The 72089-nt window shown below is 39.8% G+C and overlaps 1 protein-coding gene across 2 annotated transcripts; it reads left to right on the top strand.

The window, feature by feature from the left end:
- The first annotated feature begins 38916 nt into the window (after nucleotides 1–38916).
- FAM241A (family with sequence similarity 241 member A) lies at nucleotides 38917–68062 on the top strand. 2 transcript variants are annotated; one of them, XM_089525962.1, is made up of 2 exons: nucleotides 38917–39215; nucleotides 63983–68062. In XM_089525962.1, exons 1-2 carry the CDS (start codon nucleotides 38976–38978, stop codon nucleotides 64226–64228), a joined length of 486 nt encoding a protein of 161 aa, XP_089382088.1. In that variant the 5' UTR covers nucleotides 38917–38975; the 3' UTR covers nucleotides 64229–68062. The 2 variants fall into 2 exon arrangements, 1 of the variants encoding a protein (XP_089382088.1); XR_016281342.1 differs by lacking the exon at nucleotides 38917–39215 and adding an exon at nucleotides 60790–60835 and having other exon boundaries at nucleotides 63983–64044.
- Nucleotides 68063–72089: the final 4027 nt, after the last annotated feature.

Below are 72089 nucleotides of genomic sequence, written 5' to 3'. Positions count from 1 at the left end.
TTATACAGAAGTCGTGGACAGATTCTCTTGAAAAATCTTGGAAAACAGACCAGTCATGGAATTATGGAGGTTTGAAGAAGTCAAACATAAGAACTGTTGTTTTACCTTTAGAATTAAACATAATACCTCCATTAACCTCTGTAGCACCAGTGTTATTTCAAGAAATTCTTCTTTATAGGCTATCCTGTCAGAAATGAGGTTTTATTGGTTTTCCTTTAGACAAAACATACAGCTATAATAAACAAATCTGACTTTTATGACTGCATTAATTTCCCCTCAAACCTTGAAGCCATATTTTGTATCCACACAGTGGCTAGTGATAAATTTCAATGTGGAAACTTTTTATTTGAAAAACATGGAAGCATTTAATTCTTGAAACATGCAATAAATGACATTCAAAAATTTTATAGCATTCTGGTTGCTAGTATTTGGTTCACAGAAACACAGAGTTTGACCAAACCCCTACCATTTCAAGAATCCATAGCTACAGCATCTCTGACAGATGGCCATCCAACCTCTCTTTAAAATTTTTGAAGCAAATTTTGAATCACCTTCCAAGATCGTTTGTTCCACTATTTTGCTATGGCCTTCATTGATGATTCATATTCTACAAATATAGATTGCAGCCAAAAAAAGAATAGGTCGTACTGTACTCTTGCTTGAAAATTTTAAGGAAGTGGCAGTTTGAGCATTAGACTAGGATCCTGGAAACCAGGGTTCGAATCCCCACTTGACCATAGAAACTCACTGAGTGGCCATGGGTAGGTCACATTCTCTCAGCCTCAGGGGAAGGAAAATGCAAACCCCCTCTGAACAAAGCATATTAAAAAAAAAAACCTCCATGGCAGTTTTGCCATAATAATAATAATAATAATAATAATAATAATAATAATAATACATTTTATTTCTATTTCCTGCCTCTCCCAATGGATCCAGTGAGTTGGAAATGATTGAAAGGCACACAACAGCAAAGGAAACATTCAAGACAGTTCTTCTGGATAGTGTCTTCAGGAGCAAATGTTATTTGGTATCTATGTTGTTAAAATATATAAGTTAGAATTGGTTTGCATTTCTATATTGTATTTTTATATTAGATGGTAAAATTTAAAAATGTAAGAATATAAAAAAGGTGGAGTGACAAGATTATAATGGTCACTGAATTTGCATATGGTTTCTGGTATGTAGGGAGAAAATAAATGGGAATTACAGTGGCATCACTAGAGGGTGCAGGGAGTGCAGACCATACTGAGTGACACCTAAGAAGAGGGATGACACCCAGTACGGCCCTCCTCCTGCTGTGTGGAGGTGCAGTGCTGCTGCTGCACCTGCCCCTTCTCTGCTGCCCTAGCTCTCTTGGCAGAGGGAGACAACAGCAGAGAAGGAGGAATGAGTGCATGTGTGCCTCCCCTTCCACCTTCTCTGGTGCTTTGGCTAGCTCACCCAAGGAAGCCAAGACATCAGGGAATAAGGAGTGAGCATGTGCCTGCCCTTTCCACCTTCCTTGGTGCCTTGGCTGGCTTGTAGCTGGTCTCCACATGCAGCCAGAGCAGGTCGCCACCACTACCACCCCTGACACCCGCACTGGGTGACACCAACACTAGGAATGTCACTGGAGGGGGTGCTGTAATGGTGAGGTGAGGCTAATGAGAATGAGATAGGATTAGGGTTTGGATCAAGACAGAGAAAGAGAAGTTCTGAGTGCTGAAGAGTGAAACCAGGGCTGCTACCACACTGCTGAATTGTCCATCACTAGCTGTATTACCCACAATAAAGGTTTGCCAAAGTTATACTAAATACCATCTCTAATAAACAATCTCTGGTAGAGAATCACCTTTTTCCCATTGCAAAAAAAATGTTAAAGTTCTAGGAGAAATGAGAGGGTGATTTTGAAGAGCGTGCAAACAATACAGAACAAATGACAAACAGATGCTTCTCTCTGATTAAAAGCTGTTAAATGGAAAGGTCCAGAATCTCCATTATATTCCAATATATCCCTAAAGGGCAGAAATAGTTATATCTGGGAAATAGTTTTGTAGGCAATACCAGTGCAAAGATATAACTATCCCACATTTTATACTAATAGAAGACCTAAGGCTGATCATATCCTAAAGAGATAGAAGATGAATCCAGATGGTTTCTAGCTCATATTCATTCTTGAGACAATATGTACTCTTAGTAGTGTTTTAGAACCAATCTATCAAATCCCAGTTGACATCATATTATTCACACCCTAGATATGTATAATAAATTATTGTACACAGATTCAAGACCATTATGTGTTATTTGGTGTTAAAATTAAGTACAGTTAAAATTTATTTATTATCATCAATAGATTTGATCATTACTATTGACATCCTATGCAGATGTCATTGTCTTAATCCCGTTCCTCTCCATCATTTCTTGACTGTCTACTAATCTGAAGCTCAAACTATCTCATAAGCAAACCATATGATTTAATCTGCACTACAGAAATAATGCAGTTTGGCAAACTTTATCTGCCATGACTCAGTGGAGTTTATCAGACAAGGGAAATTGGAAGTATAATCCAATGGCAATCTGGAGATCAGTGCCAGTTAAAAATTATGAGATATCTGGGCCAATAGCAGCTTCCTATAACCTAAGCAGAGTGTGATTAAGTTATGTTTGGCCTACAACTACCAGAATCCCCTGTAGTCAGCATGGCCACAAGCAACACTCATTGGGGGAGGCTGGGGGGAGGGGGGGTAGTCCAAACAAACTTATTTTCCCAAGCTCTGGGCATACCTATAATCCTTTTTCTGCTGTTTTAACTTGTTCAGACACTGTTCCGAACTGCAAGCCCCTATTGGACATTATAGTTTGCAGGAAAGACCAACCTGCTCTCTTGTCTGGCTGATGTGACACATCATGAGCTATTGGGAGTTTCTAGGAACATTCACATTTGTTTATGTTCATATGATGCCATTTGGTGACTGTAAGTGTACCGTTTCTTTTGCATTTTTCTTTCTGCTGTCAAAATCCCTTGCTGTCAGAACAAGTGCTGGCAGCCTCAGGCCAGATAGTTTAGATACAAAGAGTTTTAGCTTGGTAGTTATCACTAGGAAGTTACTCTGTGTTCTGTTTAGTGAAAGATGAAAGATGGTATGCCAGAATAGAAATTATAAGTACTGAAAGTCATAGTGTACAATGATCTTGCCAAATTACTTAGGAATTGGATACCTTTTGGCAGATATTGTCCTGCAATTGACCCACAGAAGGCTTCTTTCCAAAAATAGGGATGTAAATCTTCAGTTATTTCATTCTTACACATATGCAAGATTGACTGATTTCAGATGTTTGCTACACAATTATTTATTTCATTTTGAGACCTTTTTGCCAAAAAAACCTCATTTCTGCAAAAAAAAAACCCTTTGTTTTAATGTAAAAATGAACTTTAAAAAAGAAAACTATTCTGTGCAAAAGGCACAGCTTTATAAAAAAAATCCCTTTACTGTGTTAAAAAGAGTTGCATTTCTTTTGCAATGCACATTAATTTTTCTATTTCAAAAAAGTACAAAAATTTGACTTGATTAAATGAATAAAGTTAACAGGAGAAAATCAACTCATTTGAGATGTGATGCTGGAGGAGAGTTCTGAGGATACCATAGACTGCTAAGAAGACAGACAAATGGTCCTAGAACAAATCTAGCCTGAACTCTCTCTTGAAGCCAAAATGTCTAAATTGATGCTGTCATACTGTTGCCATATCATGAGAAGATAGACTTTCTAGAAAAGACAATAATGTTTGGTAAAGCAGAGGTCAGTAAGAAAAGAGGAAGGCTACATTCCAGATGGATAGACTGAATCAAAGAAGCCACAGCCCTGAGTCTACAAGACATGAGCAGGGCTGTTGTGGATAGGGTGTCCTGGAGATGTCTCATTCATAGAGTAACCATAAATTTAGGTTGACTTAAGGGCAGGTAACACATGTACAACACAGGTGTCTTAATATGTCCAGACTCCATTTCTCATTGCATCAAAAAATGTGAGTATTGGCTGCATCTCTATCCAAGAAAAGGCTAATTTTGAGAGTTTGCATGGATATTACTGTACCTCTTGGCTGTTAAATGAAGCAGTAATTACTACACTTGTATCTAGGTTTGTGTGCATACACTGAAGAGACATCCGCATTTGGCTAAGTCCCCTCCTTGTCAAGACAGAGGAGAAAGCTGAGCAAATTTACCAGCTGTACAAATGATCAGTCAGATTATCCACATTGTCATTTATAAATAAATGAATAATTAAATTATTAGTATCCTTTGCTCTTTGTTTACACCCTGTATCAATAGCAATTCCTCCACAGAAGTTAGTAGTTCTTAATCAGCAACGAGACTTCAGACTGGTCTACATATGTGAACATTATCCTGGTATAATGTGATATGGCCAGATGCAATTTGAACAGATTCATACTACTGGAAGGCGGGGGGGGGGGGGGGGGAGTCCTCAAACTCCAAAGGAAAAAGCATCACAGTTTTTTTTCTGGATTATGCACATGGGTGTGCATTATCAAATGAGTGAATGTCCAAACTTCATGCCTTTGCATGGCAGCACATTTTGTAGAGGGCAGGTGGATGGTTGTTACTGCTAACAGATGTCGTTGGTTTTAGGTGTGTATAGGGTTTGCCTATTTTCCTTGGTATTTTACAGCAATTTTAATTTAAGTTTTTCAAACTGAAACTGGCCATTTGAAACAGGTATTCTGTTTCCACTTTCTTTATCCCACTCCCAAATCTGATGGGGATTTAAAGAGTTAATGGTCTCTGGCTAGGGAGGTAGTATGCAAATGATTCTTAAGCTCCCTCACATTGGCAGGCAGGGCAGGGCAGACAGTGCTGGAGCTCTCCTGGTGGCATCTCCATCCCTCCCTTTAGCAGAAAGAGCAGGAACTTTCAAAGAGAAATACAACATGCTTACTCCATACGCAGGCATACCATATGCGGCTTCCAGTTTATAAGTAAGCCGCGCTGCAATACTCTCAATGGCGTGCATGGCCGCCGCATGAGCACTGCTGCATGCACAAGCCCCACTCACTATAATGGGGCTTGAGCATAAGCAGAATTTGTCTTATGCGGGACGGGGGTCCGGAATGGATTCCCTGTGTAAGGCGAGGTTCCACTGTAAATGTTTGCTTTTTCCCAACACACACACCAAGTTATGACTGAGCAGACAGGGGGCAACACACTGGTCCATGGCTCAGAAGGCAAGCAGGGTGAGAAGAGAGTATACCACAATGAAGGCTTTACATGGTTGTTGTTTGTTGTTGTTGTTGTTGTTGTTCTGAGAGAAAAGACCAATGCTACATTTTTGAACAAAAACTTATTTAAAGCTGAGATCATACAACAGCTGGAATCAGTAACAACAAAAAAGGAAATGCATCGTCCACCTCTTTGACTGACAGCCAAAAATGACACCAACATGAAAACAGGTGACAACACATGTAGAAGTGCATATGTCCTCCCCTTTGATTGACAGCCAATAATAACAATAATGGCCAGTTACATGTGGGCACAAATAATTTTCAGACACTTGCATTTTAATTCATAATGTTATTACATGGGGCCAACAGAATACACATAAATGAAAATATTTAGGAATGTGCACAGAAGTGGAGACAATTGAATGTCAATTTGAAGGAGTGAAAATCCTCACCAGTTCACATAACACACTTACATGTAGACCAACCCTTTGTCTAGAAACTGGTAAATGTCTAATTTTTCCCCACCTACATACTTAGCCACTTTCTACCACACAGTTCTTTCCAGAATTGCATATTTTGCACCCAGCTGCCACATTATGCACCCACAAACCCACACACAAAATTTATATGGAATTTTATTGGTTCAATACACAGGGTTGTCTTGGCAAGATTTACTCAAAGGAGGTTTGCCATTGCATTCCTCTTAGACTATGAGAATGTGACTTGTCCAAGGTCACATATGAGGTTTCCACATCTGAGCAGGGATTAAGTACTAACTGCTGAACAAGAAAAGAAGGTACTAGAGAAATAGGCTGCTCAGAGCCAGCAGATTTGTTTGCCTTCCTTCTCTGCTGCAGTGTAACCTGGGAAAAGTACAACCACCAGTGTTGTGCCTCTAGGATTCCAGCCCTTAAAGCCAGAAAATCAGAACTGAAACCTTTTCAGACTCAAAGAGATGGAGCAGTGGTACTGACTTGCTAATCCTTATGTGAAGAAGGTCAACCCCCTTGATGGCTGCCACTCCTAAGGTTTAAGTGATTTAATTTTACATTGGGGAAGAGGTGAATGGGAGGAAAACCTTATGTCTATGAATGATCAGGTGTTGTCCTCTGGATTGCTTCAGGATTTGTTTTGACAGGTACCTGTGTACACCTGGCAATGCCAAATTTCTCAACAGTGTACGTGGAAGAGCATGTCTTAGGCTTAAATCAGGCACATTGTATTTCTGGTGGCAGACCAGGTGGAGGAAAGTACCAATCCAAATACTGCAAAGGAAGAATACCTTACAAATGTAACTACCAGCAGGAAGGGGGAAAACAGTCTCCAGTGTGGTTTTTTTTCCCCAGAACAAATTTTTTTTACACCTTTTTAAAATTAAATCTGAGATAGAGAAAAGAAAACCCCATGAAATTCCTGGACTTGCTATAAGTCAACAGGTGACTTGAAGACACTAATACAAAAAAAATGTCAGTTCCTCTTGAGTTGAGTAGTAACAATGATCTGCTCTCAGACAGGGTTAGACTGTAACAAGCCAAAACACAATTTAGCTAGAGTGTACAAATGCCTCAGGGTAAACCGTGGAACACCTGCATAGCAATTTTGCTCTTTACAAGGCCTATTGTTTTACCTGTCAACTATATAGATATCTCTCTCTATCTTTGACATCACAACTAGAGAACCAGTTTTATGCCAAAAAGAAAAGAAAGAAAAAATGTGTACCAATACTGAAAGAAGCAAGTTTTGGTGCTTTACATACTTTCCTTTCAGTCAAAAGAACACATATTTAACGCTGATTCAGTAGAAGTTTTGTTGCTTTCTGATATTCAGTTACTTAGCTAAAGGCTCTTAATCACTACAGAAATATAGCACTATACTGTAACTGCTATGGATGAATCCATGGGAATCCTGGAGTTTCCAGTCAGTTAAGGTATTAGACGTCTATGGCTGGGAGTTCTAAATGCTTGTCCCTTAACCGCAAATAGCAGGATTCCCTAGGTTAAAACCATGCCAATTAAAGTGGAATCATAGTGCTATATTTGAATAGTGTGAAAGGGCTCTAGAAAGTGAGATGCCTTGACAGAAAACCATATGAACAAGAATAAAAGGGAAAGTGGGGTGCGGCTTTCATGGGTCTCAGTCCACTTTTTTGATGCACTGATGGAGTGCAACATGGATGCCATTAGCATTTAAGCAGATCCATTGTTATGGGAATGGGGTCAGAGAGAAAACAGATTGGGATGAAACAGACTAACACTGCTATGCCTTTGAAAACTATTACTACATGCAAGAATTATCTATAAAATTCAGAAATAAGAAATTTGGGGCTTATATACATTGAGGACAAAAATTTAGCCTCATCTCGCATTTTCCTGGAGAGTTATCACATGAGAAAAGAAAGCTGAAAATGGAGCGGGAGAGTAACTTCTTTCTCTGTGCCTCTCGACATGCCACTGTAGCACTTCTGTTTTTTCTCCAAGAAAAACGGTCATAAAAGTGTGCCTTTTATTTTTCCATTATGACAAATTATTGCAATATAAGTGCAATAAATAACTAAATAAATAAATGATGAATTGAGATTCTAACCCAGTCACAGTAATCTAAGGGCCAAAATAATCTAATAGCTTCAGGGTGACATGAGGGTGTGGCATATGCATGGCGCATGCCCAACACCACCTCCAAATCAGCATCATGCCGCCTTGCTGACCACACAGCGGGTGGCATCATGGCATTTCTGTGACATGGCATTTACATGCGCCACACCACAAAAATGCCCAAAAGCCATTGCCTTGTTTCCACCCCAAAAAGGAGTGGCATTTTGTTGCTTCTTTTTGGGCCTGAAAAATGCTGGATCAGGGCCTCAGTGTGTGGTTGCCACGGCCCCGATCTGGCACTCAAAGGGGCAGCGTAGAGCCTCTCCTTTACGGCCATCTGTTTCAGCCCTAACCTCCTCCCATTATCAGTAGAATACAATACAATACTGGGGACAAGGTAGAATTTGCAGAACTGCTGCATGACTGAATGAGCAAATGAGTGAATAAAATAATATAGTTTAATCTGTTGTCAGATTAGTAATGCAGTTCTAATTTCATTACACTCTGTTATTGTATAACTGTAAAAACACTGTAGTTGATCAAAATGTAGGCAACATTTTGGAGTTGATAAAGAGAGATTATAAAACAGCAACCATCCAGGAATTTAAAGAGGATACGTGAATCAAGTATTAGAACATATATTTATATTTTTAAAAATGCAACAACCTCAAAAGAGAAGTAGACAGAGCAAGTATTTCCTTTTCTTTATCAAAATCCTCCTTCCTTTTTTCTTGTAATATGGGTCACAAACTACGGCTAGCATTCTGTTAGTGACAGATGCAGGTATAACATTGTATGTGAAGTGGACTTTGCACAATGGTCATACCCAGCTGAAAGGGACAGGAGTGGAGAACTCCCTGCAGAACATAATCTCATCAGAACACATACCAATGTGCCTGAAGACCTGCTGTGAAACACACAAAGGCTCAATACAGAACATGCATTGATGTTCATCATACTATCATTGTGTAATGGAGTATAAACCCTATGCATTTAGCAGTGATCAACATACATTGCACTACATTGGTATCTAGTTTAGGAATGCATAAAGTAAGTGGAGCATACTTCAGCTGGGAGTTATTTATATTATACTGAAATGATACAGGATCTCATCCACTGTATCTCTATCAACTGTTCAATGATGGCCTGCAAAAGAAGAATGTGGCAAGTCATTTTCCAATACCCCAAGCATTTTACCTTCTTTGTAATAAATATTCCATCAAGTACGAGATCTGCACATCTTCTCCTCATTCTTCTGGAAATGATCTGGACTTGATCTGGAGAAGTTGAAATGGTAAATTCCTGGATCCATGATATCCCCTATTCCAATTCTTTTTTTTTTCTCCCACTTTTCTTTCTGCTGAGCAAATATAATGATTTTACTGCCATCTCTGCAATTCATTTTGAGATCTACAGATGGAACTCCTATTACATCTGCAAGAGTATTTATACCAAAGAAAGTCCTGAGTGATATATTTCACTGGGAAGCCATCCCATTTCGCCTGACTGCACGGCTCAATTTCCTTTCCTCAACCTATGGTCTCCAATGTATTTCAAACAGGAGCTTTCCAACCTGAATAAGATTTGTTAATTGTATGGTTTATATGCCATCAGCTGTATTGAGCTAAATGAACCAGTACTTTGAGTCCATATGAGTCATCCTTATGCAGGCTGATGGTTATATTAACTAGGGATGATGTGATTTGTAATCCACCATATCTGTAGGGCACCAGCCTGGTATAAGGCATTTTCTTATCATCCCACCCCTCAAAATACCTAAAACAGAATTAAGATTAAATTGGTATTGCTCATGTTCATGACTGTGCTCATCCCAGCAACAAGCAGATTTATAGAATGAGGGGGACTTCAATGTCACATGAGCCATAAGCAGACTAAATTGACTGCTGTGCCTTTTATATCTGCACCAGGTCTAAGAACAACAACTGTCATTTGGTTGTGTTACAAAGAGCATGCGTAAAGGAATTTGGGTATTGTATATACATTTGGAGACAAACTTGGTTCCCCCCCCCCCTCATTTGTTCTTTTTTAAAATATTCTTTTTTGCATAATGTCTGAATTTCATATGGAAATGTCTCCAAAGGTATTGTAAAGCTGGACACACCATGGAAAATAATGTTGCAAATGATTGATTATGAAAGTGGGAGAGACGACATAATCGCATGCCAAAATGAGAAAGCAGACGACATAGCTCAGTTTCCATTTCAAACAAATAGACAGTGGAACAATCGGGAAACTGCCAAGGTAAATTAATTTAGCATGGATGAAACACCAACAGAATGAGGCACATTCAGAGATGGTCACTGTGATATGTTATTGCGGCAGTGATGAAAGATAGTGTTCTCCTGCTTTCTATTTTCCTTGAGCTTGGCCAGATTTTTCTGTTCTAAATTTACAACAATTCTAACAAGTTCAGTTGAGGAGGTTTGGCACAATTGTAACTGGAATAAGAATCTGGCCCAGGCTGTGCAGATGATGAATCTCACTGTATAAAGTGCTCCCAGTATTCTCAGTTCTTGAGGAGCTGACATTTGATTGACTATTCCCAATCATGTCCTCACCTCTCAATACTAAGATAAATGGAGAAGAAAAAGATTTAGTCAACCGAAAAGAGAAACTGTGTTGTACAGAAAACTAAGCTATTGTCCATGAAAATATAAAAAGCTTTAAGGTCCTTATGTCACAGTCAATGTCATTTATGTTCATTCAACCAAAATCTGTCTAGCTGGCAGAAAACCACAGCAGAAGAGTCAGCCCCCTTTCATTGAATACCTTAAAGAAATATTTTTGATCTTGTTGTGTGCCAACTTATGATGACCCTAAGGTGAACCTAGAATGGAGTTGTCTTGGCAAGATGTGTTCAGAGGGGTTTTGTCATTGCCACACTCTGAGTCTGAGACAGTGTGACTGTCTAGGTCATCCAGTGGGTTTTCTATAAGTAAATATAGAGCTCTAAATATATTCTGTATTTGCCATTGATCATTCTATGTCTTTGACATATGATGCACTCACATTGAAGGTAATTTCCTTGTTTTAATTTTGCAAAGCTGCAGGATGGCTTCCTGAATAAGCGCGCTTTTATCATCAGCACACCATTTAATCTGACCAATGTACCTTGAACTTCAATGACAAAATAAAAATATCATCCTACTATTGCTCAGTGATGCCTTCAGATTACCACTATATTAATTTCTCTTTAACATAATGTTCAAGATTCTGAAAGTTGATACAAATTTTTTTTAAAGATAGTCTGCAGATACAGAGCCCAGGTGGTGCAATGGTTAAATGCCTATAATGCAGTCACTCAGTCAGAAACCATAAGGTTTTGAGTTCAATACCAGCCAGTGGCTCCCGATCAACTCAGCCTGGCATGCTTCCATAGGTCACTAAAATGAGAATCCAGCTTGTTGGGGGCAATTAGTTTATACTTTGTAAACTGCTTAGTACATCGCTAAGCAGTATTTGTTATTGCTGTATACTGTACATGCTATATAGCTTCTTATGTTCCTTTTAATTATAATTTTGGTAGGATCTGTTATACAAGACAGCAAATAAATTTTATTAATATTTATTATTATATGACCCATATGTGCAAAGACTGATTGAAAAATATGGGATAATTTTATTGATGATGTAAATTATTTCACAGAAATCATCCTAGAGGAAAAGATAAAATGTAGAACTCCCTGTATCCCAATAAATAGTTTACAATTATTATGAATTATTCTTTTGGAACAGTTTAGGATTTTATTATATTTTAGGGTAAGACGTGTATGTCCAAACATTCTGAATTTTGGAAACCCAGTGGAAACAAACACATGCATACAATTTAATCAGTGAACTCCATGATTCTCACCCCTGTTTCAATGCCTTCTGGAAGTTACTGCAAACCAAAAATAAGAATAAATCCCAAATACATATCTTTCATAAAGTTCAGTTGTGTTTTTAAATGATTTTTCAAAGTTTTTTAACTCAGATGCTTTCCAGGCGTGGGGGGAATAATAAAAATTGCCAGAATGTTGGTGTGTATTAATGTATTTGCAACTCTCTATTGTTTCCTCCTTTTAAAATAAAAATACTTTTAAAAAAAAGGGGGGGGGGCTCTAGATGATGTCCTGTAAGGCAAGATCATAGGTATCTTGATGACCTTTGGTACTGATAGATCATTACATGAATAAATTTGATTTTCAGGCTGCCTATAACTTTTGGAGCATCACCACTCTCAGATGGTAATGAATCTAGGTTTTTCTGAAGTCTTAGGACCAAAACACACTGCAGAAATAATCCAGTTTGAGACTGCTTTAACTGCCCTGGCTCAGTGCTAGGGAATCCTGGGAACTGTAGTTTATTGAGTCACCAGACTCTCTGACCACGAGGGCTAAATGTTTAACAAAACGTCTCTGATGCCAATTTCCAGGATTCCCTGGTACTGAGCCATGACAGTTAAAGTGGTCTCAAACTGGATTATTTATGCAGTGTGTTTTGGACCATAGTTCCAGTCTTGCCAAAGTCATAGTATCATAATATAGAACTGCTCCTAAACTTTGACCAAACTGCATAGCTATATCAGCTCCAAGATATTAGGAGGACCTTTAAATGGGTAGGTTAACAGCTAAAATACGGATAATGGAAAACTCACCTATCCAGAACGGATGAGAGGCCATCATTGGACATACAGTGGTAAAGGTGGTGAACAAATCTCATTTCTCAATCACTATTGTGTCTCCACAATACTGACCATCGGAGCTGTTTGTGTGGGTTAATAGTCTCCTTTACCAAGGAGTACAAGGTGCAAAAGGTGACAAATTTCCCTTACATTTAGCAGGCAGAATTGCTTGCATCTGCACCAACTTGGCTGGCATGGATGGAGGTAAGACATAATAATAATAATAAGTTTTATTTATAAACTGCTTTTCTGCAGTGATCAAAGCGGTGTACAGGTAAAAATTGCAATGACAGAGTAGATAATACAGAATAAAAATTGCAATACATAAATAAAACTTCAATAAAAACATTACAGTTATACAAATTAAAGCCATTACATCAAATCCAAGCTAGCTGAGTGCAGTCGATAGTAAAGTACATATAGGGGGGAGTCACATCAAAGTGTTTTATCAATGCAATGTTTTAAATTCTGTTTTTAAAGTTGTATGATTTTTAAAGCATCTTTTGTGAACCCCCTTGAGTCCACTTTAGGAGAAAAGTGATGTATAAATTAAAGAAATGAATAAACAAATTATTACAGATACCTTCCAGATGTTACAAATAGAGGATCTGGACAAACTGCTTGTTACCTACATCTATGCCATTCAAGGGTAATAAAATCAGTCTGGGTAAGAAACCTATATTTTAAACAGTGTGTGGCCATCACTGTCCTTAAAGAAACAATGGTGACATCTTTGCTAAAGAATCTGAGCATGGGTTTAACCTGCACTACAGAAATAATGAAGTTTGATATTGCTTTAACTGCCATTGCTCAGTGCTATGGAATCCTGGGATTTGTAGCTTGTTGAGGCACCATAGCTCTCTGAGAGGGAAAACTAAATATCTCACAAAACTGCAAATCCCAGGATTCCATAGCATTGAGCCATGGCAGTTAAAGCAGTGCCTAACTGCATGATTTCTGAAGTTCAGATTAGACCACAGATATGATTATCTGTGGTTATTAACATCCAGTCTTTTACATTTGTTGGGGAAACTGTTGCAGAAAGTTTCTCAACCCCAAGTAATCTTGGATTATTTGCCTCCACTCCAATCTGGATGCTGGCTTGGTTTAAAATAAATATAGTCATGGTGAATGACTTACCCAAATGACTGGTCAGTCCTAATAACAATTGTATCCTTCTAGACTGTATTGCTGGCTTGGACCTGGGAGTGATGCTTGTGGTCTCCCTGGATAATGATTGACTGGATGATGATTGACTCCCTCATTAATGATAGATGAAAAGGGTGTTCTGAGAGACAGCTACTCCAGCCTTTGGTACTCTGTTGTTTCTAATGCTGTTTAAAACCTTCATTAAACTACTGGGATAAATTATCTGGAGGTCTAGGCTACAGTGCCACATCTTCAGCATAGGAGAGATGTTTCTGGTCATTTTCATGTATTTTGGACCACTCTTCATTCATTGAATAATTTTAAAGGATTTCAACACAGTTAAAACAAAATTAGCCTGCAACTCTTTTGGCAAACTTTGCATTGTTTCTCAAAAATTAAAATTTCTGCTCATATCATAAGAAAATTGAAACTTATCCTCTTTTTATGACAAGTGTTTGTTTCTCTAGAAGCAGCAGTTAGAAATAGCAGTCAAGCAGCTTCCTTCAGGTTTTTTTAAATACATGAACTTGGGACATGATATTTTCTTGACATTAGTGGGCAGCTGGACAGCACATGGTCTGACGTATAGGGTTGAGCCATTTAACTTCAGACTCCCTTAATTCCTAGTAAATGTGTAACACTTACGCTGAGATCACTTCTGCTTAATTAATTCATTGTAAGCTGATTTGAACTTGTGGATCTGCTTTCATCTAATAGCATCTCTTCCTAAATAAGCATTTTAAAGCTTCCTTTGTGTCATTCCTTTGAGTTCTGCACTCCATTCATCTTCCAGCAGCTATATGACAGATGGACTTGACTCTGGCATGAATGATGGTGAGTATCCATCTACCAGTAGCTGAAGCCAATACTCCCCCTCATTCTTTGGCATGCAAATATTGAGTTTCACATAGAAATGAGGAAAATGCCTTTATACTCATTTCTATGTGAAATACTATATATTTGCTTGATAAGCCTAGGCCTTAATATTAATCATAAATCAATTATGTTTATCCTTAACCTCAGAAGTGCTGCATTTCTCTTTCTTTCTTCAGTATGAAATCCAATAGGATATTCACAGCAATTATGTTGCCTTTCATACATATCATAAGCTCATATTGTAATCATTAGTACCAGAGCCAATTCATTTTCTGCTTTACAGTGTTTGAGAGAACATGCACCATTTACTTGCAGGAAGAGTTCTCCCCTGCACCAGATAGAAAACTAAATCCTTTCATTAACTAGATTTCCCTCTTTTGTTCAGAGTGTGAGTTTTCTTTCATAGATTTAACAATAACATATTTTTCATGATGAAGAAAAGGGACCAGGTGGATGCTGCACATGGTAAATGTATATTCTGAACTGCAGTTCCCAGAATCCCCCACCCAAAACAGTCATTATAATCCAAAAAAGTAATATTTCCAACTTTTAAATACATGATGATAAAAAGAAGTGAATTATTCTGCAGTTTCAGGCTCTACTGAAATTGAGGCAGCATGGGAGAGATCAGTCTGTCTACCAGTGCCAAAAACAGGAAAATAATCATCTGAAGGAAATAGGCAGATTTTTTAAAATCCCAAGGCACTACAGGTCTTTTATTGATCACATTAAAGATCATTTGTAATCTATGCACAGTAGCTGTAGGGCTTGCCCTATCCATTTTGCTGCTGCCAGGGGCAAATGAGAAAATAGCATTGGAGGTTTATGCTAAACTGCAGCTGGAGTTTAAATCAAAATCATAGACATGATTTATAACTAAACTCAGCCATTTTGATTCTAGCTTGACACTCCGTTACTACCGGACGCATAACAGTATTACACCACTCCTCCTGTGAGGAAAAAGTAACCAGAACTGTTTTTCTGAAGTTTTGATGGTAGAATCCCAAAGTATTCCTTCAAAAAGACACTTGTAGCCTCACTGCCTGATCTAGGAGTGAAGGAGGCAGGGCAAACCATGGGACCACTCTTGCAACCAGACATCATAGTTCTGAGGGCAGCTGCTGCAACAGTCCCAAACAGGCTGCACAAAGGAGCGGTAAGAAACAGCTCTTTTTGTGGCTGAATTTGAGTTGCATTAGACGGCCCCAGTGCAGCCTCTGCGCAATTCAGGAGCATGCATCATGTGAACATCCCATCCCCAGATCAGCCCAACAGTGGCCCTTTTGCGTGTCTGTTTGAGGCTCCACCTCAGGAACAAGTGGGTACTTTTTTAAACCCACTCTTTATTTCCCCACATTTTTCAGCCTCTGGGACTTTTGCCATTCCCCTGGTCCTTGCACTCCATAGGTAGATTCAAGTCTCAAGCCTCTCTCCCATCTTTGTTTCTATCTACCTTGTATAGAGTTCCAAGAAGTCAAGGAAGGTGTTTGTGCAGTACCTTCAAGTCATTTCTGAATTATGGTGGCCCTATGAGGGGGTTTTCATGGAACGATTTGTTCAAAGGAAGTTTGTCATTGCCTCCTCTGAGGATGAGAGCATGTGACTTGCCCATAATGACATAGTGGGTTTCATGGCTGAACTGGGAATTGAACCCTGGTCTCCAGAGTTGTAGTCCAATACCCAAACCACTATGCCATGCTGGCTCTCACCCCTTTTCTCTGGTCCTCAAGGGGAGGGAGAAGTCTCTTGGGGCATGACTGCTGCCTTAAAAGTGTGTGTGTGTGTATGTGTATCTTTCATTTGTTAAATTTAATCATTTTATCTCTATTGAATGGCCTACTCTGGACAACTGTGATCAATGGTAATCATACTTAATAGTATCACTAGTGTCTACCCTTTGCAACATCATCAAGGCCTGCCCTGTGAGATCACAAGAGTTCATCCCTAAGTCTCAGGTTTGGACACCAAAATCTCAGGGCCTGGGATATTCCTCTCTTGGCAATAGCTGTAAAATTTCCTAACTCTGGCTTTCACATTTTATGACTACCACTATAACAGTATATATTCTCTTCTTTTAGCATTGCAAAAATCTCCTGCTATCCCCAGCCAACGATCAGGCATGATTTCAACCAACAAATATTGATGATGTGTAATAATCAAAATATCTTTAAGTGTGGTCATGAAGCTTGTGCTTTTGTTACTGTTCTTTGTTACTTTATGTTTCATGAGACTCTTTATATATCTCTTTAAATCTACTCCCTACCTACACTGTTGTCTATCCCTAAACCCACACACTGGACAACCTTCCTGCATCCCAGTTCTCACAGTCTTACTCTCTGTTCTCTGCCTTTTAACTGTCACATGCATTTTCATCAACTAATCAGCATTTAACACAGTCCCACTTTCCAGTTCACTCACTTCTCATCCCTGCTCTCATACCTACCTTATATATACCTTCTACCTTATATACTCTTCAATGTCTACCTATACAACATTATATTTAACATTTCCCTTACTGTACAAATCTGCAAAAGCATATTGAAATGCTAAATTCCACAAGAACAATGAAAAACAATGTCAAGAAATCATCTCTTCTGTCTGGCCAGAGTTTGGAGAAGTTACGTTTGGGAACAAGAATTCCATCTGGCTGTGCTGGCTAAGGAATCCTGGGGGCTGAAATCCAAACCTGTAATTTTTCCAAGCTCTGCCTCAGATACTGTGAAATCTAAATCATGATTGTTCAATTAAATCCACTGACCATTTTTTACTGGCTTTTCCACATTTTCTGAACCTCCAGAACGAGTAGAAACAGGCATACATGACCTAGAAGATGTGCACAAGTTATTCCATTTGAGTAGGATCCCTACAAGACTTCTTCAGAATCAAGTCTGGCTTCAGACCACAAGCAAGTATTTTGAGTACAACTATCTGCCACAGAGCAAAAAATCAACCAAAGGGAAATGTTAGTAAAAGATATTTAGAAAAGAAATTCTCCAGCCACAGTTCTTCCTAAACGGTTTCAGAATTCCCCCACCATTCCCACTCACAAATGGACATATATTTTTTTACATTCCTGTGAGCCCATTTTTTGCAAAGCATAATTTGTAAGAAACAGAAATTCCTGTTCTGAATTTTTTAAAATCCATGGAGAAGCCAAGATACTTTCTGTGTGAGAGGATTTATTTATTTCATTTCATTTCATTTGGATGCTGCCTTTCTCCCTGGAGGGTGTGGGTGTGGGTGTGTTTAAGTACCCATGGTGTACTTAAATGACAACTAAAATTGAAATTCTGACTCCTAACAGGAAATCTCAAGCAACTCCATTCTAACCACATAGTGCAAATTACTCCATTGTGTGACGTTTTATTTTACAGCACTTTGCTTTAACTTTATAACAAATTGTTTGCCCTGTCACAAAGTTGTATGACAAAACTTAATTTATCATTTAGCTTACACAAATCCTTAACATGTAGATGGCGGTGTGATAACAATTCCTACATGTATAAAATTTTAGGCAACAAATAATCAAAGATATCCTAGAAATTAGTAGAAAGTGCTGATCAAATCCTTGACTAGTCATCTTTGCATGGAGAAACAGTGACATCTAGTGGCTATAAAATACACTATATAAATCTGCTCTAAATGTATAATTGCTTAATCCGTTCTGGAAATATTGTGGATATTCAAGGCCCATTGGTTATAATGGTGCCATGCTCCCATGTGCACCACTGCATGCTTGCCATTGGCACCCGCACCATGTTGTCCCTCTTCACTTGCCATCCTCGAAGGACCAAAACTGTGGAATCTAAATCTGTGAATGGGCAGAGATGAGTGTATATACATCCAAAATCCACAAAACAGTGATACCCATTTTAGGCCAATTAAAATGCACAAAATACATGTTGCAAGCTTTTGTTTCAGGCAAAGGTGTTAAAATAATGCAGAAGAAATAATATTATATATATGATGATGTTAGAATCATAGGCCTACATCCTGTAAAGATGCTGTTGTTCAGTTAAGATGGCATGGAGGTATATCCATTAGGCAGGCCACTACTCCTTCTGGTCAAGTGGCTTCTGGGAGACAAAGAATAGTAAAGTCAAGGAAATAAAATTTAAACTCCATTAGCAACACACACCAAAAAAAGATAGTTACTTTGATATCTAGCCTTTCTCTGTCCTTGCAAGGCTACCAGCCATGGCTGCAAAGAGCTTTAGGCAGATTATATTTGACATTTACCATTTATATTTAGTATTTAATACTGACTTTCTGGGGGGAAAGTGATGTAGTTTGGTGAGACACCAGCACTCTTTGACAGAGAAGGCTAAAGTCCCTGTAAAACTACAAACCCCAGAATTCTATAGGATTCCATAGGTTGGAGCTACAGTACTTAATGCAATGTTAAACTGTATTATTTCTACAGTGTATATGTACTCAAAGACTTTTTAAAATTCAGTCTTCCTTTTGAGGACTGAATACTACTTTAAAAGGAAGGACCTTTAATGGGGTGCTCCAGCAAAACTGGCAAAAATAAGCAAGACAAACCAAACCAAATGCTGGAAATGCAAAAACACTATAGCATCTTGGTACTACATGTGGTGGAACTGTCCCCAGGTAAAAAAAAGTTCTGGTCACAAATTCACGTAACAATCTGTAAGTTACTAAAAACAAATTACCAGAAACTTCCAGAAATGTATCTTTTAAATATGAGAAATGAAACCAAGAATAAAGCAGTGAAAACGAAGTGGAGAAAAATACTATATATGGTTTTGGCAGCAAGACTACTCCATACTCAGAACTGGAAATAAAAAAAATATTCCATATGTTGATGACTGATTAATAAAAATAACAGAAATCTTAGAAATGGACAAATTAGCCCATTGGCAAAACAGAATGTTGTCAGAAGGAACAGAAAAAGAATGGAAAGCAATCCTAGATTTTTATACAAAGAGATGGAGATGAACAAAACTCTCTCTCATACACACACACAAATTACTAACAACACAAAGTCGAAAAATTTAACAAATGAGGCTGTATACTGAAGAAACAAAAAACAAATAATTGAAAAAAACAAAGTAGACAATATTAAAAAAATAAGTCACTTTCAGCAGGAACACAATGAGGAGGATTATCCACAGTTAAATAAAATGTCTTACCGCTGCCCAAGAATTCAGTCTTCATTCGGGCTGCATACTGGTGTTATCACATGGCTTTTCTCCTCAAAACCGCCATCCGGGTACAGCCTAGCTCCAATGCTGGTCCCTGAACTCGCTTTGGCAGCCATATTTCAAAGTTGGGAGCTTTTGGGTTTTATTCAAAAGTAATAAAAATAAATTTTAAAATAAATTAGGAAATACAACCCCCTGCCATGCAGGAATACACAATCAAAGCACCCTTGACAGATGGCCAAACAGCCTCTGTTTTAAAACCTCAAAAGAAGGGGATTCCACCTGAGGGATAATGATAATATAAAAACACTGAGGAAATACAGTACACTTCCTGTATCTATGAGATTGGTGCCTGTTGTTTCACTTAACTCACATCCCCGACCCCCCCCCCAAAAAAAATATGTTATTTCAATGCATTTTCTAGGTCCTCTGCGGTCAACATACCCCGGAAGTGATTCATTTCAATAGGGCTTGCTGTTATCTGTGGTTTCACATTTCTGGAGTAAGTCTGGGAACATTTCCCTCACAGATATGGGGATTGTACTACACTTTTATTACATCAACTAAATGGAAGGGCCACATGATTGTCACCTATGCTGTATAACAAATAACGTTGCATTTGGGAACTCCTCATTTCAAATTATGTATGAGAAGGGGATTCAATGCACTTTCCAGCCAAAGAAGCAATTGGTCAACATTTATACAACAAGTTGCACACAGAACAGTTTACCCACAAAGTGGTCTACCCACCTTGAATCCCACTGTAGGAGAAAAGCAGGATATAAATCCTGGAAATAATTAAATGCCCAGGGACAGCAAGAACAAGTGTATTATTGCTTGTGTCATTAGAAAAACCAGCACAGCATCACATACATACTGTTTTCTTCTGCTAACCTTATACTAAATTTAGGCCTAGTTGCTTTCCTTAATTTTTAGATAAAATGAGTGCAGTTAAAAATTAAAGAAAAAAGTGTGATTCTGAAATTATTCCTCACATAAATTAAGTCAACAGAGGCATTCATATATTAGATGTAAGTAAAATATTGCATTCCTATCTGAAATGTATGCTACTAGAAATATATGCAGACATTCACTTTTGAAAAGAGAACTCTTACAGTTTGTTAATTTTGGTGTATGATGCCTGATTAAATTAGCTGAGTTTGGCCTCTAGGGAAATTACTGGCAGCAAGGCCCTGTTACTGTCGAATGATAAGCGGTATATTTTCTGACACGAATGATGAAGTTCTCTTGGTTCCCTTTGAATATCTTTTGCATCAACAACTTCAGCTATTTTTCTTGTCATTAATTCCCTGCTCATTGTGGACACTGAAGCAGCTCTGTGAAGCATCAGCACTCGGCATGAGATTAGAAATTTTACAAATTAATTTTGACTAGGCTTATTTTTAAAAAATAAAATAAAATAAATGAGTTATTTTAGGTCAGCAAAAGCAAAGAAAATTATCTTTGGGTAGAAAAAGAAATGATCCGTCAGGAGAAACCTTGCAGAAAATCTGTCTGCTAAAAATTAACTCCCAGTCCGGAAATTACAAGACATTTAGTAAGAAAGCAGCTTCTAATCATGTGGCTGGTCATGTTTCATCAAACTCTGGAGCAGAACAAAATATATGTTAATTCTTAGTTTAGCACAGTGGCATCACTAGTGGGTGTAGGGGGCTGTGGATCACACTAGGTGACACCCCAGAATAGGGGTGGCACTTGGCCAACTGCCCCCCCACCTTCCTGCCATGTGACAAATCTGACTTGATGCCCTCTGGGTGTTTGGGACTGTGTTTCCCATTATTCCTGGCAGTTCCTATCTATGCTAGCTGGAGTTGATGACCGTTGTAGACTGGCTCTCAGCTAGTTCATTGGTATGGGGTTGCTGCTGTCAGTGATTTTGGCTGGATTCCCAACAAGAATTATCCTGATAAATGTCTGAAAGCATACTCTCCAACATTTCACAGATGAAAATCGGGACAAATATGCCCAAGAAACATGAGAGTGTGAACAAGATGACAAAAGTAATGAATGATTAGGGTCCAAAACACACTGTGGAATAATCCAGTTTGAGACTGCTTTAACTGCCCTGGCTCAGCGCTAGGGAATCCAAGGAATTGAAGTTTGTTGTGACTCCAGAGCTCTCTGACAGAGAAGGCTAAATGTCTCACAAAACTGCAGTTCCCCAGAATTCCCAAACATTGAGCCAGAGCAGTTAAAACAGTCTCAAACTGAATTATTTCTGCAGTGTGTCTTGGGCCCATGATAGCAAAGTTATTAATGAGGAAGAACACAAGCTAGTGGAGGCTGCAGCAGTTTGCTTTTGACTGTGTCTACAGGGAAAGGCAAAATTTGCCCTCTCCCCTCCCCCTCCCAGTATTATTTTCCCCTTGCTGAGTTAACTGAGTAGAAACTGCTGTTTCACATAGAACTCAGTTTGCTGCTGTTTCACATAGAACTCAGTTTGCAGCTATTGAAGTAAGCTGAGGACAAAGGAGGATGTGGTAGGAGACAGTAACTGGGATATTTTAAAATCAGCTGAAAATTGGGGTAATAGGAAAATAATTGGGACTGTCCCTGCCAAATCAAAACAGTAGGAAGGTATGTAATGGCGATACCATAAGCTGTGATATAACTGTCTCAGAGTGGATATCCATACTGCATATTTATAGAAGTCTGACAGTACTTTAAATGCCATGGCTTCATCCTACACAAGTCTGGAATTTGTATTTTGGTGTGAGATGTAGAAATCTCCCCTAAAAAGATCTAATAACCTCCTTTGAATGACGGCAGAGAATTCTGAATTCCTCATCAAACTATAAAACTCAGGATTCTATATGATGGAATTATCACAGATAAGGAGACTCAAGGGCTTGGCAAACCACCTCAAAGGGGTGGCCTGCAACCGCCCCTTTTACCACCGGATCGGGGCTGCAGCAATGTTATGCTGGCTTTTCTGTGGTGCCAAAATTAACTCTTAGTCCAGAAATTACAATACATTTAGTAAGAAGCAGTTTCTAATCAAGTGGCTAGTCATGCTTCATCAAATTTTGGAGCAGAACAAAATATATGCTAGGTCTCAGCACCATAGAAAGGGCGCCATAGAAAGGGCACCTTAGCCACCAGTAATGTTGCTTTTTGGCACTCCTTTGGCACTATGTCATCTAAACACAGCACCAAAAGAGTGCCATGACACTATTTGCCATGTAGTTCAGCACATGGAGTCATGCCGGCATAGGGGCAGAGTTGGGGCATGCGTCATGTGGATGCCATGCCCCCACTCCGCTCCCAGGCTGGATTTTATTGCCAGTCTGTACACCCTGCCAGTTGCTATGACTGTGTGATATAGCTAGACTTTAACCATTTACAAAGATTTTGGTTTGATCTGTTAAAATTTTGCAAAGTTTTGTTATGCCTCTATTTTTAGTTTAAAAGATTTTAGGTATTAATTTTATTAAATGCTTTTGATTCTCTAAGGCCTCTATAGAAAAGCATAATATAAATCAATCAATACAAACAAAGGCATCAGATCCTTAAAGTGTGCTTAAAGTACAGCCGGCCCTCCATTTTCATGGGGAATCCGTTCTGGACACACACACACACACACACACACACACACACCGCACATGCAAAAACGGAGACTTGCCAATATTCAAGCCTATTAGGCTTGAATGGGGCTCATGTCTGTGAGCATGCATAGGGCATGTGCCACAGGGGCATACTCCATTTAATTTAACAGAGGTTACTCCTCTGTGAATATTCAAGACTGCAGATCTCAAGTCCGTGAGAACCGAGGGAGGAGAGTATGCTCTACAAATTTATCTCTTGCTTTATCTTGCTTTCTGGCTGGTTAAATTTCATTAACTATCCTGTCTTTAGGTGCTAGCCTTGCAAAAATTGTTTTTGGCTCTAATTTTTAATTTTATTTTTATTACATTTGTATCCCACCTTTCACTCTCCTCTGCAATAATAATAGCACTCAGAACAACTAATAATACAATTTATATGTAAATATAATTAAAACATCAAAACAAGTCATAATTAAAAGCCAAAATTGCTCAAAAGAAGTATCTGCCCCTATACAGATGAAATCCAGCTAGATAAAACAAGTTTGTTTGCATAAAAAGATCTTTGTCTGCTAGCAGAAAATGAACAGAGAGTTTGAAAGCCTGGGACCAAATAAAAGTCCTCTCTCACATCCCCACCAAATATGCATCCAAATGTAGAGAAACCAAGAAGAGCCTCTCTAGAAATCTGGATAGGCTCTCAAAAGAGAATCTGTTGTTGTTGAGTGCCTTCAAGTCATCTCAATCTATGGAGACCTTAAGGTGAACCTATAAGGGGATTTTCTTGGCGAGATCTGTTCAGAGAAGGTTTGCCTTTGTATGATTTCCATGGATGAGTAAGGGATTCTCCATCCATAGTTCAGCATTTGAACCAGCCTGTCTCTCTAAAGAAGAATACAGTATTTTTAATAGCCTTTTCCCAGGTTCTGTATTGCATCAACCTTTGCATATTTTTCATCCCAGCGCTCAGCCTCTGTTTTGTCCAACCCAGACTCCTTACCCTTCCTTATCCTGTGACTTTTCTATTCCTCTTCTAGGTGACAGATAGAAACATTAATTTTAAAAATAAAAAGTAGTTCATTACTATTATTTCTTGTGATGTTTGGAATGTAACAAGTTACTATTACTCATAATGTTGAGAATGTAATTCATTGTATTGTGTGTTGGGCTTTTTCTTTTACTTTTACAGTGCGTGTGTGTGTGTGTGTGAGAGAGAGAGAGAGAGAGAGAGACTGGGGGGAAATTAGGATTGATAAGAGAATGACCAGAGCTTGAAAAATTTCTGTAAAATGCTTCTGAAAAACAGTGTTTAAAAACAACTTTTGAATATAATTAAGAGTTGTTTGATCCAGCATGGTGTAGTGATTTGAGGGCTGGACTATGACTTTGGTGACTATGATTCAAAGCCCTGTTCAGCCATGAAAACCTACCCAGTAACATTGAGGATGTCACACTTTCTTAGCCTCAGAAAAAGGCAAACACAACCCCTCTCCCTGAACAAATCTTGCCAAGAAACAGCCATGATAGGGATGGCTTAGGGTCGCCATATGTCAGAAATGACCTAAAAGCACACAACAGCACAAGCATTGTTACTTCTTATAGCAATACAGGTACTTCACTCCTAGCCATTATGTTGCTTTTGAAATGTGGCCTTCTGTCACCCATGTTATTGACAAAAAGTAGCTAGTTGCAGGAAATTACATTAGTTGGAATCCTATTTGACCTGTTACATTACATAACTTTACATATACCTAGCTACATAGCAGAGGTGCTAAGAAACTTCTTTACAGAATTGCAAAGAAACTTGAGGGGCTAAGAAACTCCTTTAGAGAATTGCAAACAAGATATAGCCAAGAGTGCTCAATGCACATTGGGACCAATGTGATGCAATGTCCTGATGTGCATCAGTTCCATTGTGCATTAGTCACTTTTCTTGCCTCTGCTATGTAGTAATATAACAGCAGTCTTCTGCTGCATATAGATGTTACAGAACTGGCCAATTCTAATTCCCGCAGATAAGTCCACTTACAAAGATGTAAAACTCCAACAGGATTCTGGCTATTGTTTGTAACCTATTCATTCTGAGCTGTCTTCCAGGCCTTTATGAAGACAAAAAGAATTGTGATTTATGAAAATATAAGAAATTATGGTATACACCTCTTTGCTTTAAGTCACTTACCTGCATTTTAAATTGTCTGACTCTAGATACTCTGACAGGTTGCTCCAAGTAATATAGTGCTAGCTAAATTAGAAGCAGGATCCACCCAGTGGATGCTGTTAGGTTTGCAGCTAACATTGTGTGACCAGGAACTCTAGGTGGAGCTCTACATCATTTTACAATGCAAATTTACACACATACTCGCAAACACACACTGCTTTAGGGAAAAAGTGCCCAGAAGCCAATATAACTTATTCTCAGGTATGTTTGCATACTGTAGGATTGCAGACTTACCTAAGAATTACTGTCTGATCTATTCCCAGGTAAAGCTACACCCATATGTGCACTGAAATGGGAATAAGTGCCATTGAGGATTTGTTGTAGTTTTTATTGTTGTTAACTGCTGTGAAGTCAACTTTGACTTATGGTGACCCTATGAATGAGAGACCTCCAAGTCACCCTGTTATCAACACCCCTGCTCAAGATGTGTAGATTTAGGGTTGTAGCTTCCTTGATTGAGTTTGTCCATCTGTAATGTGGTCTTCCCCTTCTCCTGCTGCCTTCTACCTTCTGGTGTGACTTGAGTTTTAATGGCTTGTGTCAGATATTGCATTCAAGCCATCCAAATGGATGTATCTTTCATAGATGTCAACAAAGTTACATTCATTTCTGCTTGATGATTAATGCTTTTCCTTGAACTCTTTGAGTTAACAGATTCGCACAGGGTTTGTTACAGAAAAGGAAAATGCAAAATGCTTTTAATTTTCGTAACCACATCATAATTTTCGTGACTTCTTCCCCACCCCCTAATAAACATAATTGTTGTTATTGTGTATCTTCAAGTCATTTTCCACTTATGATGACCCTAAGGCAAACCTTTCTTGGCAAGTTTCTTCAGAGGGGGTTTGTAATTGCCATCCTCTGAGGCTGAGTGTGACTTGCCCAAAGTCATCCAGTGGGTTTACATGGTTGAGCCAGGATTTAAACACTGATCTTTAGAGTCATAGAACCCAAACAATTACACCACACTACCTCCCAATAAGTATAATACACCAACAAATAAGGAATATATATTGAGGAGCAGGCATGTTGGCCAAATAGCAATGTACAAAAATCCACAAAACAACGATACCATTATTCAATCAACCAGAATGCACAAAATACATGGTGCAAACTCCATTGGCTTCATCATCAGGCAAAGGTGTTAAAAATCGTACAGGAGAGAGGGAGAAATGAGTGTTAGTCACTGGCCCACATTTTGTCAAGATGTTGTTGGTGTGTTTCTCTGTGTTGAGATGGTTTGGAGGAATATCTATGCTGGCAGGCCCTTCCTTCTTCTGGCCACATGGCACTGGGAATAAAGCATTCCAGAATCCATGAGATAAAATCTGAAATCCATTAGCAATAGGATTTCCTTTCTCTTTAGGATTCCTTTAATGTTTATATTAAAACCCAGGGCAGATTAACCACCCCACTGACATGGCAGCAGTTGGCCACCACTACATTTAGTTTGAATCATCTGTCTATGTTAGAGAATTATCTATGCTCTCCATTCAGGGTGACCTGATGACCTCCTTTTCCATGACATGACCTACATTTCAGCCTTCTGTCCAGGAGGAATGCCAAAACATCCTCCATTTTGAGCATGTCTAAGAAATATTTTGTAGTGTTTTACATTTTTCTTGAATGTCATATATTTTGTGGTGCTTTGTCCTTCTTTATGGTTAGGACATGTGGTCACTCTGTCTCCACTGAAACCAATGTCATTTGGACAGACCATCTGCACTCAGCTGAAGGATCTGGGAAAGTGTTTTTGTTTTGTTTTGTTTGTTTTAATGACAAACCCCCTAAGCAGCATGGTGATGTAGGAGATTATCATACTGTTCTTAAATAGTGGGATAGAAGGGGGATTGTAACTGTAATCACAGGATTTTACCACACAACCTCAGGACTAGGCCGTAGGTATCCTGTAGTCAATCTGTGCTTCTGCCGGTGCTTTTAATGAATGGCAAAATCCTGTGGATAGCTGTCAATTGCACAGTTAACCACTTATTGAAGAAATGGTCATTCCAGGATAATTCAGAGAGAAGGGAATTTATACCAGTTTCACTGCACACACATACACACACCATTCCCAAAAAAGTCAAGACTGAGGAGGAAATCATTTCATCTTGGCAGGAGAAAGGGGATTTAAACTGGTTTCACTGCACACATATCTCATTCCCAATGAAGTCAAGATTTTTACTCCTGAGGAACAATCATTTTATCTTTGGCAGGAGATGGGGATTTAAACTCATGTGCCATTCCCAATAAAAGTAAGATTTCTTACTGCTGAGGAGGCAATCATTTCATCTTGGGCAGGAGAAAAAGCGGCCGCCCGACTAAGCAGGCAGGCCGCTTTGCTGCCTGGAGCGGCAGCAAAATTTGCCCCAGAATGCATCTGGGGCGAATCCCCCGCCCTGATTGGCCACGCGGGGCGGAAGGAGCGGGCCCTTCCATCCCACACCACTCTAGGATGGGTGGGGGGACTCTATGGCTGGGAGTTCCAGTCCTCCAGGGCAGCTCATTGGCCGAGCTGCCTTGGAGGAAGAGTCTCCCGGCCACATCATAGGCCAGGGCCATGAGCCTATATACAGGCTGCGCGGACTGGCCCCGGTATCATTCTTCGCTTGGCTCTCCCACCAGGGACGTAGCCAGGATTTTAGGAAGGGAGTGGTCCAGACTAAGTGCCACCATTACATTGGGGCTTCGGTGCGGCAGCGCAGCAGCACACACCATTCATTTTTCTAACAGAAGGGGGGGTCCGGACCCCAAGAACCCCCCCTTGGCTACGTCCCTGCTCCCAACCTCCCACCGCTTGGGTCTGTAGGTTGTTGTCACAACTGTGGTTCGGCAGCATAGGCCATGGATCTGCATGATGTGGTACCAGGGCTACGGAGTTCTGGTTTGGGAGTCATTCAGGACCCAGGGGTGAATAGGGCAGGCGTTGTGGCCATTGCGGGGGCCATAATGCGGGAGTGCCTCCTGGTGACTAGGGGCTTAGAGAACAAGTGAGCGCATGGTGGCATGGCGGTCATTTTGCGTTGCTTAGCCCCTAGGTCATCCCAATGCCTGGCAGTTACCAGGCTTATTGCTGATCAGACAAACATGGGGTTGTTTGATCTCGCAGATCCTGACCTTATGCTTTTTGCCAACCCTACCAATTGTTTGAGTTATTAATAAAGTTGTGGCCTTTCCTCCAGCTCTGTTTCATGTGGTTATTTGCGACAGCCTCACAGGCAAAAAGGGTTTAAACTGGTTTCACTGCACATCCCCCACTCCTAATGAAGGCTAGACTACTTATTTACTTAATCTTGAATAGCTGATGAGTAAACAGAACAGCAGTGTGATAAGATTCATTGGCAATCTATTATCAACCTATTATCAATTTGCAATTGCATGTAATGTGAAAAGAACTGTTGCTGATTCAGGCGTTTAAAAAACCGCAACTATATAGGGAGAGCAGCTTCATGCAATAATCTCCATAGTCTCAAAAAGATAACAAACTCTGCTCAGATGCACTTTGCATGAACATCCCATTTACCCTAGGGAGGAGCAACAAGAAGGAGTCAAAGAACATGCATCCAATGACATTGATCAACTGAGACTTGTTCCCATACTCCTGTAGTCTTTTAAGTCCCCTCTTTCAGCTTAAAGGATTAGCTGCTGCATGGCAATTTTTCCTTTCACCTGGCAGTTCAATGGAGCCATGGATATAAGGGCCAAGTCAGCATCAGTGCCTGAAGAACTGAACATGCAGTGGATGGCTATGTGACAGTGACTGGTTGCCTCGCCGCTCCTCCATGAAAACAGGATAAGCCCCCTTCCTTTCCTTCGAACTGCTTTAATTTTTTTTTTTAAGGACCACTCTGTGCAATAAATTAGTTGGTGTGACCATTAGTACAGCTGAGTAAGCACCCTTTGGCTAAAAATGCCCTTTTTACCATGTTAGCCAGTATGTTGAAGGAAGCACAAGGCTGATGCAGCATTATTGTAACAATGCTCCGGGATCCAGCATGAGGCCTCTGAAAGAAAGCTGCAAGAGTAAGGGAGTTTACTTCCTTTGCCATTGGAAAAAGATACTGTAAATGTGCTGTTGCAGGGGCAAGAAAGGGATGGGCATTACTCTTTAACGTTTAAAGTAGGCCAGGCCAAATGTTTATTTGTTTGGAAGCACTTTTTACATCAAATACAGGCATGTATATATAACAAACACATACTGCGAGAGAAGCAACAGGATGTAATTTGTCCTGTTGGTCTAAGAAGCTGGCGTGACTATTAAGACTGTTCACATAGTTCTGGGCACTAGAAATGGAAACAATCTTTGAAAATATTTTTAAAACATTTTTAAAAGAATCCCTGATGGAGTAAAATACTGAGAAACTGAATTTCAGGAAACCCAAATGAGAAGAAACATAGATGGGTGAGAATCAGCACAATTCAGGACTTATCCTGCATGAAAATTGCCAGTGGTATTTGTGTGTGTGTGTGTGTGTGTGTGTGTGTGCAGAAAGTAGCATTTTTCATCACAGAAAATATTTCTATGCAGAAAATAAATTTACAGCACAGAAAACGGCACTATCTGCACAGATAACATGAGCATAAAACCTGGTTTTCTGCACACACAAAAATCATATTTGCCCAGAATAAGTCCCATATTGTGAATACTCATGTATTATTTATGTTATTAATTACAATATTTATATTCCACTCTATATCCAGATATCTTAGGGTAGTGTATAATTAAACCAATAGTCTTCAAAATCTGTGCCATTTTCTCTGACTTTCTAGCAGTGAGGAAAAAAGTGGTAAAATTACTCATTCTTGCCTAGAAGAACCTAAATTTATGAAGATTTGCATCCCTAATGGGCACTTGAATAATTAAGTTTAAAAAATTCGTTCTTCCCACTCCACTCCCTGTTTCTTCCTCTTTTGGCTTATAAAGTGGCTTACAGGTTACAGCTAAAAACATACAAAGAGTGGACATTAAAATGAAATTAAGTTTTTATGCAAATTAATCAGCTTTGCACTCTAATAATGTGAATTGGGCACTTTGTTACATTTCTTAAATATACATTTTCATTGCATCTTTGGCAGTTACAACTGATCTGAGAGAACCAGTATAGGATGGTGTTTAAAGCGCTGGACATGGAACAGCAAGACCCAAGTTCAAATCTCTGCTTGGTTCTAGAACTTACTATGTGATCATGGACCAACAACACCTCTAGTGAACCTACTTTACAGGGTTGCTGTGGCGATTAAAAGGGAAGTGAAACCATACAAAGTGGCTATTTACATTCCTAGTGCTGTACAAAGAAAAGAATAATAACAATCATATCAAGTGGTATGATTCCAGTGATATTCTCATCAAAAATTATTTTCTGCTATCAATTTTTCACCAATGGCTAAAGACTACAGATCCATAAAAAGATCCCAGGAAGCCCTTGAGAGTGTGCCTTCTAATTCATATGGCAAGACGCAGAGGTAAAGGACAAACAGCAGTAATTTATTCCCTTCAGAGATACAGAATAAATATTTTATTATAACTAGGAAACAGTGTATCATCACTTTCTTTGCTATATTTGACTTTTCATAAAATGTACCTGCTAAGCAATTCACCAATGCTAGCATGTCTGTTCTGCAACTTAATGGTTGTTTGTTAATGCTGGTTAAGATAATGATAAATATCTGTACTTTTTACATTTGTAGTCCCTCTTACTCATTAATTGCATCCCCCTAATGGCAATCATATGTCTACATATCTACCAAGTGAGGCAACTATCCAGGCATCTAATGAGAAAGACACAGTGAGAGAGAGACTCTCTGTGAAATATGAGGACTAAAGCGGGGACTTATATTTATATCTGATTTCATAGTCCCAGGGTACTTGTTGCTATCCTGCAGTCTTCCCATGGAATTGACAATAGGATTTTAGAATGACTGGTGGTTTTGACTTTGGAGTGACAACATATTAATTAGATTTGAGACAACCCCTGGATGGTTAGATAGGAAGGGGTGAATAGTGACACAGCCAAGTGTGAAAAGGAATTATGGCCTCAGTCCCTATAGCAAGAGGATACGCAGAAAGCCTGAGGAAGGTTGGAGGATACATTAAACCTGTATTTAATGCTATCTAGGTCTTCCGCAAGTCTTCGGACTATCATGGCTTTTCCATGTGAAAATCCCTAGTGTTCCAAGTCATTGTGACCTCTTAAAAACATGTCTGACCCTAGATATCAAAATATGAAAATATGAAACCCCATATACCAAGAGCTGTGTAGCATATGCTAACAATCTCTTACCCTTTTCTCTCACCTTTTGACACCACTTGCATCTTGCTCTTCATGCCACTTCTCTTGCTCCTTGCAACCTGCCACTGCAACTCTCACTCTCCCATCCTTTCTTTCCCCTTTCTTCCTTGTTTCACTCTTCTTTTCCTCCTACTCACTTTCTAACCAGGGTTTCACAACACAGGGTTCCCTGGAACTCTAGGGGTCTCCAAGAGGTCATTGTGGATGCTGCAAGAGATTGCATTTTTGAGCTGTATTTTTTTAATGTAGGCCTTCCCTGAGACCTGAAATTATTTAAAGGGTTCCTCCAAGATAAAAAGGTTGAGGAAGGCTGTTCCCATGCACCTTGTCCTCAAAATGAGCCCCTCATTCTGTTTCTTGCATTACGCCACACATATTGCTCTCTGTCATCTCCCCCACTTCTTTCCTCACCTCACCTCATGCCCTCGCAGTATACCCCTTCCTTGCTTCTTGAACTCTGCCATTTTCATGGCTTGCTTGCTCTTCCCTCATGCCTAAAATTCCCAGATGGACCTGTTTTTTGTTGAACAATTTGGCAAGAATGCCTCCATATTTTGCCTCCTCCCTCTACAAGAGGTAGATACTTTTTATATATAGAGTCTCGATTATCCAACCTTCAATTATCCAACATTCCGGATTATCCAATGTCGCTGCTCAGTGATTTCTTTAAATTTTCAGAGGACTGAACTGTTTATACAGTACATATTGTACATCACAATGTTGATCAGTGATTTCTTTACATTTTTAGACTGTTTATACATTACAATGTTATTCCTATAACGTACTGCAACGTTACTTTTACTGTTACTGCAATAAAACTTCAATACGTTTGCAATTCATAATGATTTCAAGGCTTTTCTTGGACCCTCTGGGTTATCCAACATTTTCGGCTATCCAACTATCAGCCCGCCCGTTTATGTCGGATAATCAAGACTCTACTGTATAATGAAAACTTGAAATCAATGCCAGATAATGGTTGAAAAGGGCAGCAGGTGGCATGCATAGAACTCAGATAATACCCAACCAAACCAGTTATATGGTAACCCTACAACCACCCCTGCTTCAATAGGTCACATGCTTTGACAGGTTTGGTAAAGGTGTAGCTATTAGTTTGGAAGTAAAAAATTCAGTTAGTTAAATCCATACCGTCTCTCATATACATTCCTGCAATCAGTTCAAACTTGAACTTTCTCCTCTAAGTGTCAGATGCGGTTATTCAAAAATAAACAGCAAAGTGTATAGAACTCCTGGGTGTGATTCACAAATATGCTATGCAAATGATCCACCCCTTCTCTTCCTTCCAAAGACCTAGCAGATCCTTGACATACCTGGAATCTGGTTTGTCTGAAGTGTGGACCTAGTTTTAGTCACTGTTAAGTCACTGACTCTGATGACTGTAAGATCAGCAGGTAGACAGTTTAAGGCACAAGTGCTGTGGGCAGAGTGAGTTCCCATCACTAGTCCCAGCTTCTGCCATCCTAGCAGTTCAAAAGCATGTAAGAGTACAAGTAGATAAATAGGTACCAATTCGATGGGAAGGTAACAGCGTTCTGTGCAGTCATGCTGGCCACTTGACCATGGAGTTGTCTTTGCTGGCTCTTTGGCATAGAAACAGAGATCAGCACCACCCCCTACAGTTGGACACAACTTGACAACCTTGTCAAAGGAGAAATCTTTATCTTTAATTTTTAGAGATAGTATGTGACTCCTGCAAGATTATGGAGGATTAAAGGATACATAAGTATACAACACAATCACAAATAAATGGGATGTGGGGCTTTGGCTGAGGCAAACAAGGACTGAGGGCTAGAATAAAGATGTAGTCAAAGATCACAGAATGGGGTGAGGAAAGAAATGAGAGTGTGTGTTACTTGTCTACCAAACACAATATTGTAGCTCCAGGTTTGCTGCAGCTTGCTTTGTTCAGGTGGGATTATGTCAGTGCAGGGTTGCTGACCATACTATTTATTTTAGGCTTCATGTATGTTCTATACTCTCCAGCATTTTACAGTTGAAAACCATTACACATGTGGCCAGGCAACATCAGAGAGTAATCAAGTACATTAGTACATTAATGAGATGAAGCAGTTCACTTTTGCCTGAGACAACTGGGAAGGGCAAGACTTCATTCCCTCCCTCCTCCTGTTGAGTTGACTGTGAACTTCTTTCGCACTTTGGACTTCGCAGACATTGAAGTAATCTAAGGACAATGGAGAAAGGTGGGAGAAGGAGAGAGAAACTGGACCTTTTTAGAAGCAGCTGAAAAAGTGGGATGGTAGCGTACAGAAAGAATCAGGAATGTATCTGCCATACCAGGAGACAGGGGCATCATTATGGGGGCTTGGGTGTGTGTGCCACACCAGGTGACCCCCTAAGTCAGGGTGACACCACTGCTTCCCAAACATCTGCCTTTGGGCAGAAAAGGGCTGTGGTGTTCACCTGTGTCCCTTTAAAATGCTGGAGCTGGAGTACAATTAATACAAAAACAATTTCTAAGGATTCTGTAAGGGGTGGTATGAGAGGAGATCAATGAGGGAGTGATACCAGGTGACACCATGAGTTACCACACCAGGTGATGCCAACCCTAGTGATGCCTCTGCCAGGATAGTTGGAGAATATGCAATTCTGGCAAGACCACTGACTTCTGTGTCAGTGGACAATAAGTCCACCCAGGGTTTTAGTCCAAACTTTAGATCAGCTATCCAATATACTGAACCATACATGCAAAATACGTTCAGCATCTTGGAAAGTACCTTTCAAGTTCAGGCGAAAACCCAGAATAGCTTCACCTCCCCCATTGACATAGATACCACCAGATACCATTGAGGTTTGGAAAATTAAACAAAACACTATCTCAAGTTTAAGTTGTAGTTCCAAAAAGTAGCGCTGCCAAGTTTTGATCACAATATTTCCAATTGTAAACATACCTTTTTGCATAGCATGGCCAAATTAATTTTAAATTATGTGTGGAAGAGGGAATATTGACAGGTACAATTTGCATGACAACTTACCATCTCCATCAGGGCTAGCTCAAGAAGAAGAGTGTGTTTTTATCTGTATGTATTTTATATTTATGTATTTTTCTTGCTGTAACCCGCCCGGATTCCTTGTGATTGGGTGGGCTATAAATCAATCAATCAATTATTATTATTAGTAGTAGTAGTAGTGGTAGTAGTAGTAGTATTACCCTTGTGGAAATTCCTTTTTCTATACAACTATGCAAGACACAAGAGAACTGACATCTTTTTAATGTGGCTGAACTGTTTTTAAAAAGATTTATGAAAGCATGTTTCAAACAAGTACTGTATGGTACATCTTTCAAATGAAAGGCTGAGAAAATTATTGGTACACGATGAGAAGGATAACCTAGAAATATTCTATCTTCTAGTGACAAGAATCTCATATTTTGGCAGCATTAACCCAAAAGCATTTTGGCTGACAAGCCTACATTGCTTGATACAGTTAAATAATTGATGCATTTCGGGAATCATGTTGTTCTGATGGTAAATTTGCAAAATAAAATATTAATCAAGTAAACAGTTCATTCTGATTCAGCTCTGCGAATTTTAAGATATATCAAATGTCACTGTAAATTGTTTCGGTACAAAAAGAAGTCTGATATCCTAAGTTTTCACAAACCAAGGGGATTCTTTTAAAGTTATTTTTGTTGCTTTTATTTTAATTTCATATGAAAAAGCGTAATAAAGAAACATGACACTTAAAGCAGAACTGAAAGATGTAGTCTAGGAGTCAAGTAACCAAGCATGGTTCTACGTGAACCTTCACACAGAAATTTTTATCAGAGAATTAAATATTTTCATAATAAAGGTCCACATGGTCTAACAGAAAGCCAGAAAGATACCTCCACAGATAACATGTGGAAATGTGATATAGGTGACCTTGGGAAAAAGTAAGTAGCAGCTTGTGACAACAAATACACATATTGGTTGAATGAAATGACTTTCTCCTTTACCAGAGTCATATTATTCTGTGCATTCCTGCTGAATAATTTAAAATTAATAATAATAATAATAATAATAATAAATTTTATTTGTATTTTCCCTCCTCTCCCGGGTGGATCGAGGCGGGATTGCAACCTATCTTAAAATGCAATACAAACAATCAATAAAATACATAAAATTACAGTTAAAATCAAAATTTACAAGCAACAGTGAAGCAAAGATGTTCTCATCATAATCAAGGAGATGGATCTATATCTTACATAAGATCAGGTGGGTATGCTCACCAGAAGAGATCCGTCTTAACTGCCCTCCTGAAAGTCTCCAAGGAAGTAGTATGACAGATCTCTTCCAAGAGACTGTTCCACAATTTTGGAGCGGCTATTGTAAAAGTTCTTTGGGAAGTTGAAACGAGTTTGTTTTTAGTTCTAGTAGATTCTTCCCGGTTGTTCTCAGAGTGCAAGGCGGATTATATAGGGAGATGTGTTCCCATAAGTAACTCAGGCCCAAGCCATGTAGGGTTTTAAAGGTGATAACCAACACCTTGTATTGTGCCTGGAAGCAAATTGGGAGCCAGTGAAGATCTTTTAAAATAGCTGTTATGTGGTCAAACCTTGAAGAACCGGTGACCAACCTGGCTCCCACGTTTTGTACTAATTGAAGCTTCCGAACTTGGTACAAAGGTAGTCCCATGTAGAGCGCATTACAAAAATCAAGGCAAGAGATTACCAGAGCGTGTACTACAGCTTCAAGGTCCTTTCGATCCAGGTAGGGACGCAGTTGGTGTATCAACCAAAGTTGGTCCCAAGCACTTCTGGCCGTCGCATCTACTTGAGATGACAAACGTAGAGACGGATCCAGAAGTACTCCCAAACTGCAAACTTCATCCTTCAGGGGAAGTGTGACCCCGTCCAGGGCTTGTTGACAAATCTCCATCCCTGGACTTGGGAAACCTATCGCAAGTACCTCCGTTTTCTCTGGATTCAGTCTGAGTTTGTTTTCCCTCATCCAGCCCATTATCGACCCAAGGCAGGCATCCAGAGAGATGTCATCCTTAGTCACTGCATCAGTCAGAGACATAGAGAAGTATATTTGGGTGTCCCAGAGTCTAATCCAACACTCTGCCCACTACACTATGTTGACTTTCTTTTCTTATGGTTTAGTGTGCAACTGATGAAGCAGTCATTTGCACTAGAGTGCATTTCCTAGTTTAACACCTCTATCTTTTGAGCCACTTGGACTAGTGCAATTAAGCAGAATATGCTTACAATAGCATTCAAATTCCAGAAGCTTTCAAATTCTGACCAAATTTGCCAAAAGAAGCTATACCAATGGTGTGGGAAAGTTCCCAAAGCGGAGATGTTTTAAGGGTAGCTCTCTTTCTCCTGATGATGAAACAAGATAGATATAAGCATTTGTACAACATTCCAGCTAAGATGTACATGTGTGTGCTCTAAAATGAAACCACTATTGATTGTCTGGCCAAGAATACAAAGGCATTAGCTGGAAAGGTCCGTCCTAGTCAAAATCTTGTTGCCAGCATGGATTAAGCATTCGAAGTACTGAATCTACCCAAACAGGATTCTTTCTCTTCAAGAATGTCATCCTGAAGTTGGCAAAAAAACCAAAACGTTACAGTGGAAATGCCATTGGTGTTAAATTTCACCTTTGGGGCAAGGGTGATCAGCTTAAGGCTTCTATGACCTCTTTCTTAAGTGGGCCCTTGTCTGAGACATTACTATCTTTCTGTTAAACCAAGTATTGGATAATGTCTCTCAGGAAGTACAGATGGATACACTTTGTTTGAAAGACTTCAGTTGCGCCCAGCTTGCCACCACTGCCACCTTCTTCTCTTCAGCCTCTCATGTATGACAACAGCAGTGGCCCAAGCCTGCTTCTCCCTCTCACTCATGCCAGCCTTATAACAGAAGGCTGGGTAGCTGCAATGGCACCAGTACGGTTGGCATCACCTGGTGCGATAATTCATGGTGTGGCTGTTCCCTGCCCATTGACCTCCTCCCATACCACCCCATACAGATTCCTAAGTAAAATTCTGGTACTAATGTTACTCATAAATTGTAATTCTTGTATATCTGTTTTTGGCCAGAGTGGACCTGGGTCGCTCTCTCATGCTTATCTGCCCAGCCCTGTGTCTCACTGTCTCTCTCACACACACACACATCCGCACATCCCCATTCTTTCTCCTCTGGCTGACACACAACCTCCTCCTCCTTCACTAGGCTTCACTAGGGTTGGTGTCACCCAGTGTGGTAACTCATGGTGTCAACTTCCCCACCATTGACACTCTTTTTCTGCCAGAAGACAGATGTTTCGGAGAACAGTGGTGTCACACCTTCTTAGGGGGGTCACCTGGTGCGGTCTACACCCCTTTAATGTTGCCACTGGACACAACACACAAACAACAACAACAAGTCAGAAATGACTTGAAGGCACACAACAACAACAGCAACTGTCCTATGGTCTTCTTCTCTTTCTCCAACCTTCCCTAGAATTGTTGTCTTTTCTAAGGATCTCTGGAACAAAAAGTGGGAACAGCCACCTTACTCTCTCCTCCCAGGGTGACTGGATGTCCTCCTTTTGCAGGACACGTCCTCCATTCCCACCATCGGTCCAGGAAGAATTCCAAACCGTCCTCCATTTTGAGCAGGACTAAGAAGCATGAATTTACGTTCCTGTGAGTGGTTTTAGCTTTTTCTTTTGTCATGCCCTACATGCTTTCTTGGACGTCCTCCATTTTGCAGTGCCTTGTCCTCCTTTGCAGTTAGGACAGCTGGTCAACATCTGGTCACACTCTCTCAGCCTCAGAGGATGGCAGTGGCAGACCCACTCTGAAGAAGCCTGACAAGAAAACCTGAGGATGGGGTCACCGTGAGTGAGAAATGACTTGAAGGCACACAACAACAACAACAACAACAACAGCAACAGAAAATATAAAATAAATAAATAAAGATGGTCTTTTCTTTAAAAGGGGGGCTGAGGAACAAAAGGCGGGAAGGGCTGCCTCCCTCCCTCCCTCCCTCTCTGCGTCCCTGTTATTCTCTCTCTCACAGACACGCGTCCACACATTCACACGTGGGGGTGGCTGACACGCAACGCCCTCCTCCTCCTCCTCCTCCCTCCGCCTCCCTCCGAGCCCCGTGACGGAGACACGCCTTGGAAGGAACGGTTCACAACGGCAGCAGCAGCAGCAGCAGCAGCAGGAGCAGGAGCAGGAGCAGCAGAGAGGCCCTCCTTCTTCTCGATGGGCTCCACTGAGGAGCTGCTCTTGCTCCCGCCGCCGGAGTCTAGTCTCCTCCAGAGGGGAAGGGAGAGGGCGCCGCCCTCCTCGTCCCCGGAGCCCCTCGGAGGGGAAGACGGAGCCCAGAGGCGGCCGAGGAGGAAGAGCCAGGCACCCGAGAGAGAAGAGCAGGAGGAGGAGGAGGAGGAGGAGGAGGAGGAGGAAGGCCAGCAGCCACAGCAGCAGCAGCAGCAGCAGCAGCAGGTGAGGGACCAGATGGCCTCGCCTCAAACGCAGGGTGACCACTACGCCTCCCTTCCACCTTCTCTCCTCAAAAACGTCCTCCATTTTGACCCCCAAGTGACCATTTGTCCTCCTTTTCCAGGATGTGTCCTACATTTGAGCCTCCTGTCCAGGAGGAGCTTCTCAAAATGTCCTCCATTTCGAGCCAGAGCTGACCACTGGCCCTCCTTTTCCAGGATGTGTCCTACATTTGAGCCTCCTGTCCAGGAGGAGCTTCTCAAAATGTCCTCCATTTCGAGCCAGAGCTGACCACTGGCCCTCCTTTTCCAGGATGTGCCCTACATTTGAGCCTTATGTCCAGCAGGAGCTTCTCAAAACGTCCTCCATTTTGAGCCAGGCATCCTCTTTTCCCAGGACATGCCTTACTTGTTCCACCTTCTGTCCAGGGGGGATTTCTCAAAACGTCCTCCATTTTGAGCCAGGGTGACCAAACGTCCTCCTTTCTCCCAAGACATTGAGTGTTCTGTCCGGGGGGATTCCAGAATGTCCTCCAAATGGCCCTCCTTTTCCAGGACATAGCCTACGTTTGAGCCTTCTGTCCAGGAGGGATGTCGCAGAATGCCCTCCATTTTGAGCCAAAGGTGAACAAATGTCCTCCTTTTACAGGATGTCTCCTATATTTGAGCTTTCTGTCCAGAAAGGAGTTCTCAAAATATCCTCCATTTTGAGGCAGGGTGACCAAACATCCTCCTTTTCCAGGACGTGCCCTACATTTGAGCCTTCTGTCCAGGAGGAATTTCAAAAGGTCCTCTATGTTGAGCAGGACTGAGAAGCATGGATTTAGATTTATAGGGTTATGTCAAGCTTTTATTTTTGGGGGGGTGGGGGTGTCCTCCATTTTTCTGGAATGTCCTACATTCTGTGGTGCCTTGCCCTCCTTGGTGGTTAGGACGACATCAGTGACCCTGCAGAAAGGAGGACACAAGGCACCACAAAATAGAGGATGTTCAAGGAAAACATGGAGGACATGACCTCAGAAAAAACTAAACACACTCCTAGAAATAGAAGTTCATGCTCCTTAAGCAGACTCAAAAGGGAGAACATTTTGGGATTCCTCTTGGACAGAAGGTTGAAATGTAGGACATGTCTGGGAAAAGGAGGATGTCTGGTCCCATCATCATTTATTTATGGTCATAGAATAACCAGGGTGACCCAGTGTCCTAACCACAGAGGAGAAGGCACTGCAAAATTGGGATGTTAGGGGAAATGGAGGAGGTGTCCAAAGAAAAGCTACTCTCCTAGAAATAAAAGTCCATGCTCCTTAGTCAGGCTCCACAATGGAGGACGTTTTGGAATTCCTCCTGGACCAAGGTGACCAGCTGTCCTCACCTTAAAGAAGGACAAGGTGCTGCAAAATGGAGGACTTTTGAGGGGGGAAATGAGGGACGTGACCAAAGAAAAGCTAAGCACACTCCTAGAAATCTAAACACATACGTCTTAGTCAGGCTTCAAATGACGATCTTTTGGGATTCTGGACAGGAGGTGGAAAGGTAGGACATGTCCTGGAAAAGGAGGATGCCTGGTCACTCTAATGAGTGACTGTCTGCCTCCTTTTCCCATCGACTGAAAATCGTGCTGAAGACACCTCTCTGCCAAACTACACATTTTCACTTTGGGAGCCTTTTCTTCCCTCTGAGTTCTTGAGGTGGTTACAGTTCCACTGAACAGCTGTTTCCTTGCCTTTTGGACTCTGCTGCCATTGTAGTGCAAGGGGTAAGGACAACACCAGGTGACACCTTGAGGGAGGTGCCACCACTGCTCCCCAAACATCTGCCTTTGGGTAGAAATGGGCTGTAGCATTCTCCAGCATCCCTTTGGGGTGACCCCACTGTTCCCCAAACAACTGCCTTTGGGAAGAAATGGGCTGTGGCATTCACTTTCATCCTTTGGGGGTGACATCATTACTCCCCAAACATCTGCCTTTGGGCAGAAATAGGCTGTGGCATTCGCAAACGTTTGGAGAGCAGTAGCTGAAGAAATGGGGTGAGTGGAGGGAGGCTTCATTGTGGGAGAAATGAAAGGTTCCAGGTTTTTTTAAATTCAAATTTAGATTTTAAATATATATATATATATTCTTTTTAAATTTTGTGAAAAAACATCCCATCTGACCATAACCGCATGAAACTATGTACATATAAACACGTTTAGGCTGTGGCTATGATATTTAATTTTAAGGTGTAATTTTAGTTTTACTACGGTAGTTGCTTTACATCACAGCTATTATCATTACATTCGGCGATATAGGGGAATTATGATTCATGAGTATTATTATTATTATTGTATTTATTTATATAGCACCCTCTGTGTAAATGGCACTGTACAATTATGGGAGGAGGTCAGTGGGCGAGGATGACACCATGAGTTACTGCACTGAGGGACACCAACCCTAGTGGGATTGGGCTTTGCCAGAGATAGAACAGACAAGTAGTAGCCATGGTGTGGTGTGAAGGCCTACATTGTTGTTAACTGGCCTCAAGTTGACCTCGACTCATGCTGACTCTGTGGATGAGACACATCTCCAAGATCCCCTTGTCCTCAGCCACTCTGCTCAAGTCCTGCAGGCTCAGGGCCATGGTCTCCATGATTGAGTTTAGCCATTTAGTCTTCCTCTCTTTCTACCACCCTCCACCTTTCCTAGCATTGTTGTCTTTTTCTAGTGAGTTGTGCCTTCTCATGAAATAGCCAAACCAGACAACCTCAATTTGATCATTTTGGCTCCAGGGAGATTTCAGGCTTGATTCATTCAAGGACCCATTTGTTTGTCTTCTTTGCCATCCACAGTATCCTTAGCACTCTTCTCCAGTACCACATCTCAAATGAATTGATCCACTTTCTTCACTGTCTAGCAACTGTATGTGGTGATGGGGAATACATTATCCAGATATCCAGATGATTTGTATATTGTTTAATTTTTAATTTATTTTAAAAAATTAAATTGTGAATTTTAAATGATGGATTTTAGATGTGGATTGTTTTAATATTTGTCCTTTTTAATTGATGTGTTTTAACTGATGTTATTGTTTGTTAGTTGCTGTTGTTCCCTGCCTTGATCCTTGGGGAGAGTGGGGTTAGAAATAAATAAATAAATAAATAAATACTACTACTACTACTACTTGGCTGGATGCCTGGCTAGGAAGGAGAAAAAAAAGAGTCCCTTTGATAATGGACCAGCAACACAGGGCTGTGTTTTCTGGTCTCTTTTTCACCAAGCATGGGAGATCTGATTTCATGAGGGAAATGACACACCTAGGGGAACACCACTGGCCCGCTAGAAAATGCACACACCCAAGCAGGCGTTTTATAACACATGGGGGAGGCAAAGGAAGAGAAAGCCCTCCTCCCATCACTTTTTGTTGCATATTTTGGTTTTGGGTGGGTAAGCAAAACCATAGAAAGCATAGCTGTCACACCTCTATTCTTTGAAAACAATAGGGTATATTTGTATCCCAGCTGCTTCCCTTCCCTTGGCAAACTCATTTCATTTTTTTATTCTGTTTAATGGAGCTCTGCAAAAGAATGTCTGCAGTCCTCCAGATCCTTTGGACTTCATCTCCAAGAATACTTGATGATTGGTCAAGCTGCCTGGGGTTTCTGGGAAGTGAAGTCCAAAACATCTGGAGGACCAAAGCTTGGAAATCACTGTCCTAGATGATAGGAAGGAACTATGGTACCCTCTGTCAAGTTTTCCTTAGAAAACTTAAGAAAACCCATCAAGAAAAAAGAAGGGAAGTACAACCTCAAATCATTTTTATATCGCTGTGCAAACTTGTTCTGCTCACGGATCAGAATGCTTTCTGCATGTGTAAAAAGTAAAATGAATTTTCTTTGAGTTGTGTATTAATATTCATTTCTCTTCTAGAGTGTACATTAGTTGAAAATCAGCCAGTAATATCCGGAGCACAACATTATAAGCAAAAGCCGATATGCCATATCCCAGAATTGCCTGTCAGGCTGTGGTTATAATTTTGCTGTGTCTCACTGTGAAGCTGCCTGAACTTGTCCACTAAGAATCAGTAAAATATGGATGTTTGATATGTTTAATTAACATTTAAAAACACTAATGTGATTAAGACTAGTTTGAACAATAAGATCTTGCAAGCTTCTCATCCTGAAGAAGTGAGTAGAGACAAATGGTAATGTTACCTATACTTGCTTGTTCTTGTTATGTTGTTTTCAATCAAGTTGACTTCAACTTACAGTGGTCCTATGAATGAGAGACCTCTATGAATCCCAATCATGGACAGCTTTCACTCATCTTGAGAATACCTGGAGGGCCATACAGCAGTACTGAAATTATAGGCCATTGTGCATGGTGTTTGCTATTTTTTATGTAAGATTAGAGGCTCCCAAGTCAATACCCTTAATTTTATTCAGATGTTACACCCAAAGACAGATTCCAAGAAAGTAGCCTAAAGCATATGGCAAGGTTTCTAAGACTTGTGTGTGTTTAATTACATTAGCCCTCTTTATATATTTAGAATTCTCCATATGGCAACATGGAGCTGCAAATTCCCTGTGCCATCTGCCTATAGAAACTGAACGTCACTAGTGTACAAACCTGGGGCAGTCTTCACTGAATCAAGGGCTTGATCACATGGAGCCCTGCCTACACAGAGACAGTTTACTTGCAGATACAGGTACATGTTGCAGACATGTGCTTCAAAACAGAAATGGTGGGAGACTGAGCTCATGTTTCCATTCTATAAACAGAGAAGAGCACTAATGTATGAATATAGCTATTCTCTTGGACAAATGGAGGTGTGAATTGCTCTATAGTTTTAGTCAAAACCAAGTAGTGCATTCAATACAAATAGTAGACTTATTTTGTTTTGTTTTTTATATGATGAACAGGTGTAACATAGCTGACATAGGAGTTTATCACACGCGAGGGCTCCTGTCATGCTCCTGTTGCCCAAAGTCACCAATCTGCAACAGTAGCCTCCTGGAGGGATTGCGCCTGGCGCTATTAAAGGGGAACGCTTCCGTTTTCATCATGGAAGCGTTCTCATGATTGTTAGGAAAAGGGCCCTTTTTTAATAACGATTTGATCCGTTATTTAAAAAGGTCCCTTTTTCTAAAATTACACTGACGCTTCCATGACGAAAACAGAAGCATAGCGCTATGAGTGATCCCACCAGGAGGCTCCCGTCAGTGTTTGGTGACATTTGGGCGATAGGAGCATGACGGGAGTCCTCATGTGTGATAAACTCCTAAGTCTTGACAGCAAGTATTGATAGCATAGTCTTGATAGTCTTGACTCCTCTATGTAAGAGAGGAGAGGAATGGGAACACCTTTTTTCAAGATTCTGTTTGTCTTCTGAAGTTTTTATAGGTTTGCGAATTACAGAATATATTTTTGCTTTCTAAGTAGCCATGACATTGGATTTTTCCCCCCAGGATGCTATCACACAGGCAGAATGTCTCTCAATTACAAAAGAAAAGAAAGTAGGGCCAATTCAAAAATGAACACTATTATGCAGATGGTTATCAAACTCACAGAAGAACACAGTGACCATCCCAAAGCCAAAGTAGTGCGAATGCAAAAGAAATTATCATATGAGTACGTACCCTTCTAGAATTCGAATTAGCATCCCTGCACATGCGCAGTGAAGGCAGAATCGGATTGTGACCTTTTTACACTTCTGGCATGGCTTGCCTCCAGTTCCCGTGGTTTTGCCTTGTTTCACATTTGTTCATTCATTACCCTTTATTTCACGTTATTTAGGCAATTTGCATTATTTGTTCATTCATTACTCTTTATTTCACGTTATTTAGGCAATTCATGTTATTTATTCATTCATTACTCCTTATTTCATGTTATTTAGGCAATTCACCAATTCAAAATCAGTCCAAAGCAACCTTGTACTTGTTTGGGCATTGGACTATGACTCTAGAAGGCAGGGATCGAATCCCACTGGGTGACCTGGTGGAAGTCACACTCTCTCAGCCTCCTCAGAAAATGGCAATGGCAAACCCCATCTGAATAAACCTGCCAAGAAAACCCTGTGACAGGGTCGCGAGAGAGAAAGAGGGAGCCAATTCCTTCCCCCCAGTTGGAGAGGATGAGTTTTGCAAAGGAAAAGAGCCAGAAAGGGCTCAGAGGAGGATGGAGGGAGGCAGTGTGTCTCTGTGGGGAGGGCTGCTCCATCCCCAAAACAGCTCCAGAAGTGCTCCGAGAGGAGAGAAGAGCCTCCCACAACCAGAGGGAGGGAGGGAGGGGGAAATTGTAGCCAGCAAAGGAGCTTGGAGATTGTAGTCTGATTCAAAGGCAATCCAAGAGCGACCAAGACATGTATTCCATACCTGCCAAATTCAAATTGAATGCAACTTTGGAATGGAACAGGATTTGTAAATTCTGTATTTCCCCGAATTTACATATCTTTCGGTTGACTCTGGATTGGGTTCGAATTGAGCTAGCATTGACTTCATTTACGTGTGATAACCTCTTGTGCAATAACGTGAATCTGCATGATTGCATCCGTGATCACACTGCATTGACCTACCAATTTCCCCCGTGTGATAACGACCTCAGTCAATCAAAAGTTTTTATGTGGTCATCCAGATGTTTAGACTGCAGTTACCAGCATTCCTCAACATTGGTTATGCTGGCTGCTGGGACCTGAAATTCAATAACTTGTGGGGGGTCATGCAATTCCCACCTCTGTCTTAAATATTTCAGCCCTGCTAGTATAGTTTCATTTTGTTGGGTTGCCTACACAGATAAAATAAGTCATCTCCTGCTAGGAAGAATGTGTATATTATAGGGGCATGCCAGTGTTCCACAGAAAAAGAAAATTTGCCAATTAACGGAGGTTTTTGCATGTCCATTGCTTCAAAATATTAGTGTCCCAGTTCTTCGTATAGAAAACAGTTAGAGTAGATCCGTATTTCTGTAATTATTCATTTTACTGAATAAATATTCAACTTGATTTTACTGGGCCCTGTAACTTTTTTCTGATAAATTTATTTTATTTCATTTGAGATATTTGTATTGCACCTTTCTGCCTATTATCAGGCCTCCAGGATTGCTAACAAAAATAAAAGAAAAAAGGAAAATTAAGACATTATAAACGCAATGAAGAATTAATTTCAAGTGTGAATGAGGAATGTTTTCCTCAGTGGAAGTATTACTGGTGGGTTTGTACTTTAAGTGCCACACTGCTCCTGAAATACTTCCATCCATTTCAAATTTACAAAGAGAGTTTAAGAAGACTATCACAATAGCCACCAGATCTCAATAGCTAAGCAGGGACAGGTCTGGTTAGTACTTAGATGAGTGATAGTCAAAGAATACTAGATAATATGGGTTATATAGGATGGCAGTGGCAAACCTCCTGAGAGTATTACTTCTCTATGGAAATGTATGAAATTAATGAGGCCACCATCGGTTAACAGGCAACTTGAAGACACACACACACATGCATTGCAACAAATCAAAACAGATAGTGAACACATTCCCTACCTTGATTTGAAACCAAAGAGGGAAACAGACGGGCAGGAAAAAGCAGCTTGAAGCTGCTTTTTCCCAAACCATATCGAACCCCCACCAACCACACCAAGTCCTAAGTCAGCATGGATGCACACGACCTAACTGCATGGTGCTGCGTCAAGTTGTGCCGCTGGGTAATTTTTTGTTGTTGTCTCCTCACCATCCTTGCACATCATCACATAAATGCACTGAATGGCAGCCCCCTTTTGCTCAGCCGCATAGTCGCATCTGCAACCCTCCACCAGTATAGAACATCGGAGCATGCAATCATGCCCCCCTTCATGCATCTTTCACCCCCCTTTCACTCCATGCCCCCTCTTGGATGGTCTGGTTTGTATATATTGTAGTTATATGGTGTCACACTGTCACTTTTGGGCATTGCTGCCTCCACAACTTGGGTACGGTAGCTCCAACCGTTTTTAATGCACTCCTGCATTGGTGCATTTATATACACAATAAGGGTTAGGAAAGATTGCTTCTTTAAAATTGGACTGGTGTTGGAGCATTAATCTGTATGGGTGAAGGTGCTCATTTTCTGGAACAAGTCGGAAAGATTTAGCTTCTTTTTGCTTTGGTTTTTAGCCCTGGAGCGCACCTTGGCTATGTTTTCCACCTGGTTTCAAGGCATGCGTCATTTAAATGCCCCACCTTGAAACCGGGTGGAAACTGGCTTATTTGGTCCATATGTTTCAGGACTTTTTTTTTTTAAAAAGGCACATAATACATTCTGGCTAGGGAAAAGCATCTGCCACTACCAATAAAGACATAGTATGAGATGCATCACTTAAGCTAGAGTTGAGATCCTCCAAGTGTTTTGGCCTATAGTGTCCATCAGGTCCACTCACCGTGTAAGAAAGAAATTGTGAGAATTGCACTCCAGAACATCTGGAACGCCAGGTCACCCCGACTTAGGCAGGCCCTGGGCTATTTGCTAGAAAAGCTAGTCAGTGCAGGAAAGATACACAGAACTTGACAGGTTGTATTTGGAATTCTGCAGCAGGTGGTTTGATAGTTGGCACATGGAGGCACATGGTGTCAGCACGTTTTTTACCAGTGATGGAAAGAATTTCCCTGTATCAGGTTGCAGGAAGAGGAGTGTAGTATCATGTAAATAATAAGCATAGCATGAAAAATTAGGAGATGGGTGATCTTTGGATTCAGAATGCTTGCACATAGCCTCATGTGTTTATATTATGAGCACTTGGTATCTCTCCTGGTTTCATTTTGTGTAGATCTTTGGGTTTGGAAAATTCGGTTTGGGTTTGGATAATTACGTACGAAAGGGGAGGGGGAGAGTGGCCACCCTGTAGAAAGGGACCAGAGTTCTGTAGCTCATTTGTGTGATGCAATTGCTCAGAGCAGGCTTCTCAAAAGAGCAATGATTAAATAAAGTCAACAGCTTTTTTTCTTAGCAGTACTGAAGAGCCTGAACCTGGTTTACATAACAAGACACTTGGTACTTCAGGAAGTAAAATTTGTTCTGAAGCACCTCCTTCATTTCACACTTAATGGGAGAACTGAGGATGTTTATTATAACTAAGCAAAGGAGTACTCTATATAAGTAGCATTTTCTTATGTCCCCTAAGTCTCAAGGGTATACACAAGGGAAGTATGTGAACTGTGTATACTGTGTAACTGTGAACGTGACAGCACCTTGCTCATTTTTCAGTACATGCAAAAGCTTCCATACAGATTACTCTGCAAATGCCTGGACTAAAATAAACTTGTCAGTCCTCAAGCTGCAATTTATTATTTTAAAGATGCCACATTCTTTTATTTTTGCTGTAGCAGACTAGCACAGCAACCTTTCTTGAAACTGAAAAAAAAAGAAATCCTGAAATCTATAGGAATGTTCTGCAGGAGTTTTGTGTGTTTTTTAACCTTTCTCCTGCATTTACTCCTAAACTTGTGGTGACAATCAGGCTGGTAGATAGCAACTGACCCAAGATCTCCTAGGCTGCATTCACACTGGAAAAATAATCCCGTTTGATACCACTTTGACTGCCATGGTTCAATGCTACAGAATTCTGGGAATTGTAGTTTTGTGAGATTTTTAGCCTTCTCTGTCAGTGTTCTGGTACCACAACAAACCACAATTGCCAAAATTCCATAGCATTAAGTCATGGTAGTTAAAGTGGAGTCAAACTGGGTTATTTTTGCAGTGCAGATGCAGCCCTAATGAGCCTCATGGCTGAGTGGGGATCTGATACCTTAACAAAGACTGAATCATTACATTTCTGTTAATACCATGTATTACCGGTAATAAAGGCAACATGGCATGAGTGTTGTTGGGCTGTGACTCTGGAGTCCAGAGTTCGAATCCCAGTTTGGCCATGTAAACCCACTGGGTAACCTTGGGCAAGTCACATTCTCTCAGCCTGAGGGAAAGACAATGGCAAACCTCCTCTGAACAAATCTTGCCAAGAAAACCCCATGATAGGTTCACTTTAGGGTCACCATAAGTCAGAAACGACTTGAAGGCACACAACAAACATGCAAAACAAAAAATAGTACATCCCATCTTTTTAAGAATTCCAATTTCAAATGTAATGTAAAAAATATTAACATAGCTTTAATATTTAGAACATGAGCTAGCCAAGAAAATATACAGTATCTGCCTTTTATATAGCCACAACATCAGTTACAAACAGTTTCTTTCTCCCTGAGAAAAAAAATTGGTTGGTAACTTTAGCACATGATTATTCTCAACAGCAAAAGTTTTAGAGGATAAAAATCTATAATAAATACAAAACTTAACTAAATTTAGTGCATCATTTTGAGCATCGTAATAAAGCAGTTGGATATTGCAACATGGAGAGATAGATGTTCTAAATATATCTTCCAACTCTATAGAATTATAGAATTGGAAGAGACTACAATACACAGTGAAAGCACTCATAACAGATGACCACGCAACTTCTGTTTAAAAATCTCCAAAGAAGGAGACACCACCACACTCCAAGGCAGTATATTCTACTGTCAAACAGTTCTTACTGTCAGGATGTTCTTCCGGTCGTTTGAATCGATTGCTCTGTGTCCTGGTCTCTGGAGTAGCATAAAATAAGCTTGCTCCTTCTTCAATATGACATCCCTTCAAATATTTAAACATTAATATATGAGTTTATTTGCATTAATATATGAGAGGAATATTTAACATATCGTTAGCTGCACTATTAGATGAGAAGCAGTGTAATGTGGTTTTGAGCATTAGACTATGATTCCCTGCTCAACCATGGAATGACTGGGTGATCTTGGGCAAGTTACACACTGTCAACCCCGGAATACTCCATGATATGTGCACCTTAGTTAGAGTCACCAAAAATTGGAAGTGACTTGAAGGCACACAACAACGAAACAAAAACTATTGGAACTTACATTTTTAATATAATCATGATTACTTGACCCTCATGTATTGAAAGGAAAGAACCCTCATGTATTGAAAGGAAGAATTCTTATCCTTTAAAAACAGAGCTAGGTAAATGCAGTAATGCTGTGAGATACTTTCTGATTTGAAGTGAACAAGGACTGCATTTTTAATTTTTTTAATGTTGTTAGTTATAAAACAGAATAAATATATTTTAAAGGCTTCCATTGCCCATTTTCCAGCTGTTTCTCTTATTCTTTTAAACTAATGCTAGATTAAGGAAGAGAACTGCATGGGTTTTCCTTTTTAAAGAACTGCCACATTAAGTCTCCTTCTCCACTTACACAAATTTAATTCATGAGTTTGCTCCTGGAAATATCTGATTATAGATTGTTCCACTAACTTTTGCCAGTGTGTGTTCTTTGGGGAACAGCTTGTGCGGAAAAAGCAGTCTATGCCACTCTGCCTGTTTTCAATTTTTGCACTGTTGCGGTTCACTGGCTGATTTCACTGGGATACCACATTAGCAATCTCTGGCTATATATCAACTGGCAAATTTCAATGGAAGGGTTTGTTGGTTTGTTTGTTTTTCAGGAGCTTGAGGTGGCAGAAATAAAAGGGTTGTGGATCACATGCAACTTTTGGGATATGCACCATCTCAGTCCTTTTTAAATAGTTATTGGTCAGGAGTTACTGAATTTTCTCATTTGAACTAATCTGAAATTGCCATGGTTAAAAATACAGACACAGAAATGTCTTTGAAATTATTTGGACCTGTGGATTTGTAATTTGAGGCAGAATGGCATCTTTAGTTCCTGACACTTTAATAAGATCTCCAAGTTCAACCCCCCCCCCCCCTCGGTTCTCTAAGGGGCCCTTAATATGTTAGTGCAGCTATATGGAAGCTGTTTTTCCATGTGTTGCTCCTTGACAGGCATGTTAGTATTTAATTAAAGAACATGGCCAGAACCAATCACGTGGGTCTTTCTTATTGGTGTAGTCACCACACCCCTGTGTGCACACATACAGAACACATCTTAACTCTAAGTTTGGAATCTACAGCCTCTGCCCATGTTTTCAGGTCATATATTTGCAGCACCACAACTGCATGAAAGTCATATATGAAAAAGCAGCTCTTTCATAGGGCACGGCCTCCTAAGCATTTTTAGGCAGATGAGGTTATTAGCAAGAAAGAAATGCCTGTAAGAGAGCCAGCATAGTTTATAGTGGTTCAAATATTGGACTAGGACTCCAGGAGACAGGGGTTGGAATATCTGCTTAGCTATGGAAATGCACTGAGTGGCCTTGGGCAAGGTTGCCTTAAAGTCACCATAAGTCTGAAATTATTTGAAGGCCCACAGACTCTGTTCTCGACTGGTTTAGATCTTACTTGTGTGGCAGATCTTTTGCAGTAGTTGCAGGGGACCAGACTTCTTCTCCTGTTCCCTTATCTGTTGGAGTTCCCCAGGGCTCTGTTCTGGGTCCCCTTCTGTTTTCTCTCTACACACTGTCCTTAGGAAAACTCATTAGCTCTTTTGGCTTTTCCTACCATCTGTATGCCAATGACACCCAGCTGTATCTTTCCGCCCCTGGCCTTTCTCCAAGGCTTGTACAGCAAGTTTCGTCTTGCCTCACAGCTGTCTCGCAGTGGATGCGCCATCGGCGTTTGAAGCTCAACATGTCCAAGACAGAGCTTCTTGTCTTTCCTCCTAAGCCCACCCTTCAACTCTCCTTTTCTGTCTCTGTGGACAACATTTCTATTCAACCAGTCCAGCAAGCCCGCAGTCTTGGTTTTATCTTTGACTCTTCTCTGTTGTGTATCCCTCAGATCCAGACCACAGCCAAGGCTTGTAGATTCTTTTTGTACAATATTGCCAAAATCCGACCATATCTCTTCGCCTCTACTGCCAAGATCCTGGTCCATGCCCTAGTGATCTCATGACTTGATTACTGTAACGTCCTCCTGGCTGGGCTTCCTCTTTCTCACCTCCATCCTTTAATTTCTGTCCAGCATTCAGCTGCATGCATTATCACTTCCGCCCACCGCTCTGACCACATCTCTCCTGTGTTGGCATCCCTTCACTGGCTCCCCCTCCCTTTACGCATTCAGTATAAGCTCCTGCTGTCGACATTTAAAGCCCTCCATGGACTGGCCCCTCCTTACTTATCAGACCTTCTTTCTCCTCACCTTCCCACCAGGGCCCTCCGTTCTGGTAGTCAAGGTCTGCTGTCTCAGCCCAGGATTTCCTCTGCCCCATCCCGGATTCGCCCCTTTTCACTTGCTGCCCCTCACTCCTGGAACCTTCTTCCCCCACAAGCAAGAGCCATCACTTCTTTAACCAACTTCAAAACGGAGTTGAAAACCATCCTGTTCAGAGAAGCCTTCCCAGGCATTGCATAATTGTCGCTTACTATTTGATGTTCTTTTGGTGCCTGTTTATCAAACCATTTCCTATATCGCTATGTACTGTACAGCGCGCCCACGTCATATGCGGGCGTGCCTTATGCAGCTTGAGCATACGAGCTCAAGCCGCGGGGCATGCGCAGGGCGGAAGGGGCGGCGCGTCCCATTCAATTGAATGGGTGCTTGCGCCCCGTGCGCTGCCGCGCCGCCATGCACAAGCCCCATTGTTTACAATGGGGCTTGAGCATAGGCGGAATTCGCCTTACGCGGAGGGATCCGGAACAGATCCCCGCATAAGGTGAGGGCCCACTGTATATGCATTATCCTACTTGAGAGTATGTATTTTCCCTGGAAAATGATTAACCATCCATTATGAAGCCAAGCCCTCCCTCCAGTCCATCTGCCTTGGTCCAGGCCTTGGAGGTAGAGAGGAAATGCTGGACCTCTTACCCTTTCCCTCCACCACTCCCTTCTCCTTCTGTGTCATGTCTTTTTAGATTGTAAGCCCGAGGGCAGGGAACCGTCTAACTAAAAAGATTGCATGTACAGCACTGTGTAAATTTACAGCGCTTCATAAATAAAGGTTAATAAAACAATAACAACAACAACAACGAAGCATGACATATACAGCAAGGAAAAAATAATGTGTAAAGTACAAGTACTTAAATAATATACATTATATGTATTCCTCATGTGTATAGTTGATATATAATATATCCCATTCTCTTGTTTCTGGCTGTGTGCAGACATTAGCATAATATTGGCATGCTTTATTCAATAACTGCAGCCTGGTATTTTGCATATTAATAAATTAAAATAAGTTAAAATTATGGTTCTGCTGAATCAAATAGGGATTATAAGTAAACAAATTGCATTTTCATATATTACAGGTTGATAACACCAGCTGCACACTGGCAGACTCTTGGTGTATTTGCCAGAGCTGTGTGGACAATTAAGAGGAAACTTCCTAGAACTCAAGACAAATAATTCATTGTCTTCTATAATGCTCATTTCATTGAATCTTTTGGAAAATTGAGTCTGTGTCAAATATATGTCAATCTCCCTGAAGAAAATACCCCCAAACAGTGATTGGTCAGTTGTTTGATGTCACGTTTGTCTTTCGCAACCAAGCATACTTGGCAGTCTGTAGGATCCTTATTGTAGCATAAGAAAGTAAAGTCAGCATCATGCACAGAGTTGAGGGGAGATTAATAGTGGCTCTGAAGTGGTGGAGGGAACAAGGTACAAGTGAAAAGTCCTCTCTTGGGATTTTTTATCAATTTGGGTTGTCAGGGCAGCCTACAGAAGTTTATGCTTCTCTGAGTAGATCTACGCATGTGCAAGATTCATATTTTTTCTATACAGATTAAAAGCTTATAGACAGCTTCCCTTCCAGAGCATCGAGTCATAATGGTATGTGAGAATGAGAAATAGTTGCAAAGTCTGTATAAACAGATAAAATGAAAGCCTTTCAATGTGCAGGTCTCCACTTGCTTTTCATACTTTGCAATTAAATTATTTTTCCTTTCAAAACTCTTTAACAGGTGTTGTGTAGAAAAGAAGCATTGCTTCTACTATTACTTAACTTTGTAATGCTGGTGGCCAAGACCTCATTTACGAAATAAACTATGACACTTTTCTACTGTTCAGGAACCAGCTGTTTACAGTTAATCTGCTTTTCTTTTGTTCTCTTTTCCTGTTTCAGTAGTGCTCCCCCAACACACTCATTGTGTTCTAAAAGGGGAAACAAAAGTTGCCCAGTTGTCATAAATTATTTAATTCAATTGAGAACACACTTTTGAAATCAGCACTTTAAAGTTACATTATTTGGAGTCCTAAGCAAATAGTGAAGTATCCTTAGTCACTATGAAACTCACAAAAACATATGCAAATAAAAAATAAAAAATAAAAAGAACATATGTCAAGGAAGGACTTCTAATGATCTCAGTTTGTTTTGTAACTTCTGAAAAACAGCCTTACCAGCTTGTGAAACAAAAATACAACGGGATCTTTCACACTTACTTTTTGAGCTGAATAGATCTGAATTGCATGATCGATGTGATACCGAATCGAAGTTCACACTATGTTTGTCACAATCGAATCTGTCCATGGTAATTTAACCCTGTTGACGTTCACATTACCATTTGTATCGATTTAAAATGGAGCTGACATTTTGATCGTTCTCAGGGCTTTTAACTGCCAATCAAATGATGCACATCTATCTCACACTGTATGGGGCAATGCCCCCCCCTCCGGTCAGCCGTGCAGGGTAGTGATGGCGAGCCCCTCTGAACACCCCTTGCTAAGTAACGCCCGGGATAGATTTGTCTTGGGGGAAGTCACACTCTTTCAGCCAAGAAACCCCCACAGGTTTAGACGTGGTGTATAATATGTGTGTGAGAGCTTTGTTTGCACCAACCTGGAAGTGGAGTCTGTTGTGGTTTTATTTCTTAGGAAAGGGGAAAAACAACCCCTAACCCCCACCCCCACTGATAGATTTTTTAAAAAAAAGTCAGTCAAATCATGCACATACCAGTGAACCACTATTTAAACAACTTTCTTCTGCGTCCATGCAGTAGCAAAGATGTGCATAAGCTGTCTTTTTTAAGTACACCATCTGTTGTTCCCAGAAGAACTCCCAGAAGAACCTCCTCCCTGGCTTTGGTGAGTTCTGGGAATCAGCCATTGGTGCAGATAAGAGGATACCAGCAGAAGGGGGGGGGGGGGAGCCGGGCTGCACTTTTAAGATACCACTTTCCAAAGTGTGTAAAGTTTGAATCCATTTCATTTCTGCAACTGCTTTTTTCACTCCCGCAACTGAATGCCAAGACATTGAAAAGACACAGTAGAATCCCCGGTTCCACAAGAACTGGGTTAAATGGGTTTTTTCCTAGCCTCCCTACAAACTGCAGCAAGTCTACTTGGTGCCAGTGTGAACGACCCTGAAATAACCCGGTTTCCACACTGGATTATTTTGTAGTGTGAATGGTGCCTAAGTCAACATAGCAGCTGCCTTACAAGAACCCAACTGAAATGTCACTGTTGCTTTCTAGTAACAACAATTGTTAATCTCAGTAGAACCAAAAAATAGCATACATAAATCTGTTGGAGTTTAGCACACTTTTAACAGCTCAGATTTTAAGCCACCAGAGAGATTAGTGTGGGAGAGTTATTTAAAATAAAAGGGATTATTGGTATAAGATTTATGCTTTCTTTAGGCCGAGACAGACAGCCCAAATGCGGCGTGGCGGTGGCGATAGTAGGGTTCCAGACTGCGCAGCAATTGCATGGTCCGGATCCCTACGACATGCAGCCTAATGGTGGCCTCCCATCCACACAGGGGCTGCCATCATGGCATAAGCAATGCACATCGCTGCGCATCACTTTTGTCCCGAGTGTGCCATTGGCACACTCACGACGTAACCTGGGAGGCGCAAAAAGAATCTGGAAGAACCGGGTTCTTTTAACCATGGAGGGGACACCGCGCTGTTTGGCGACTGCAGCATCTCTCCAGAGGTAAAATGGGTGAGTGCAGGCTGCCATTTTGGGACAGTCTATACTGTGCCTTTGAATGGTTTTATATCAACATCAGCCTGGTTTCCTGCTTCAGAAATAAAATCTTTTGAGATATTGTTTCCAGACATTAATCAGCTAATTAATTTCAAAAAACTGCACATATAGACATCAACAAATCCTGAGAAAGTGAATTAAACTCTACAAATTTTTGTTTGTGAGCAGTGTTTATTAATCAGGGTTTCTACTGTGCGTTTCCTAGAACTGCCCCACCTCTGAGCCTGAAGGTAAAATACAGAGGAAGACCTTCTATTAGAACGTATGCACAAAGTGGATTTTCGTGTCATCGCAGCTGATTACTAATTGTATTTCACTATCTGGTAATAGAATTATAGACTCATAGAGTTGGAAAAGACCACAAAGGCCATCCAGTCCAATCTCCCGCCATGCAAGAATACAAAATCAAAGCACTGCTGAGTCCTGAGAGATGGCCATCCAGCCTCTGTTTAAAAACCACCAAAGAAGGAGACTCTACCACTTTCCAATGCAGTGTGTTCCACTATTGAACAGCTCTTACCATTAGGACATTCTTCTTAATGTTTAGGTGGAATTGCTTTTCCTGTAGCTTGAATCCATTGTTCCATGTTCTGCTGCCTAGAGCAGCAGAAAACAAGCTTGATCCTTCTTCTATATAACATCTTTTCAAATATTTAAACATGGCTGTCATGTTGCCCTTTAACCATCTCTTCTCCAGGCTAAATATATCCACCTCCCTAAGTCTCTCCTCATAGGACATGGTTTCCAGACCTTTCACCATTTTCATCACCCTCCCCTGGACATTCTCCTAGTTGTCCACATCCTTCTTGAATTGTGGTGCCCAGAAATGGACACAGTATTCCAGGTGAGATCTGACCAAAGCAGAACAGAGTGGTACTATTACCTCCCTCGATCTGGACACTATACTCCTGCTAATGCAGCCTAGAATTACATTGGCTTTCTTAGCTGCGGTGTCATGTTGCTGACTCTTGTTCAGACTGTGGTCCGCTATGGCTCCTAGATTCCTTTTGCACATACTGCCATCAAGCCAGGTGTCACTCAGCCTTTCATTTTTACTGCCCAAGTGTAGTATCCTACATGTCTTCCTGTTGAAATTCATTTTATTCATGTTGGCCCAGCCTACTCTGTTAAGTCATTTTGAAATTAGATCCTGCCCTCTGGGGTATTTATTAGCTACCCCTCCTAATTTAGTGCCATCTGCCAATTTAATAAGCATGCCCTCCCATGCTGTTTATTCCATCATCTAAGTCATTGATAAAGATGTTGAACAGCACTACCCGAGGACAGAACCCTGTGGCACACCAATTTGCAGACAAACTGGCTGCTGTGATAAAATAGCAGTATCAGATGTGTCTCCTCAGCTACTTTGGGGTGGAGCAGGTATCTGGACAAGAGAATGGACATTGGTGGCATGTAAAGAAAATAAAGGCTTTGTCTTTGAATGTATAGGAATCGTTCAAAAGCTAAATTAATTTTGTTAGTGGGCAGAATAGCTTGCCTATAAGTTTCACAAGCTTGATCTGTATTATAAATACTTGGAGTCTCTGCAGGAGCTACCATGTATATAGAGTGGCATCTAGAGGCCCCTTCACCAGTGGAAAGCACTTTTGCTTATTTAAGGAGATCCTGCATTTCCGCTGGTTTTTAAGCAGCAAACCTTCCAGGGCAAGTCTCTCAGCTTCATGAGTCTGAATTGCAAGTCAAACAGACGTGGGATAATTGTTTAGCAAACTGCAATGGGCTCATGCAGTACATCCCTTTAGAAATTGTATGGGTTTATGCTTCTGTTTCATAAAATCCTTTAGGAGAGGTGCCTTTATATTAGGAAACCACTTCATAAAGTTTTGGTTGAATGGGCATCCAGTTTTATAAAGTATTTGCTCAATTACTATTTAAATGCTTGGTTGCTGTAACAACCCAATCCAAACTGGGTGGGGAATTGTAACTGACATCATATATGAGTTTATTGCTATTACAGCTGAATGCAGTTTTTTGCATAGAGGCTGCTTTGCTTTGTTAATTTATTCCTTATCTCTGGGCAGCACAACCAGCTTAATCTTGTGCTTGTTCATGTTATTCCTCCCTAAAGAAATAAAAGAAATTATTTATTACTAGTTAAATGTCATTCTTGACTGCTCAAGCTTTGCAGTCATATTTTATTTTTATGTGTAGACTGATATGTGTGCACAGTTGTGATTTGTTCCTGTTATATTTTAAAATTTAAGAATTCTTTAAAACCCTTTTGTAACCCTGACCTACACTGCAAAATTAAGTTATATAACATATCAAGTCAAGCCTAGAAAAATATCTCCTTATTTATATGAACTTTGATAAAATCCTATACATCTTTCATAAGAATAATGTCTGTGTAAAATGTATCTATTCTGAAGTTAAATTAGCATAGCAAATCTAGGATCATATTGATGCTTACTGCAAGTGTCTTGAATGGCCTCATTATGCCTTTTCATTTTTACATAGATTTTATTTTATTTTATTTTGCATTTTGTTGCCCTTGGGCTCCATTGTATACAGCCCTCCTCCCCTGCCAGCCAAAGGATAAGAAATTATTGATCAAAGTAAGTTGGTTCTAAAGGTTCATGCAAGCATATACTACTGTACAATATAACTGTAAGTCTTTACCCTGCAACAAATCTTGGTTTCTTTTGTCAAAATAGGCCAACATACTAACATAGCTGCATCTCCAGAAGATATTCTTGATCACATTTGAAAACCAAAGATAGTTCACTGTAAAGAAAGTTCACTGGGCCCTTGGTATCCTTGGTTTGGTTCCAGGACCCCTGTGTATTACCAAAATCTGTGGTTGCTCAAGTCCTATTAAATACAATAGTATAGGACAATGGTGTCTCTTATATAAAATGGCAAAATCAAGATTAGCTTTTGGAATTTGTGTGTGTGTGTGTGTGTTAATGTTTTCAAGCCATGGATGGTTGAATCTGTTGATTAAAAAAAGGCCATGGATACAGGAGTCAGCTATGCTATGAACCAGATTTCTACAATAAAACTTGCCTTTGAGGTTTCCTCAAAGCAAAGGCACTGTGAAAAGAATGAACTGCAAAATTGCAACCACTGTTGTTTGCATAATTTTCCAAGCCGCTATAGTGCTTTTGACTTTGGGGACCCTTAGAGCCTGGCATTGAAGAAATAGCCAACCTCTGGCTGAAATTCAACCAGCTGCCTGAAATTCCTCCTAGTACTCCCACACTGCTGCTCATCTGCTTACACAAGGAGGACACAAATAATTCACACACTTTTGAAATCTTTTCTCTGTTCATTGTATCTTTCCTTTTAATAACTTACTTAAAAATAAACCTCGGAGTGGTTTAATATGTTTAATTGTGCTGGATCTTTTTGTAGAATAATTGTATGTATATATATTGAAGTCAAGAGGCATATTCCTCTTTGCCCACAGATTCAAGCTATTTATTGATCCATAATACCGCCCTTCATTATCCAGAATGGAATGCAAAATTTATTAAATTTATTAAACAGATATTTAAATACAGTTTTTTTAAAGCCCATGTTACAATAATGTATCACCAAAATGCCAGTGCAGACAAAATAGAATGTTGGAAGCCTTCCTCGTAATACTGCAGAAATCAAAAGAAAATTATATTGAGCAGAACTTTGAGATGTCATTTAGTTTGCATAGATGTTGTAAAAGTTGATCCATTAGTTGAATAAAGAGGAAAAATAAAGAAATTAGTGTGAATATGAATGAGAAAAGAATGACAAGTGATACTTGTGCCTTTTTCATTCATTCTTTCATGAGAACTATTTTACATCAAGGAGCTGCAGAGCCATATGGGAAATGCTTAGTTAATTAAAAATATAAAAAACCTCAAAGCAAGTTGTTAATTTTAAAGAAATAACAGACTTGTATGCACAGGCATGGACAGATAATCTCTTAGATGGCTTGACGTCTCTTGCTTTGGCACCCAAAGGACAGCACTAGGGTGTTGAATGTATCTCTGAATGTGTCTCTGTCTGCAAGCACTGAGATTGATATATTATTTTCCACAACTTAATTAACATAGCAAGTAAACTAGAACTTTATGGGGATTAATTTTGGTACCAGATACATTCTGTTCTTACTTGTTTACTCATCATGTTTGACTTGTTTATAACTCAGCAGGACAAATGCAAACGTAACGACTCTTACTATGAAATGTTTAATTGCAACATATGTGTACAAAATGTTTTTACTATAAACCTACTTGATACAACCCTCTTCTCCAGATATTTTGCTTTGTGGTAGGTATATAATCACTGTAATTAAAGTGTACAAGCACGGTCTTGTGTTGCTGGCAGTACTGATCTGTTAACTTTAAAAAATAGTAAATACTGTTCTGCTGAGCTTTGTTTGTCTTTCATGGGAACATTAGAAAATCCATTAGCATTGCTTGCTTTATCTTAAAATCAACATAAAACGTTTTGCATTATCTTTTTGTTATATTATAGAAAGAATTTTAAAAGAATAAAGCATTCCAGGTGGGGGATATTTTGAACTGCAAATGAAATTATTTCTTCTCCATTTTTCCACCTTTGTACTATGTGAAATAATTAAGCAGTGTGAGATAGGGAATGTAATATTTCTTATGATAAAAAGACATAAGAAGAAAATTAGTTAAAACGGTTAGAGTCTCCTCCCATTATATACCTACCTAACCACAGTTTTCTTTATATACATAGGTGTATAGAAGAATTGGAAAACACTTTGGGAAAAGATATTTCTGGTACATCTTTCAAATTGCACACTTGTTAGTGAAATGCACTCATTTTATTTCCCAAAGTGTATAACAGAAGTGTCTGCGGAGGAAAATAATTAGCCAGTCATGAAAATTATTACCATTATACCTCAGTTAACAAAGTAAATGTGTCCTCAGGTTTACTTCTTTAACAGAAACTTTGGTATCAGAGGTAGAAATAATATGGAAATAATACAGTAAGGTCCTACAGCAAAAAACAAAAAGAGCAGTACAACATATTTCAGCAAACCTTTTGTTCAAAAGTCACATTATGCACATGTGCAATGAAACACCCAGAGCAGGAAATCCTTGTACAAGTAAACAAAACCAAAATTAAATCTTCTACAAAACCACTTGAAACTTCTTCCAAAATGCATCATGGGATGATTTTTTTCTCTTTTAACAGCCTGCACATTTCTCATGATTTCCATTTTGCTGTCAAATCAGATAGATCTGTGCTTTTCCAACATGTTAGGTTAGCTGATAAGGCAGGCTAACCCCCCCCCCTTTTTTTTTTTTCCTATTTTGTTCTCCATACATGTTCAGTAAGTAGTTTTAGTCAAAGTCAAATTAACGTTTATTGTACTAGCCAAAGGCTATGACAAAAAGAGCTTATCAAAAAGCATAAAACATTTAAAACAAAAGGCACAGAATACAAAGGACAAAAATGTCCCATCATTTAGTGTGCAGTTAAAATAGTTAACTGTTAAAAAGGCCAAAAGAAAAAAGAAACATCTTTCCTGAATATTAGTAAATATATACAATAAAATCATAAAATCTAATTAATACTTGGCATCTCTATGGCATTTTATGGCAATTTTGTTTAACTCTCTCTTTCTAATCTTTTTTGCAGCCATGGCAAAAAGAGCCACTCTATGTGTTACATAGTCATTGGTATCACTCAAAAGGAATTGGACCGAATCAACAGTAGAGCCCCCACTTTTGTTTGTCAGCAAGGGTGTTAAAAATTTCTTTCTAGGGTTGCTGTACAATGGACAAATTAACAAGTAGTGAATAATATCCTCCACCTGAGGCTGACTGCAGATGCATAGTCTTTTCTCAAAATACACTTTGTTGTAGCGTTCGTCTAGAACTGCAGTCGGCATTACTTGAACTAGTAGCTCCATAAAGGCAATTCTTAAAGTAGGCGACTTGAATTTAGTCAAGTATCTGGCTCTAAAATGTTCAGTCTTCAAAAAGGAGAACCTAAAGAAGAATTGTGAGGTCCTAATTAACTGCAGATATTTTCTTGAATCAGTCCAAAAAAGGAATTCTCTTAATTGCCTCTTATCCATGCCAATAACAGCGTTCAACTCAGAAAAGTTATATTTATGAGAAAGAATTTGAAAACTTGATTTTCAGAACTGGTTGTTGCACATTTCCAAGTAACACAATGCTGGGAGACGATTAGTTGATAAGGTAGCAATATGTTTAAAATATCTGTGTAAAATCTATTCTTGTTTTAACTGAAGGGCAGCCAAATTCAGTGCACAAAAAAGGTGCAGGAGTTCCATTTGGTAAAGTGCAGAGCTTTCGGAGAAATTTATTTTGTAATATTTCCAGGGCTTTGCCAGTGTGGATATCTGATCCCCATATTTCTGCACCATAAAGCATCTGGGCGATAACTTCAGTTTTGCTGTCTCTCTATAGTTTTTCCAAGAAAGGGACTCACTGAAAACTATGCCCAGATATCTGAATAGTTGGGTTTGTTCTATATTATGTTGGTCTAAGATCCATTTGTGCTTTGGAGAGTTTCTGCCGAATACCATTACCTTGGTTTTGGAGTAGTTTATTGACAAGAGTTCTTTCTGGCAATAGACACTAAAAGCATTCAATAGATTTTTGAGACCTAAACAAGATAGGGAAATGAGCACTAAATCATCTGCATACGTCAGAATGAAGATCTTTCTGTTCCTGATAACCAGGGAGGGAGAATCAGCTGAAGATAAGAAAGGCACCAAGATCGTTTATATAGATGTTAAAGAGGGTGGGTGCCAGAAGGCATTCTTATTTCACTCCTCAGGTTGTTTTTAAGGCTTCTGTCAGGGAACCATTTAAGCCGACTCTAACCATCATTTATCTATGGCTGTATAGTTCCCATATCAGTCTTAAAAGTCTGATATCAATCCCTAAACTGTGTAACTTTCCCATAATCTGTTTCTGTTAATAGAGTCGAAAGCAGCTGTAAGATCAACGAAAGCAGCATAGTCATGTTTTTTATTTTCCTTGGAATACTTCCTTGCAGTATAGCTTAATATAAAACACTGATTTGTAGTGCTGTATCCACTTCTGAATCCTGCCTGTTCTTCATATATGACTTGCTTATTTTGTAACCAGTCCATTAACTTGAAAAGTAAATGTTGGGCATATAGCTTTCAAGTAATGTCAAGTAAGCTGATTGGCTGGTAGTTTTGTGGATCATTCATGTCCCCTTTCTTATGAATTGGAACAACAATGTTTGTCTTCCAGCCACGCGGCATTTGTCCTGAATTGTTTATTGTAAAGTAGTTTTAGAGGGAGCTCTGTACCTTGCCACAGCAGATTAGAATACTATTCTTGCTCTGGTCAAGCTTTATTGTATTGTTTAGTACAGACACTCACCTGCAACCCAACACTGGAAGTCTGTCCTTCTCCAGCCTTCCTTTACCATCCTCCAAATGTCAATGCTGCCAAAAAAAAAATCCACCTAGACAGAAGACAAGGAAAGGGAGGCTTGGTTAGGCTGGGTTCCCATAAAGAGACTCTGTAAAAAGGAGATCTTTGTCAGAAGTTTCTTATGCCTGCACAGTGCGCCCACGTCATACATGGGCACACCGTACGAGGCTTTCATCTTATGCAGAAGCCACGCTGTGTGAAAAAGAATGGTGCACAAGCCACATCACAAACTCCATTGTTTTGAATGGGGATCGAGCTGACATGTTTTTTTGCCTTACGCAGGGGGATCCGGAACTGATCCCCCGCTTAAGGGAAGGGCCCACTGTACTACCCTATGGCTGAAGGTGTCTCAATAAAGCATTACAGTGCAGAGCAGTGGAAAAAAATTGGTATGTTTTTACACAAGGTGACTTTTAAAGTCATTAGATAAACATATTACAGATCCAGGCTGCTAAATTTATTCTTCTCTTCTGACTGCAGGTCCATCAAGAAGAAAGGGACAATAATGTTGAACCTGTAACAGATGACTATAAAAAGATGGGAACTCTTTTTGGTGAACTCAACAAAAGTCTCATCAGCATAGGCTTCACAAGGATGTATTTTGGAGAACGCATTGTGGAACCTGTAATTATCATGTTCTTCTGGGGTATGCTCTGGTTCCTTGGACTACAAGCTCTTGGCCTGGTAGCTGTCCTGTGCCTTGTCATTATTTATGTTCAGCAATAAAGTACAATTGGTGGTGGTTAAATGAGTATTTCATTTTGGTGGATTTTGAACTATCTTGGTGCATAATTCATTTTGAACTATTTTGGTAGATTTGCATACTTAACCAAATAAGAATATACATCAAGCTGCTCTGTTGAACTTTATATGGCTATTAAAATTATGCACTCTTTCTTTTAAGCTGACATTATCTTTGCAATTGAAAACCAACAAGAAAATATCATGACTAGATGACTAAAAGGAGAAAATAACCCAAGAAAGTGGAATTTGCTCTTTTTAATTAATAAGGATTATTGAATCAAAGTAGCTTTTTTGGGCTGTTTCAAGAGGTCTTTTGGTGGAGAACAAACTTGTCAAAATTAGGTCAACAGTAATTTTGTATTTATGCTGTGACTACTTTCAAATACTAGCTTTTTGTATTAGGAACCAAACTTTAAAAGGCCAATTTGTGTATGTTTTTATGCTGCCTGGTTTTATACCATCCTGTACATTTCTTTGCAAACTTCTTCATCATTGTGGTATACATATACAGTCTTGTTAAAGAAGTCTGTTTCTGTATGAAATACAGAAATATGTCATTGGTGGGGTACAGACCGCCCAAAAAGGGCGGCCTGCCAGCGCCTGGTTTTCGGCCGGAGGGAAGCCTCAGCTGCCAAACAGCGAGGCTTCACACCGGCGGAAAAAACTCACAAAAAGCAGGTTCTTTCTATGTCTCAGCGCCGGCGTAACGAGTGCACAACAGTGCACCACTGGCGTACTTGTTACGCAAGTGCCGTGCAGTGCCGTGTGGATGCTACGCGGCTCTTGCATAACAATGGCAGCACCCGTGTGTACAGGGCGACACCATTTTGATGCCCTTGTCACATGCGAGGGTTGCAGGGCGTCTGGAAGCACCATCCCAAGGCACCCCTCGCACATGACATGGGCGTCCTTTCCGGCCCATCTGGACCAGGCCATTTTTAATTTTGCAGAGAATCAGCTAATACTCATGCAGCTTTTTTTACCATGTCATGTTTTTACAACTTTTCACACTTATAAGAAGTTATCATTTCCCCATTGTTCAAAAGACAAGGTTTTGGTTTGGTTTTGTAATGGGATTCTGATTTTATTATATTCTGATTCTGAGATCTTTCTTTCCATAAGCATGTTAGACATGGATACAAGATGAGCAAAATATGGCAACTATAACTGTCATTTTTTACTCTTTGTAATAATGGGATCAAAGTTCACTTTTAATGGAATTATAAATAATAGGTTAGAATCCTTTGTCTATCTTGAATTTGGCCCCTGTTCCTTAATAGCAACTTAATTTTTAATTATTGGAAATGTTTTTGCTGCCACTCTATACCAGCATTGTATATGTACATATATAGTCTTCTTAAAGAAGTGTGTTTCTGTTTGAAATAGAGAAATAAGTCATTTTGATTTTGCAGGGAAGAGGCTAATACTCATCTACTACTACCAAAGTTATTCTGCCATGTAAAGGCTCATTGCAGGGCCATGATTAGGTCAAGGGGCTGCTGCAAGCATGCACAGCAGTGAGCAAAGCCATCAAGAACTGTAAATGCAAATCAGTTCACCTCCACTTCACAGGACATGTTTCTTGTTATGCAAGTTACAATTCATTATTTAATATAGTTCCCTAGTGCTTACTAAATGTGTTTTAGTGATGCTGTGTGTATATGTTGTATTTATAAATATAGTAATTTTCATTGTATTAATTTGCAAAGCAAAAGTATTTTTGGATGAGACAGTGTGAGGAAGGAATGCTGAAGAAGAAAATAGTTCATTTATCACAGCCACAGATACATTAGCAATGCAGTCTAACAGTCCTCATGGAGGGAGACCTTCCATTCACAGAAGTATCTAAACAAATGGAAGGGAGCAGGCAATTTCCACCTGTTACCTTTTTCTCTGTACCCTGACTGGACAACCTCCCATGCTATTCTGGAGTATTACACACACACACAACCATAGCAGATTTTTGCATGACTATAGACAGGAATTAATGAAAATCTGCACCTTCTATTGACAACAATCTCTTTTGGCTCTGAAGCCTTACTACAAATTAACCAATACAGTCAGCCCTTCTTATACACAGATTTTTTTATACACGGATTCAAGCATCCACGGTTTGAAAATGTTAAAAAAAAAGTATAAATTTCAAATATCAAACCTTGATTTTCCATTTTTTATAAGGGATACCATTTTGCTATGTGATTATATTTAATGGGACTTCAGCATACATGGATTTTGTTATACACGGGGGATCTTGGAACCAAACCCCAGCGTATAACAAGGGTCCACTGTATAATTATTTAGACAGGTTTCATTATATTCTTCCTATATCATATTATGAGCAGCACCATTGATTTGGTGTTGCACCATGAGTATGCTAACTGTTCGAAAATAATACTGGGATTGTACTGAAATGTGCATTATAGTTATTCTGCTTTTAAGAAGTACTGTAGTTGTTCAACACAAAATATGTTAAGTCCAGAATTAAGAGTTATGCATTGAACTGTTAGGTAACCTCCATTTCATTAGATAAATTAGTTAACATAAATTAATAATGAAATAACTGAACCAACACTATGACTCTAGAGACCAGGGTTTGAATCCTTGCTCAGGCGACCAACAACATTTGCTTCATGCAAATATTTCATTTTTTAAAAAAACAAAAACGGGTGATATTTGAAGGTGCTGGTATTGTTTTTGTTGTAAATATTTACCATCTTAAAATGCTATTGGCTATGGGTATATCTAATCTATTGATAGAATATGAATATGATAGATTGTTCTATTGGCTATGGGTATATCTAATCATTTGATAGAATATGAAAGTAACAACTAGTGGTTTTATATCTCTGATAAGCATCTGAAGTTCCTTCCCTTGCGATTCCTTAAATGGAGCTGAATCCATTAAAATAATTGAGGAAAACCCACAAAAGCAAGAGCTGCATGGGAGCACAGAAACACAACTTGAGCTTTGGAATTAAAGTTTTCATTACTGGGGTGCTTTTTAAAATGGTTATATTTTATCATAATGATATGTCAGGCTACAGTGCAGAAGTTGAACTATTTGTCAGAAAGTGATGGCTTGAAAAAAATGAGGAGAATATCCAAAGTTTTGTTTTTTTAAATGTATTGTTTTTGCCAGTCACATACAGAGTTCAGTACTGCTCTGGGCGTGTTGAAGTGATTGGAAACTATGTAGAAAAGAATGCATGTTGGATTGTTGTATAAATGTTCATTGTGAGGAAAGGAACACTCACTCCAGATCCCTACTTTTTATATATGTCCATATATTTATGTGACATATTTAAGATAAATTACAACTCAGGCTACTCAAATTGAGATTAGTCCTTTTTAAGGTATATAGCCTGTGGATCCAGATTTTGGGATATTTTCCTCTTAAATTATTTGTTACTTAGAACTGCATATATGTATCAGGGATAGGAAGGGGAGTAGACAGGTGTTCTTCAGATATATAATTGGTTGAATTAGCTAAGTGCATGAGAACGCGGGCAAGATCAAAAGTACCATTCAGTGTGTCTCATTTGCAGACTGTCTCTTCCTGCTGAATTTCACTGCATCCTTCAAAGCTGCATGCAATGTGAAGGCAAATGCAGCCAGCCATAGAAATGGGTGACCTCCCATGTATGTGGCTACACACAGAGGAGTCTTCAAAACACAGACTAATGACAAACTTGTGGAACTAGTTTTGGCTCTGAAATGCTGCCATATACCAATGTTAAATTATTTCCTTAGAAATGTTTGTACTCAGAACATTCAGTGATTTGTTTTTCTAATAAAGCATTCTCTCGAATACACAAATTACTGCCTGATATTCCTTCCTGATATTTTTCAGGAAGTGCATATATCAGCATGGAAATACTAAAAGGCACAGCTGTATTCTAGAGTTGTAGTGATTGAATGTGGACTATAATAACTAGAAGTATTGATCACCATAGTAGTCAGACTTTTTTTTTCATATATAGTTAAATGTTTCCATCCCACATGTTGGGGGACAGGCAGGAGGATTATGGAAGCGCTGTATATTTCTGCATAAATCCCATGTTTTCCTCATCTTATTACAAGAGTCTGGATGGCAACTTATAAAATTAGTACCAGATCAGTATTCTGATTTTATTGTGTATTCAGCTACTGATATGACCTTGTAGACATGGGATGGGCAGAATAGTCAAAAATATCCAAAAATATTACAAAGATCTGTTTCTTGAGTGTTCAGAAGCCCTGACAAGAATAATTAAATGGCAAATTCCTGTGCCAACCAACAAACTTTCATATACTTTCAATGTTAGTACTTTACCCTAATAAAGAGTGTATCTTGACCCTAGCAAAGGAGGAAGGAATAGATTGGAAAATTGTTGGACATTGAAACCTTTCCCAGAAATATGATCAAGAGTCAAAGAAATAAATCATATCCCTCCATTTAGAAGAGGAATTAAGAATTAAAATAACCAAATTGTTTATTATATTAGAAAGTAATTATTACAAACTTTAGACCAGTACTGCTCAGGCTATCTGATGTGGAGGACTGGCAATTTTTTCCCAGTGTTCCAGGAATCAACACTAAATTGGTGGCCATTAGGTACAATTGTTTCTTTAATTCCCTAAAATTTGCCAGGGACCGGGAGCTAATGAGTAGTACTGTTTTAGATCACAGCTGAAGTGCAGTGTATCCTTGATGTGTTGTATGCCTTAAATCCATTACCAACCTATGGCAACCCTAACCCAAAGCTGTCATAGGTTTCATGCTAAGATTTGTTCAAAGGGGGGTTGCCATTGCCTTCTTCTGAGATGTGATTGCCAAAGATAACCTAGTGGCTTTCCATGGTTGAACAGGAATTCGAATCCTTGTCTTCCAGAATCTAGCCCAACACTCAAACGCCTACACCACACTGGCTACCCAGTGAATGTTTATCTAACAGTAAAAGGATTAGGTGTCAAGATTCTTAGGCATGTGCTGAAGTGTGCATCTGGATATTACTTTCTTTTACAGGTTATTTGCTTCTACACACCCACAATCAAAAGAGTTCTTCCCTGTTGTTAATACATGCTTGTTTTGTGTTACTTTGGTGGTTCTTTTGTACAGTTCATACACAAGGTAGGCACTGAAGGAAACTAATCACATTCACATTCTCATTTCTTTTTAACATTAAAAGACTGGATTTGATCTAGGCAGCTTTTGCTTTTGCTTTTTTTTAATATATAACTGTGTTGGACTATCGCTCTGGAGATCAGGGTTGGATTACCCACGTGGCCATGAAACCCACTGGGTGACCTTGGGCAAGTCACATGCACTCAGCCTTGGAGGATGGCAATGGCAAACCACCTTTGAACAAATCTTTTAAAAAATACTGTAATAGACTTGCCTTAGTGTCACTATAAGTTGGAAATGTCAACAAAAATAACCAGTAAGAGCCTGAAAGCATGGGAGCTTGCTTGCAGATTACAGAGTGAGTCTGTGTTCAGATAAGAGCAGGGGTAGGCAACCCTTTTGAGCCGGGGGCCGGGTTGCTGTCCCTCAGACAACTGGGGGGCCGAAGCCAAAAAATAAATAATTAAATAATTTTTAAAAAATTAAATAAATAAATAAACCGGGACAAATGTAGGACAAAATTTTCAAATGGAGGACACGTTTTAAATAAAAAATGGAGGTCATGCGAAAAAATTTGCTGATTTTTTAAAAAATGTTAAGATAAATGCATGTTTCTGAGGCTTCTATAGACAATTGCCCCACCATGCCCCTGCGTGCGAGACGCCAAAGGCCCCGGCGGCAATCGGCGGCAGGACCGGGCTGTGGCCGGTCCCAAGGCCTCGCCGGGCCGCATCCGGCCCGCGGGCCGCAGGTTGCCTACCCCTGGATAAGAGAGACTGTGAGTTGAGTCTTAAGATTCCTTTCATTAGATGAGCCTTCTCTACACCACTGTTTTCGGCCTATAAGCTAAATAATTTAATAGCATGTTTTATACTTTCTAGAACCTGTGTAATTAACATTTCACTGAAACAAATTCCATTAAAGCCCATTATTTGATGAGCATACTGATCTTGGCCACAGGGAGGCATTTGCCTTTGTTGTCTTATCTGTTCAATGTCTGAAAACTTTATTTCTGTATTTATTTTTAACCAGTCACCTTATGGATGTTAAAGATGGCAAAACACATAACTACAGCTGGCATCAGCCAAGTGTCTGCTTCCTTCAGGCACTTCATTCTTCAAAATACTGTTTTGGTTTACACTATCTCTCTCAAGCAAGCTGAGCTCCAAAATACAGCTCTCTGAAGAGTCAGCACATTATGTATCCATTACAGCCTGTTGTTGGGCTGAACAGATTATGTACCATTTTTCCATAAGGGCAAATTTGCTAATCAAAATGAAGCTTACAGCTTGAATTTCTTGTGCTAGCAGGAATTGCTAGCACAGCAGTATCCCAATACATTGCTTTCAATATTTATGTAGTTCAGTTTGGTTCCTGGTTTATAAGTAAAAACATTATATTTGCATATAAGTGGAATGAATTTGAAGTTTTATTCAACACATCTGGAATATGCAGCCATTTTAACTGATGAACAGGGCTTGGTTTTGCACGGATAGTAGTGTATACATTTTTAAAATAAACCATACTTCAGGGTGTAATTATCAGTTGTTCTGATTTAGTCAGAATGGGTCCACCATGGAAAAGACCACCTTTCTCCTGGCCACTAATCTAATAGATCTTACTGGCAGACATGTCATTGGAGCCTTGATGGGCAATCTTGAGGCCTAGGATTGGATCACACCAAATAAAGGACTACTGTGCTTCATTTACGATCACATATGTTTGTCTTTAAAAAGCCTTTGACTCGACGTTATACCTTTATAGACTGTTAAAGATTTTACTTATTTTGTATTTATGTTCTTTGTTCAACTGTTTGCTTAGGGAAATGCTAGCATAACTTTCTATGTTTATTTATTGTTTTAAAAATCATTTATTTTGTATTTATGATCTTTGTTATATTATTTGTTTAGACAGATTCTGGTATCTTCCTGTTAGAAGTGTAATATTACTTTTGGTATGTTTCATGTATGTTTCCTCATTGGGTGTAAATTACTCATATACTAAGCCCTTGCCAAGGGCCTTAGACAATTACTGCAAAAAGGATCTATTGAAAATCAGTTATAACAAAACCAAAATACTGTAGTGGTATTTTTGAAGAAGAGACCATAAACACAAGTGGCAAATTGACAACAATATGATCAAACAGGTGACAACTTACAAATATTTGGGAATAACATTCCACTCACTTAGTAGGTGCAACAGAATAATGCTATAACAAGTATCCAGAGAGGCATCAAGGTCATCTGCTTCTTTTTTTACAACAAGGGAGGACAATACATTCCTTTGGCCATATAGGTATTTATGGCCAAAGTGTTGGCCCAACTGCTGTAAGGCTTAGAAGTTTGCTCATTTGGAAACATTGCCCCACTTGAGGCTGTGCAAACTAAATTTCTGAGAATGATTCTTGGGATCCCTAGCTGTGTTCCCAGTGCAGTTCTACAGCTAGAAGTCAGGCTAATGTTGATTGAGGCTCATATTTGGCAGTGTACATTTAATCTTTGCTTAAATATGCTTTTCACCCTGGTAGGATTATCCCCATTAATATTAACTCATTTTTGCCAATCAAAATGGAAGAAATCTATAGCTACAAAATTGTCAGCTAAAGGTTTTTCAGTAACTTATATCCTAATGTTAGGGTATGACAAAGCAAAGATGGATATTGCTCAACATATCAAAGAGGTAGTACAGACCGGCACTTTGTGCTGGCCTGACTGCATGCTAGGACTAAACGAGGACAGA

Source organism: Sceloporus occidentalis, unplaced genomic scaffold (assembly GCF_023333645.1).
Source record: "Sceloporus occidentalis isolate IW3139 unplaced genomic scaffold, rSceOcc1.0.p SCAF_5, whole genome shotgun sequence".
In the NCBI taxonomy this organism is placed as follows: Eukaryota; Metazoa; Chordata; class Lepidosauria; order Squamata; family Phrynosomatidae; genus Sceloporus; species Sceloporus occidentalis.
This window is presented reverse-complemented; position numbering and strand designations above follow the sequence as displayed.

Coding starts and splice junctions, on each gene's coding strand:
- FAM241A (XM_089525962.1), top strand. CDS start 38,976: ATGGGCTCCACTGAGGAGCTGCTCTTGCTCCCGCCGCCGGAGTCTAGT. Junction 39,216..63,982: donor AGCAGCAGCAGCAGCAGCAG/GTGAGGGACCAG, acceptor TTCTGACTGCAG/GTCCATCAAGAAGAAAGGGA.